Below are 68,915 nucleotides of genomic sequence, written 5' to 3'. Positions count from 1 at the left end.
CCCGCCCTAACTCCACCCACTTCCTTGTAATTGATAAGCGTTAGCTCACCAGGGGAGAAGGAAAAAAAAACCATGATAAGTAATAATATATGTTAGATAATTAGATGCTGCCAATAAGGATCCTTGTCAATGTGACAACTGGTTTTCACAAGGTGTCCTGCCAATAAATTACAATGCAGAACTACGTGGGTGTGTTTTTCAGACTGCCTAAAATCTTCTCTTCTAAACCTTATTAATACACATGAAGCATTCCTCCAGCTGACGTTTGTACAAATCTGTAACTTATTCAGTCAGGTTTTCTATTTCATGGTGAGATAACTGCCTTGTTTTGGTATTCAAACAAATGAGTGAAACAGAACCTTGAGGTTCAAATCAGGCTTTTTCTGTTTTATTTTATTTTTTAATAACAAGTATGAAATGAGGATGCAAGTTTCAGCAGGCAAGGACTGAGAAGACAATAAACCTGCTCTCTCCACTCTATCAGAAATTAGCCAAAAAGCCTGTATTACAAGGTTACAAAATACACTGTGGTGAAGTAACGAGCCATCTATCTTTGCACCTATTCAACTACAGAATTGAAATGCAAGAGATAATCCTGTTTCTCCTTCTAGCCTATCAAATTCCAATAATTTAATTCAGTATTTTTTAGAAAATACCCTGCTCAACCCCTTACAGCCACCCCTCTCCTGCCTTTTTGTGTGCATCAGAGATGATACAAAGGTGAATAACTAGAACCTCAGGGGAGCCCACCAGCTGCTCATTTACTTCTTTACTATCTTCCCACAGAACAACTTAACCAGTCTTGGTAGAATGTGCATTTAAAACACAGCTTCCAAGATAGTGACATACCACCCCACAAAAGATCTTTCCTTTGCCAATACTTACATTGGTGTGTTTGTCTGAAGCTGGGCCTGTCCTTTTAAAATAGTCCCATCCCCAAGTACCATTGCTTGATTTGTGTTGTGGAGTAGATGGATTCCTTAGAAATGGAAGCAGCCCCAAAGATCCTGTGTAGAATGCGCACCAATACTGTCCAGGCAGTAAGAGAAGCACAGCTGTTAGAGTGGGCTGCACCACCTCTAACTTACACCATGCACTCAGGTACCACCATGTAGTTTCCTGATGCTTGCAAGCCCATGTGAATCCATGAAATGCTTCTTGTGCTGCATAGTGAGTCAAGTATCTTCTGTACCTTCAGATTTGCCGCTGCATGATATCCGTCAGGTCTTTCAAATTACATTGCAAGCTTATCCAGCAATATAACTTCTCTTTTGCATATTTTCATTACTTAGCTTCTTTACTTTCTCTCCCCTTGCTGGCTGTCTTCTGAGCCTTCTGTATCCTCTGCAAAAGCTCACTGGTTTGTTTTTTAAGTGTTTCTGTCTTCCTTCCCAATGATCTTTCTCTCAGTGGCAACCTTGAGGCCTTCACTCTCCACACTGCTGCTTCCAGGTACACCATTAACTACTATTTGTCACCTGCCTCCCAAAAGGCTTCTTTGGGAACAATGCTCCATTGTAAAACAGCTTTCCTCACCCATTTCTCTTTAGCTACCATTCCTTATTCCCCTTTCTGGTCTCTCCCTCGAGTGGCTTGCCCAGCTAACACACATTCCCTAGCATGGCCTTTGGTGGAAAGCTGGAGGAGAGAACATTGATCCACCTGGCAGCACCTGTGAATAGTTACCACCATCAGCCTTGGCACAGGGGATCAGTATGCCCCTTGTCTGGGTGCTAAAAACCCTGTGGGCAGGTGGGTGGAGGTAATTTCTGGGACCTGATTTGAAGCAGGAAAGGTGGGAAAAATGAAGTATTGCAAGGAACAGAAATATGTGGCCATTCATTTGGTGGGATGCCTCAGCAATAAGTTTAGGCACAAGACAGATAATTTCTTAAAAGCATAGAGGGAAAGACAGACTTCCCTAGCCTGGGTGGGAGGAAGAAGCTTCCTCTCCTGGACAAGGGAGAGTTGTTTTTCATCCTGTGAAACCATATAAAGAACTGAAGAGTTTCTAGTAGCCTCTCTATGGAGGTGGTCAAACCAGCTAGCCCAAAGGTACTACAAGATCCATATGGCCAAGGCTCTTACATTTATTCTTTGCCTTATCCACTTCCTACCTCCCGAAATAATGAAAACCATTTTGATGTTCTTACTATTCTGTTACCATTGATGTCATGTGGATTGGAGAGAAAAAGAAACAATCAAACACACAAAAAAACCCCTGCACCTTAACTGCCCAAATTTGGAATGACACAAATATCAAGGAGATTCTGCACACCCACCTATTAACAGTATGGAATAAAAATTCTAATTCAATGAAAAATTGACCTAAAACCCACTTAGGAATGAATCTGAGTACTGGAACTTGTCCAATCATGACCAAATAGTTCAATCTTGTTAAATTTCTGCCAAAAATGGCTGTCAAAGCTTCTAAAGCATCTTTATGTTCTTGAGACCACGAGCATTAAAACAACTGAGACATGGTGGACTAAGCACTGTATGTCTTAACTCCAAAGCCCTTGAGACTGCTATAGAAGTGAATATGGATTTGAATTTTATCTCTTCCCTGAATGAAGGTAATGAACTTGCTCATGATTTGAAGAAAGAAGGAAATTCTTTATTTCTCCAGGAAATTCATAACATAGCTTCCTGTTTTTTGGTCAGAAATTTGGCATAGCTTTTTGAACCCCATCACAATAATTTGTTATTGTTATTGTTGTTGTTGTTGTTGTTATCAATAATAATAATATTTCAGATGAGCCACGAAATATCATTTTTGTCAAATTCCAATGTGAACAGATATGCATCCAACACTAAGCTGAATAAATACTGTCACGTCGTGCAGCCCACACCACAAGGACAGGCCACAATTGCAACAGGTCAGCGTGGAAGAAAAGAGCGGGTGATGGGTCTTAGGTGGAAAATCCAAGGGTCCTTTAATATTAGCAGTGGAGCATTCCCGAATACAGCCACACTCTTAAGACCCCAAACAAAGGATGATCCCAATTTATATACACTAGCTTTGAACTTTCTAGAAACATTCTAACCAATTATGAATGACCATGTAACTCATATTAAAATAGTAACTCCCATGATCCAAGCAAATGAACTCACCCTAATTTAAACAATATCCCCAAACTCAGGGTGTTGCCTTCCATGGGCCCAGGTTGATCGCAGTCAGGGCTGGCCCACTGGCCGAATCAGGCCACCAGGCCACCACAAACTACAGTTTGTAATGTGGCTACATAAATTTCCACAGCAAAATTATTGCATCCACTGACTAAACAGAGCTTCTGCATGTCATTCTTTTGCCCTTTTTGTCCCTCTTACCAACAGCCAGCCTACTGCAATCATATCTGTTTTGAAGCTGTGAAAAAGGCTTTATCCAGAAGTGAGAAGGTATTGCAAATAATTCAAACAAACATGCAGCAACAGAATGTAGCACTCATCTGTAAAGTCCAGTAAATAATGATGAATTTATACCAAATGACCACAAGCACTTTTTTTATGGTGAAGTACCCCATATGTCAGGAAAACCCACCAGAAAATGTGCAAAATTCTCTGTTCATTTGGAAGAATGGAATCAAACTTAGAAGAAAGTGGTATGGATGACACAGGGGGAACCCAAGAGCAAAGCTCCCTTTAATTTAATGAATCTCAAATTGATACCCACAAGCATAAGAAATTCACTTGAAACAATTGCTGGTCTCCTAGGGAAATGAGAAGGAGATGGAATGGGCATCAGCTGCCTACTCTAGGTTCTAGACCCCTTGAAGTCATTCTACTGATTTCATATTGCAAAACATTGCCTATTACCTAACTGCCAATTGTCAGAGGGAACTGGAATTATGACCCATTTATTTTTTCAATGTAAGAAGAAGCAAACACAGCACTTAGCTGTGTCTACCTGTAGTGCCTCACATGGAAGGGTTAAATCAGGCATAAAGAGCCCTTTCCTGCACAGCAGTGGTTATACAGCAGTCATCTTTTAAGCAGGTTCTACACTGTAAACAGATAAAAAACTGCAGTGGGAGGTGACAGCTTTCAAGAAGTGCCACTATGGTTTTGCCTTCCCTCTGATACACAGAGGGAACACAGACTGGAAATAACACTTGTCATGGTATTCAAAATGAAGAATCACACAGTCATAGAAATTTTGGCAACCACTCTTTCCAGGTATGCTTCCTTCCTATCCAACACTAACCGTACCAGTGACTCCAAGGGTATGTCAGGGGAGAGTTTGCAGCCTGCCTTTCTTGTAACACCTTTCTTATCAGATCACACAAACATCACATGTCACTAGCAGATACTGCTCCAAAGCAGCACTGACACATCAGCTTCAGCCAGGTGGTACTTCAGATGCTGAAGTGTAGTGGTTTAGGTTTGTTAATTTGAGTTTTTTGGTTAATGCACTAAATAGTGTGGAGGGTTTACTGTTGGCTAAAATTACTAGTGTACTTATTTATTTCTTGTTGTGAGATATGGATCAGGAGAAGGGTAAAACAGGTTTAAAACTTAAAAGGTATAAAGAGTTTTTATTAATAGGATTACAAGAATAAGAAGTATTAGAATAAAGCTTCTAGAACACTTTTTCTTCTTTCTGCTTAATTTTGTTTTTCTTAGCTGATAACGTAGAGACAAAACTTGGGATGTTAAATTAGTACTAACTATACAATAGTCTTTTATTATTTTTTGTAGAGAGAGAAGGGTTTTTTTGTAATGCTATGGAAACAGAGCTCAGCTACATCTCCAGGCTGGAAACAAAGAGAGAGATTCCTTGGGGTTTTAAAATGTGGATCTCACAGAGGCAGATCTAATTTTTAAATGGTATAAAATGTTGTTAGTTTTCAGAACTAGTCAGCTATTGGTCTTTCCCAGGCACAGAAGAAGGTCTCAACAGCTTTTATTAAAGAAATTACTTCTGTGAGTAGTTTCTTACTTCTTCCTTAAATGTTAATTAATGTGAAACTACTACTTGAAGTAACACACTCCCTAAGGGTTAACAAAGAAGTATTTCTACCCGGGTCAAATGGCAATAATCATGACTGTCAATCAAAGTCAACCTTCAATCACTTGATCCTCTTTATAGGAAATATACAGGGTATAATTTTTACCTGTTTGGAGTAAGCGAACAGCAACATTTTCAAAAGCTGCTTGCATCCAGTGTACAGAAGTACATCCTGACATTGCCATTAGGCAGGGGAAGGTGTTACTATTGCTAAAATTATTCTTATTGTGAGATGTTACATAATGATTTATGTCATTATGGAAACACACCATGGAATCAGTATAAACAGAAATACTGATATTAAAGTAAACATGGACATGAAACAAAGGAAAATATAGTGAGTTCATTATTTAAATCCCTTTGCTGTGAATTGCTGGCTTTTTCTGTTATGTATTTTTGCCGCTATGTAATTGCTTAGGAAATAATTACAAATTGTATCCACTCTTTATGTATAAAGAAAACAGTGGGCTTGTGCAAAGGTGTAAAACCTTGTTACTGCTGTTACCTGCTTGCTAGGAGTGTAAACTGGCCACATGTTGGAGCTTTGTCCAGACCTGGTGGGGGCTCCCAGCCACTCCTGCTGAGGAGATAGCCAACATGTTTGGCCTTGCCTGGACTTGTACCCCAGCACAGAAGGCATGACACAACCCAACAAGAAACTGCCTATAAAAGAGCCAGTGACCAGGGGTGGATGTGTTGGTGGAGCAGAGACTCCCCCCGTCCCCAGTGCTGCTTGCTTGTCCCTTACCAATGAATTAATAAATTGCCTTATTGATTGACCAACCCAATTGTGGTGAGAAATTTATAACATTCTGACTCCAGTTGTAGGGCTCTGTGGTATTTCTCTGTGAGTTTTGCCATGTTACAAAGCAGACTGATCTCTTTAGAAAAGCCTTGTAAGTCAATGACACAGAGTCAGACAGCAAACCTGGGCTGATTTACCAGCATCACTTAACATCCAGAGGTCCAGGATTATGTTTTGCAGGATAAGAGAGTCTTCAAATAGGACTGATCAGTACACTCTACACTCCAATAATTCTGATGAGTGTACTCAGAATGAAAACTACTAAGAACAAACCTTTTCCAAATAAACTTTAACCAGCTATAACAGCAACAAAAAGCCTTTTTTTTAGTTTTGCTTATGTCTTCTCAATGTTTCAACTACACATTTATCAAACTCCTTACCTGATTGCTACTCAAGGGTGAAATAATCTCTGGTAGTTTTACTTGTAGAAAATCCTCCAAAAGGCCAGAATAGCCTTAGAGGTCATCTATGCATGGTAAGCGGTGTCAGGTGCAATATTTATTTATGGAAAACACATTGTCTTCATGCACTGAAGTGCAAATATGTGCTCCTCTGCATTCTCACTCTAACTGAGCTATGGCTGCTGCTCTTTAGGTCTCTACAGACTCCATCTACACCACCAAACAGGAGTCTGTTTATATCTGACCACAGTAAGATTGGGCTAGTTACACTTTATCTTTGGCCATCAACAGATGAACTATGAAAACACTGAATAAGTATCTTTAACTACTATATCACTCATCAGGATGACTGTAACACATTTAGCTCTGGCCACAGAAACATTATTGTTTCCACACAAGATAAATTCAACAATTACAGAAAGTTATTTATTGTATCCCGTGGCTTACAACAGGCTTGAGTTTTTGTATCTCAAAACAGAGAAACCACTACATCTTCTGATTACATTTGCTTGCTTCAGCAATGTATAAATACCCACAGATGTGTAGGCATTGCATGGTTGTCAATACATATCTCATATATTGTTTGTATAAATCTTGTATATGGTTTGTGTATCACTGACACTGAATGCAATAGATTAATGCATCAATGCCTAACATTTATTGCATTGATTAAATGCATACAATTTTCTCCCAGCTCTCACTTAGGAATGACTGCAAGCACAGCATCCTTTGGGAGAATTCCTGTATTGGGTCAGCATTTTGTTTCCACTTTCAACGTTTTCTCCCAAACACCTATAGAAGCTTGCCATATCGTCGGTTTTTGTTGCCTCTACCACAGCAACATGGTCCATAATGGAATCATTTGCTGTCATATATCCCTTTAGATGGGTTGTACTTGTTATCCATTTGTTTAATACCACATGGTCTGCATTGCAAGAAATGCATACCAGCTCTTTCCTATCAACCTTGTCCATCATTCTGTACCACCCAGAGTCTTGTCATCCCCTTAGTCAGAGATAGAACATTTATGAGTGTGTTGAGAAATGAAAGTCTTACTTGGTCCCTCTCTCCACTGTAACAACAGTTAAGAACCACAACAGTTTTCCCTTCTAAATACTAGAATTATTCACATTTGTTTTAAATAATACTTAAAGAATTTTATTTAAATGTAAATATGCCAGAACTAACCATTAAATCTTATTATAAATCTCGGGGAAAAAAAATTAAGGGGAAAGAAACTGCACTGAAAACATTAACTTTATATGCAAAAATGTATGTGAGACCTAAAAGCATGGAAATACCTCTTGAAAGACCACAGGTCCATACATCCTGTTTCAAGAGTCAGGAAATTAACGTCTAAGGCTAAGAATTTGCTTACCTGACTCAAACCTCCCGAGAGTGGCCCGGCTAGCTCAGTGATGAGGTTTCTCTTCACTCAGGTTTCGAGCCAGCATATGTTTGTGGGGTTCACTGATTTTCTTCAAGAATTCGAGTCTATAGAGCGAGTAAAGAAACCAGGGGGGGACTCTCTCTCTGGTTTGCATTCCACAGTTTATTTCTGTGAAGGGGAATCCAAGGGACGAGAGACAAAGGATTTGGGGTCTGGGGGGTCTCTTTTAACAAGGTTTCTCGGAGGGAGGGAACATCAGAGAAAAAACAAATAATTTTCTCAGTTAGTACTTCTTACAAACTTTCTACAAATCAAGGTTACACACACCAAGATAAGAAATAACAGACACCAACTTCTTCAAATGCCCACAGAGGTGTAGGAGTATTCTCCACAGAGGGGCAGAGGGGGAGAGGGGGGAGCTTGGTTTCCTGGCAACACAGGGGGGAAAGAAAGGGAAGGCAAGGTAAGCATGCTCTCTCAGCTTCCATAGCTCAGAGACATTCTGGGACAGGAAAAACAGAGTTACAAACTTCCGTGTTGGAAACAAGAGTCTCCTGGGCTAAAGAAACTTCAAGCAGCTGGAAATGCCAGCAGGGTCTCCCCTCCACTCCATCCGACTTCTCGCAGTGGAGCTGAGGAGAAAAACTTCAGTAACCATGGTAACTTGCCGCCAGGTAAACAATTAGGAGAAAGAGAAGCTGAGGGGGAAATCACAACTAAAAGAGGGGAAAAGATATATTTCAAGCTATCAACTACTAACATAAACTAACGTAACAACATTCTAACAACTCTACCACAACACTTATCCATAGTCCTGATGAGGGATGAAATCAAACATTTGCTCTCCTGAAGTAAGGGAGTAAAACTCCTGAGACCTTTAGACCAGATCTCTGATCACATTTCAAAGAATGTAATCACTTGTAACTCTCTCTTCCTGAAATTGTTTTATAAGGCTTTCTTCTGGCTGATATGCCATGAACATCTGCTAGAATGGGGGAAAAAAATGTTACTACAAGTATTAAAAAGAAGTAAGATGTGACAACTCAAAAAATACAAAACATGCATTCTGCAAAGTCTGTGTCTGAGGAAGAAGTAGTACAGTTTACTGCTGTCAGACCATTATCTAACATTATCATTTTATTACATCTTTATCACATTTTATTAGGTTATTTACTCAGAAGATTCTCCCCACATTCTCAAAGAGCGCAGTGCACCTCCAGACATACTCACAGCTGCATGTCCCATTTCGAAATGCACAGCCTTGGTATGGACAGGAGCTCAGCCGGTGCCATGCCTCTTCATGCTGCATGACACAATCCTCCTACTCCAGAGATGGGAGCACGGCTCACTCCACCTGCACCTCCAATGGGATGATGTGGGCTGGGAGCTCAGTTTAAATGCTGATGTTTTGGTGAAAGTATCAAATTAAAGCTTGTAGTGCAGCTCAATGTGGTGGTTCCATCAGCACAGATCCTACCCTTCAGCCCAGAGCCTGCAGACGGGGGACTGGGGGCAATGCATGAGGGGGACAGGACGGCTTGATTCATCCTCGGGACAAACCCTTGAACTGTCCCTAAATTCTGCATCCTTTGTATCCAGTATCAATGGGCATCCTTCTCCCTAAGCTTTCTTAGGTCTCCCCCAGGTGAGACCATCAAAGCACATCCAGCCCTAAACCTTAAAGACAATTCTACCAACAAGTAATTTGTCTTTCTAACATGTGGACATCAGTCAGAGTTTGCTTGTTAGCTGCTATTTTACAGTCTTAACCTGCACCACAGGAGGTTTATGCTGAACATTAGGAAGAATTTCTTCACAGAAACGGTGATTAGACAATCGGAATGGGATGCCCAGGGCAGGCGGTGGAGTCACTGTCCCTGAAGATGTTTATGGAAAGACTGGGCATGGTACTCAATGCCATGGTCTGGTTGACACCGTAGTGTTCAGTCACAGCTTGGGCTTGATGGTCTCAGAGGTCTTTTCCAACCTAATTGATTCCGTGACTGTTTCACGGATTAAATCTCCCTTCTTGTTGACCAGGCTTGAAAGCAGACAAAGATCAAACATCAGAGAACATCCTCTCTTGAGAACATTTTCCCAAATCCCTCATTTTGCAGCTGAGGAGAGATGCTGAGCCCGGCCGCAGATCCGCGCTCCCCTCAGGCCGGGCCGCGGTGGGCCGGGCCGCGGGGAGCGCCGCTGCCGCCGGCGGCGGCTGGGGGCCCCCCCCCCCCCGCGCCCCGGCCCGCCATTGCGGGCATGGAGGGCGAGAGCACGTCGGCCCTGCTCTCGGGCTTCGTGTTCGGCGCCCTCGCCTTCCAGCACCTCAGCACCGACTCGGACACGGTGGGTGCCGCGGGAGGGCCGGGCCGGGTCGGGGGGAGAGGAGGGAGGGGCGGGCCGTCCCCGCCGCGGCCGCGCTGCCGGCGGGCCTCCCCTGCTCGACCCTGCCGGGAGAGCGTCCGGGTTCGGGGCTGTCCCGCCCCGCCGCCCCCGGGAGTCGCTTTGTGTGCGAGCAGCGGAAAAACGTGAGCGCTCCGTGTCCGAACGAGGCGAGCGGCGGCTGCAGCGCCGTGTCCGCCTCGGGCCGAGCGCGGCGCTGGCCAGGCCGCCCGACCCCAGCCCCGGTGAGCAGCACCACACGGCCCGGCCGCTCAGGGCTGCTCGGGCTCAGTGATCACCGGAGCCTCCGCAAACCCACCAACACACCGCACTGCCTCGCTGGGGATATTTTCCTAACTGAGGGCTGGAAAAATAAGTGACAACTCACTCTGTTTAAAAATACATACATACATACATAAGTTCGTTTTGACAGCATTTTTCATCTGCTGAAGACAGCACTTAGTATTTGAGAGAAAATCATGATAGAATATGCTGAGTTGGAACGGACCCACAAGGATCAGGTAGTTCAACTTTTGGCCACTCACAGGACACCCAAGAATCCCACCCGCCACATACCTGTGAGAGTGCTGTCCATGCACTTCTTGAACTCTGCCAGGCTTTGATGCTGTGACCACTTCCCTGGGGAGCCTGTTCCACTGCTCAAACACCCTCTGGGCAAAAAGCCTGTTTATGATATGCGACCTAAACCTCTCCCAATTCAGCTTCATGCCGTTCCCTCGGGTCCTGTCACGGTCGGTGGAAGGAAGAGATCAGTGTCTGTCGCTCCACTTCTCTTGAGGCAGCTGTAGACTGCAATGGGGTCTCCTCTCACTTTCCTCCAGGTTTCACAGACCAAGTGACCTCAGCCACTCCTGCTGTGGCTTCCTCTCTAGACCCTCCACCATCTTTGCAGCCCTCCTTTGGATACTTTCTAATAGCTTTGTATTTTTCTTACATTGTGGCACCAAAACTGTACACAGGACAGAGATAAGGCCACACCAGTGGTGAGGAGAGCAGCAGTGTCTGTTCAATGGTACTGTTAATGTGATTTTTTTTTTTTCCTCTTCCCCTCTGAAGGAAGGTTTTCTCCTTGGAGATGTGAAAGGTGAAGCCAAGAACAGCATTACAGACTCACAAATGGATGATGTTGAAGTTGTTTATACAATCGGTTAGTGTGTCTACATTTTGCATAGCCTGCTTGGGCAATAAATTACTTAATAATAATAATAAAAAATAATAAATTATTGCTTTTGGGCAATAAATGACAAATTTCTGTTTTGAGGGACAGCAGTCAAAACTCTATGGCAAGATCCTACATGCTTTGCTGATGTAAAAAAAAAAAAAACAAAAAAACAAAAAAACAAACAAAAAAACCCCTAAAAACCAAACAACCGAACTCACACTGAAGTGTTATTTTGTAGCATTTTAACTGCTAAAAAAATTATAGTTTTAATGCAGAAAACAAAGTAATTTAAAAGAAATAATAGTTCTTAGTTCCTTAAATGGCTACTCTTTGACAAATAGCTTGTTACATTAAATATAACTTGGGGTTTAGACCCTTGTCTTGGCTACATCACAAACTCTTCTAGACTACAGTTGCCCTGGAAAAGCTTGGTCAATCAGTGATGTGAACTGTAATGTATTAGCATCTATTACTTCATTTGGAGCTTATAAAATTCTGTGTGTGAAGGCTGCAAGCTCTTTAATAATTTCACTAAGTAGATGCCAGATCTATTTTTTGTTACCACTTGATGTGATTGGAGTGGATGTGCACTGAGTAACTCAAGTGAAATCCTTCATACTACATACTACTCCTGCACCCAGCAGAAAGGAGAAAAATATAAAGTACCCAGTTTGATTTTTCAATTGACAAAGTAGAAAAATACCCAAAAAATACAGTTTATATTAGTGGTTCCCTTTACATTCAACAAAATTAATTAGACTCTATTTTGAAATTTTTTCTTTCCTTCATCTTATTTAATTAGATATTAATGCATTCAATTTTAAGAAATTACATAGAATTATTTCTTGGTCCTTCTATCAGTTTCATGCTGATTATAGCAGACATGATATATTGAGCTGATGAACCCAGAGTAATATTGCTTTCTCTTTCCAGACATACAGAAGCATATTCCATGCTACCAGTTGTTCAGGTAAGAATCTTAAGTAAACAGATACTGAAAAGTTAAAATTAACCCTAACTTGAACTTTTCAAGAGTTAAACTTATATTGGCTGAGAAAATCACCCAGGTGTAACTACAGTAGCTGTATCAACCTCTTGGAATTACAGATGCAAAGTGCCTTATCTTATTCCTATTTTGGTTCTTTATGTCTTTTTTTGTTTGTGTGTTTGTTTGTTTGTCTGTGCATGTAGAAATAGAGACAAGGCATACTGCACCTTCTGGTGAGCTATGATACCATGTTAACTACAGAAGAGTATCAACACACTGGAAAAAAAAAGCATTCCATACATTCTAACATCTCACCCTTAACAGTATTAATTAAAAATTTTGAGGGGAAAAAAAAAAAAAAGGAGATATTTCTTCCCCTTTAATTGTCCTAATTTTCTTCTAGCTTTTATAATTCTGCAGGAGACCTGAATGAACTTGCCCTGAAGAAAATACTATCAGGCTATAAGAAGGTATTTTACTTTCAAATCTAAACCATACTGAGGAGATTACTCAAATTTTGGAGGCTGTGCTGGATACCTCTTGCATCAAGGCTTTTTCTCATTTTAAACCTTTTATAGTCCTTCATGCTGCTGGTCAAAGCAGTTACATCCTTTTCCTCCTTAAAAAACAGTTTAGCTTATCTTTCACTAGAGTTTGCCTATGTATCTGTCACAACTTTGTTTTTAATTATTAATTTCTCAAGTGAATACTTGGATCTCAAAGGAATTGCACCAATTTCCACCTTAAGGTCAGCTCACAAGTGGTTAAGGACTACTTCATCAAAAAAACTTAAGTCTTTTCCACATAACAAAGTTTTACAAGGGGAAAGTAGAAGCTGAAAAGAAACAACAAAACAGAAGAAAGCTTGCAGTTTCAGCTTGAACACAGGCTCAGAAACAGATCAATTCAACATCTGGTTTTGAAGGAAAGAAGATGGGAATTAGGGTTAGAAGCTTTAAGGGTTTCAAGTTACGAAACTATGACTATGCACCTACTAGCAAACAATTCAGACATGACTGGTGCTGAATGAAACTTGATTCAGTGTGACACACAGGGACATCATGATTCAACAGTAACTGTGAATTTTCTTCTGCTCGCAGAGTGTAATAGGATGGTACAAATTCAGACGTAACACAGACCAGATCATGACATTCCGGGAAAGAGTGCTCCATAAAAACCTGCAGTCACACCTATCAAACCAGGGGCTTGTATTCCTCCTTTTAACCTCTAGCGTGATGACAGAAAGTTGTTCTACTTACAGATTGGAACATGCTCTACATCGGCCTCAGGAAGGGTAATGTCTACAGCATGTGCTAAAACTTGAAAGTGTCTCTACTTTATTGCAACTGAATCAGTAACACTGTTTATTTTACCTTTGAAACTTCTAGTAAGATTATTCCTTATATTGCCAGAGCCCAGTTGAAGGTTTACACTGGAATTCTGTTCTGGAATTGCCCCTTTTTATCTGTAGTGCCAGCATCACCAAGCAGACACTGTCAGTTTATTTACACACGTAAGCTGCTCCTGATCAAATTGTTTTGTGTACAAGACGTCAACCATACGTGGTGTTCATCAAAATATTTAAATTGGTGTTAACTTTAGAGACATCCTGCTCACAGGCTAGGCTTAGCAAGCATTGCATTAGTGTGTGTTGTAGTCAGAAAGAGGAGGAATTGTGGATATTGCTCAGCTTCTGGTTGCTCCCAAAGTTTGCCTTTAGCCTCATCTGTACATGATGTAATACATTTAGCAAGGATTAACAATACTGTAACCGTCCCTTCAGGTCCTGGTTCACCGCAGCCCAGGCTAGCTCACTGGACGCTCTGGAGCTGCGCCAGGTGTGGGGAACTGCCTTGGTGTGGGGTACACCACAGGCAGAACCTTTAGAGCCACTTGCTCTATGGTGCAGGATCGCTAACCAACATCAGGGATTGGGCAAAGGAATAAGGAGGAGGCTCTCTCTGTATGAGGTTCCAGCAGGGAAAGGTTTATTGAGGCCGAATGGGAGAGGGACAGAAGAGCCCCGAACACCCCGTACACTGGATTAAATACATGAAGGTTTCAGGGGGTGGGTACAAACAGTTAACCAATAGGGAAACCAGGAGGGAGGAGTGAGAGGAGGGGATTACAATTCAGGATCCAATAGGGATAAGGGGGAGGAGAAGGCAGGTCACAAGGCCCAATGGGGCTTCAAGAAATAGGAGAATTCCAAAGAGGAGGTACTGCAAGGGGCTAAACTAACAGGGGATTGACAGGGAAGGGTCCAAAACAAGCGACAGGGTTTACAATGACAGATAGGGAAGGTACTGGAATAAGGGGTTTGATTTCAATGATGGGCAGCATAGGGGAGGGTTCAATTTAGGGGCAACCAACTCTGGGAGAAACATGGGGGAACATAGGAATAAACCATAAAACTGTGAACAAACTATTAAAATAACCACAAGCCAGAATAGTCAAGAACATTTAACTTTCAAAGAGAGACCTTTGCATATTAATAGATCATGTTTTCATACTTCTGCATTTGAAGTCTTTTCCAGAAAGTCCCCTTGGTGGTTACCAACTTGGGCATGGCAGAACAGCAAGGTTACAGAACAGTGTCTGGTTCCTGTGTATCCTCTGGTTTTGTGAGAGCTGTGAGACAACACAGGTACAACACATATTTACTGATAGCTGTATCCTCCCACTACCATAACCACACTTACCTTTCTGTAAAAGCATTTAAGTGCTTTTGCAAATGTTATAGCCATACCTTGCTCACTTGTTGACCTGTTTTCTACAGTTACCATTCCAGCATACTTAGAAATTAATTCAGTCCTATATTTTGCCAGGAGCCGTCTGTCTCAAAGCAGGCACATGGCATTGAAGCTCAAAACACTTCTTTACTAATTAAAGCTCCTACTAAGTAAGCACTGGGATCACTAACTGCAATTATACAGCTCTACTCTTGGTCCACAGGTCAGAATTCTTCCATGAAGATGGGTCCCTACAAGAGGTCCATAAGATAAATGAGATGTATGCCACCTTGCAGGAGGAACTGAAGGTAAGCTGGGCATGCCTGCCTCACCTTCAGCAGTTCTACAAAACCAAGGCAGCCAAAAGCTACAGCATCATGCACTGCATGAGAAAACACAGCCATGTCCAAAACATGGACAAACTGAAAGATCAGCATGTTCTATTTACTGTACTGCACACTATATTCTCAAAGCTGAGGATCTAAATTCCCATTTGATGAAAGTACAATGTTTAATCTTCAAGTCCATTAATAAATTCTGACAAGAGGATTATTTTGAAGGAGTAGTATCTGTAGTTTATTAGATCTCCTTTGCCTAGATGGGATCAAATAAAACATCTTGCACCTTCTTCAAACCAAGGTCTAAGTTATCTGACAAATCCACCTCCAAATCATTACTTAAGCCTTTTACTACTTTGTGTCCAACTTTACCATGAGTACCTTTAAGGATTTTGGAACAATTTTTAAGTCAGCTGCTGTGAATACTGATATGCTGATCAACGTGCTCTTCTTCTTACAGAAAATATGCATTACAGTAGAAGTCAGTGAACGATCTGTAGAGAAACTTTTAACAGAAGTGAGACAATTAAAAGAAGAAATAAAGAGGAAAAAGCAACAAAATTGTTCGGGTAAGTTAACCAAATGTGATTCAAGCCTTGACCTTCCAAAGTTGGCTCAAGTGACAGAAGCACAAAACACTTCTGAACCCGAGGCAGCCAAAACAGCAGTGGTGCAAGTGGTTCTGCAACTCTGTTTTTTTCCCTTAGGAGAAGACGAAAACCACCCAGCAGAGCCAAAGGAGAATGTTTTCCTTTGTCAGGCACTGCAAACATTTTTCCCCAATTCTGGACTTCAGACATGCATTGTTTCCTTCAAAGGCCGACAATTATCCAAGAACTGCTGTAACATAGACCACCATATTAATGTCATGGACAAACTGACTCTCATGGTAGAGGAAACAGACTTCACTGAAGCTGAAACAAGGCATCTAAACAAGCGTAAAGTCAGGGGATCCACAACAGTTTCAAAGTCATTCAAAAAATCCAGATCATTGCAGCTTCACCAAGAATCATTTCAAGATCAAGAGGACAGTGACCAGGAAAGGAAGCTTACGCTGAGTAGCACTGAAACAGATGAGGATGTGTTTGAAAAAAGCAGAGATGCAAATGAATACCCACACTCTCCTACTTTCTGATCTGTCAGATGACTTTGCAGAAGCTACTGCCAGTATATACCAGTGATGTATCAATCTATTGCACTGCACAGATGTATGTAACAGGGCATTTTTGCAGGTTGGTTTTTTTCCCCCAGTGCATGAATTCTGTTCAGCATAAAGATAAGTCCAAGATGACATTCCCTCACTTTGCCTTCCAGAGTTCCATCTGTCTTCTCTCTCTCAGGGTTCAAAGACTATGCTACAGGATACCACGAGTCAGATAAGCATGTCACATACTGCTTCAAAGTGATACAGCTTCAAGCTGCTGGTGAAGAAGCAGTGCTACTTTCCTGATGCAGGGAGCATCAAATGAACACTTAACAAAATCAGCTATCTACATGAACTGCCATAGTTTAAGTACATTACTTTATCCTCAGGAAACCAGTACTTGTTTACTTCTCCCCATCTTACAACCCAGCAAGGGAAAAAACAGCCACATGAGCTTTAGCAACACTGGTGAGCAGAGGAAGGGGTCCATACAGCTGCCAGTTTCTAATACTGCTTTAATCTTCCTTCAGACAATAACTTTCAGAAACTTCCTGAAGAAAAATTAGAGAATGACTGACATCCACCCCTCAGTCAACCACACATTATGTTAGCAAACCACATTTCCAGCAAACAAGTATATAAAGATGAAACACAGTTTTATTCTTTATTTCTGTACAGTATATCACTCTGGATGTTTGATATTACATAACTTGGGGTCTGTGAGAAATTGTGGGTTCTTAAACATAATCGGCATAAATCCTGTTTGAAAAAAAAAAAAAAAGGTGTTCTTAGTAGAAAAGTAGCCTTGAGCTGGAAAACCCAAAAGCAAAATCATGCTTACCAAATACATGAGCTCTTTTAATGGCCTTTGTAATTTCCTTCTGCTTCTTGTTACACAAGCCTAAAGAGATTAATTAGTTTCAACACTAAGCAAGCCATTGGAAGGTGAAAGGCATGGTACTGACAATTCCCTCTAGCTTTGATTAAGTCCTTCTAGAAAAATGCACGTGTGCTTTTACTGTTAAATACAAAATGCATATAATTAATGGATATTTTAATTCCTTGACATAGGCTACTAAGTCAGGGGAATACTATTACAAAATAGTTGAGACTGGTTACTTCCAGAAAGACTACTGATACACAGTTACTTGGACTCACAAAAACATTATTATTAACCCATATATGATTTAATTTCATACTTCACATACCTGTGATATGCCTGCCATAAATGGAGCCAGTATATGGAGAAACAAACTGGGAAAGAAGCTACTTAAAATTAAGAAAAATCAAAGTCAGTTTAAGAACTTTTTTTTTGAGCTTTATGTTATATTACTACTTGTATGCTATTTTTCATTTTTTTCATCTGTTTTTTCTGCCTGAAGAAAAAGGTACAGCTTGGAGCTAGGCAGTATTTACTATGGAAAAACTTCCATGCTTTGTGTCAGCTGAATTGTAACCAAGGACTCTATTTGTTAAAAAGCAAAGTTGTAACACATAATTAGTAGATTAAGCATCTTAGCATGACTGCATCATTTGACCCTTAACCTGCATATATTCTTACTCTTAAGTTTTAAGCCCCTACACATACAAATGGAGTTTCTTAATCATTACTTTTTTAATCACTTTGGACTTCCTACAGATACATTTAAAAACAGTAAAGCAGTTACCTTATCTAAGGATAACTTTAAGGATAACTTTCAAACTTACCTGCACATTCTTATAGTCCACGTTTATTCCACATAAGACACATCTCTTTGGAGGGTCTTTATAGGGGTTCTCCATGTGTATGGGCTGAAAGCAGAGAATTATTATCAGATGTAAGCTTCACAAGAAAATAGAGAACATTTGTTACTTTTAGTCCTTTGATCAGTATTTGTCTTAAAACCAGAAGAGCTATTTAGTGCACCACTGAAGTTTTTCAATAACTTTATTAACTCACTTCTTCGTACCTTGCAACCTAAAAGACTTCTCACAGGTAAACAGCCTTTTACATTTTAGTAATAATGACACTAGCAACTCTGTTAAATCACTCACTAAGATATTGCTTACACCTTCTACTTGGAAATCAAAATCTAAAGAAGCTGTTAGAAAAGTAATTTTGTCTGATAAATCACAATAATTATTTTTATTTTTTTAAAAATAATAATTTCAAAGCAAATGGCCTGGGGAAGCACCTGCATGCTCACACTTTCTAAAGAGAGATTCAGAAATACCTCCTAAGGACTGAAAGCCTCCTCAAGCTTCAGAATACACCCAGCACCAAGTTCTTACAAGATGCGAAAGGTGATTTTTCACTTTTCACAGAGTCACAGAACAGTCAGGGTTGGAAGGGACCTTTGTACATCAGCCAGTCCAACCCCCTGGAGCAGGTGACAAAGGAACGTGTCCAGGTGGGGTTAGAATGTCTCCAGCAAGGAAACTTCACGACCTCCACGGGCAGCCTGTTGCAGTGCTCTGCCACCCTCAGTGTAAAGAAGTTTTTCCCCATGCTGAGGTGAAAGCTCTTGTGTTTTTAGTTTATGGCCACTGGTCCTTGTCCTGTCGCTGACTCCACATCCCAGTTACTAAGACAGCAGGTTTAACAGGCTCTAGTTAAGATACTGGAATACAGATCCGTGGGGCCTTAACTTCCAGTGCCCGATGACCTCTCTGCGCTGCGCTCCCCAAACAGATTCGGGGTCTGTGGAGCCCGAGCTACACAGCGCCCAGAGCAAAGCGACTCCAGCCATCGCTAGTGCCTTGCGGAGAGGGAGCAGCGGGACAGCGGGGCGGGGCAGGTCGGAGAAGCCTCACCTGGTCGGAGCGCTCAGGCTGTCCCTCATGCTGCAGGCGGCGCGGCCGCGCCCACAGCGCGGCTGCAAGGGAGAGAGTGACAAGGTTAGCGGCGGCACGGCTCGACACCCCAGACACGCGAACGCTCCCGCAGCCGCTTGCGACAGAGGGGGAACGGACTAGCGGGAAGGACATACCGGGAACCAGGCGCTGCCACGGCCTCCGCGCCGCCACGGCCCGCGCTGCCATGACACCCCGCACCGCCCACAGCCACTTCCGCTCTTGCGTCACTGCCGCCGGCCGCCTGCTGGCCAATAGCAGAGCGGCATTTCCCACTGAGGGCGGGCGATTGGCCAAGATCCGGTCACGTGCTTCCCCACTGGGTTGCTGCCGGAAGTTTCCGCTCCCGCGGTGGCGGCATCTCCCTGTGTCCCTCCGCGGCCGTGAGGGCCCCGCGCCGCCTCCGCGCAGCCCGGCCATGGCGGAGCCCAAGCTCGCCGTGCGGAGGAGGAACCGCTCCATCTCGGAGCGCAAGCGGAGCCGGGCCCCGGCGCAGCCCATCGCCGCCAGTTCGCCGGTGGCTTGCAAGAGACCGAGCGCTGGTGGCGAGGGACCCCCGGCGGAGGCCCCGGTAGGGGATGGCGGGATTCTGGGGCTGGTGGTGAGGCGGGGAAGCTCCGTCTGGGAGGGTGGAGTGTGTCGGGAAGGGCTGTACTTTGCATGAGGGGGTATGATACCGTTTGGTTTTAGCTTTAAAAAAAATCATCTCTGTCTTCTCTCTGCGCGCGTATTCTCCTGCTTGTTGGATATCTGTTTCACTCAGTCAAGGCATCCCTTCAGAACCCAAGCTGGGTTTTCCTTACAGGCGACAGCAGACAAAATGCTTTTGTGTCAAGCTGGGACAGACTTAGGTGAATCGGCTCTGATATTTGTGCTCTGCAAGTTATTCTGCATTCTGTGGTGCTGCCTCAGGGGGTTGATAACTTCTGTTTCGTTTTTGCAGTGCAGTCATGATAGCGAGGAGGATATGTTTGGTGATTACGACAGCTTTTATGGAAACGATTCATTGATGGCTCAGGTGGATGATATTGAAGACAAATACCTGCACGATAAAAATATGGATGTGAAAGCAGATGGAGAGATCATACTTGGGAACCTGCAGTCAGGAGTTCACCAGAAAGAGCAAGATAATTTTTCTGCTTCAGAAAACGTGGTTGTCCTTAAAAGTGACAAAGAGGGTGCTTGCCAAACGTGTGACAGTAACCCAGCTGATGGCAATCAAGAATTAACTGAGTCTGTTTTAGATGACTTGCCATCATCACAACTTGTGTATTTTGAAAAAATGAATGAACTTTCTTCTGCTTCTAGAACATCTCCTGTCTCAAAAGGGAGGGATGAACATGTGAATTCTTTCTCAGACAAAATTAGGGACACATTGTCTTTTTATGCTGGTGCTGAACACAGGAACAGACCTACTGACTCTTCCTCACGCTCCAAGTGTGTTTTATTTAAAACTGAGAGTCTCAAAGATCACCTGAAAAGTGCTATGACTGGAAATGCTAGAGCCCAGACTCTGCAGGTCTCCAAGTCCAAGCAGCTCAAAGAAGCTGTTTTATCTGAAGAGATTTTTGTGGCTAGGAAAGCTATTGAATCTTCTTCTGTTGATATAGGCCCTTTTTATGGATTATCTAGCAAGATTAAAGATTTATTCAGACAACTTCGAGGGATTGAAACACTTTATGGTAGTGTAACTAATGGTCTGTTGGGAAAACAAAAAATAACTGCTAGTGGAGTGTTGTCTGTTTCACTCATTATACTGTAAAAATATATAAGGTAATGCTTAATGTAAGCTATGTTAGAAAGTAGTTGTCCTGTTTTAGGATGTGGCTATCTTGGTGTTTTAGATGGATAGAAAGGGTGAATGGTATCCATCTGGATTACAGAGGACTTTGGAAGTCACCATCACTGAAAGCTTTAAGTGCTTTTTTGAGGAAAAGCTCTCAAACACTGAGATCGAAGTGTTCTGAATGAAACACAGGCATTTTGGTATCAACTGACATGTCCCTGGGGTTGCTGATAGCTCCCTTTTTGTTTTACAGAGTGGCAGCATGACTGCTTAATGTTAGAATCCCTACAGCAAAGGAAGAACTTGATATACTCATTGCCAACCAGTGGTGGAAAAACTCTTGTAGCTGAAATAATAATTCTCCAAGAATTACTCTGCAGGCAGAAGGATGTTCTGATGATCCTGCCATATGTTGCCATTGTCCAAGAAAAGGTCTGGTTGCAGTATTTCTGGTACTGCTTTAATTTTATATAAATCTTTCCTGATACACTTTGTTTACTTGCTCACTTGCCTGGTTTTCAGCAAGGTTTTTGTGAATATATGGTGGGAAGTGAGTGACCTCTCTGAAATGCTGCTATGAGGATCAGTGTTTTGCAGTGGAGCAGATGCAAATCATGAGGTGAAGATGTTGAGTTATGAAGTAAAGGGTGCTGAATTTTGAAACAATGCCTTTTTGGGATGTTCTGCAGCCTAAGAGCTGTGACACTCAGCTTGCTGAAGAGGTGATCTTGAACTAAAAACCAACATTTTTTGTTATAAAGGGAAAGCTAGTTTTAGAGAACAGATGAAATAAAGCTTCATAATATGTGTAGACACTTCAGTTCTGTAGCTGGAATAGATATTCCTAGCTAATATGTTTTCACTAACTCAAGCAGCCAATTGTGATATGGGTCGGTTTTCTGTATGTTGAATTCTTGAGGCAGCTCCAAAAAATGGAAAATGAAATCCAAAATGAGCATGAATTTGTTCTCTAATTGATTTTCTTTTATAGGTTAGGGGTTTATCAAGTTTTGGGATAGAATTGGGTTTCCTGGTTGAAGAATATGCAGGAAGTAAAGGACGATTTCCACCAGTCAAAAGGAGAGTTAAAAAATCTCTTTATATTGCTACTATAGAAAAAGGACACGCTCTGGTGAACTCCTTAATCGAAACAGAAAGAATCAATGACCTTGGCCTGGTTGTGGTAGATGAGGTAGGCCACAAGATGTACTCAGATTTATCAGATGCAAGTTCTTTTAGGACTCTAATAAGCAATTAATTAAGAAGGAGCAGTTCTTTGCCTGCTTGGTTTTGCTCAGAGTGTTCATCCTAAAAATTGCTTTTATTTTCTATGTTCTGAATTGTACATAATTATACATAATTCTGTAATTCTGAAAGTTTGTTTTGTTTTTTTTTTTTAATTAAGCATTGCTATTTTAAAGTAATAGATTTATATTGAGAGATTTGTGGTGGTAGTGGTTGATGATGAATTCCTGCATAACTACTTGACATTTAGAAGTATCTAATGGATTGCAAAAAAGCATAAAGAATTTTAATTGTATGGAATGTACTTTATGAAGCCTAGAATTTAAGGCTTAGATGTGAAACCATGCAACTTTGTGTCTGGTATTAATGATCCAGTGAAACATTGACAAAAAAGAAAAATATCAAGTAACATTTGGCTGTGAAAATTGCCTCTTATAGTGGTAGAGCTGAGTTGAATACAACCAAGGGTTGATTGTGAAGTTGAATAACGTGTATAACATCTAAGAGGGATTTTAATTCATGGAATTCTTCAGGCTGACTGACCACACTTTAGCACTGTAGCTTCTCAACAGAGGGCAGCTGAAGCACTAACTTCTGTTTTTTCTGGAAGCTGGCTGCTAGGAATGTTGTTACTCTAAGTGTTGCTTAAACCACATTTTGTTTAAGATTGCCTCAGACTGGTGAATACAAAGATCCCCACAGTGATTGTTTACTGTCAGGAGTTAACTGTTTGTGTCAGTTGTGGTCTAGTTAAATGGAAGGTAAATCTTGTTGTCTGCATTTACCCATGAGTTTGTTTTTCTATGATTCATACATTTTAAATGAGGTTATACATCTGAACTTAACAATCCAAATTTACACTAGAGATATCATGAGGAAATCCAACAAAGTCAGTTCTGTAGTATTTCTTTAGGTCTATATATTTTGGAGGGGTTTTTGTAGAAAAACTCTCAACTCATTAGCATTCTTGCCTTTCCTGTTTCCCTTCTGTGCACAGCTGCATATGCTTGGGGAGGGAAGTCGTGGAGCAATACTGGAAATTACTCTTGCAAAAGTTCTTCACACCAGCAGTAAGTCATGGCTACAGTTAATGTCATTAACGTTTTGTAGTTGTGGCCTCTCTGAGAGAGGTCCCACCATCACTTTCTGGATTTGTGCTATTTTGGCTGCTTTTGAAAAACATGGCATGAATCTATGTATTAACAGCATTTTCTCATTTAAGTGTTAATTGACCCTTTAATGATGTTAGGGTGTTTTTGAAGCTCTTTTGATACTTCTTTGTGAAATCCTGGGTATTGTCAAATGTCTTCCATTTCTTTGTAGGAGTCCTTTAGGCGTCCATTTAAATGCTTATTTTATCACATTTAAGTCTCAGTATTTTGTAACTTAGTATTATTTCATAGTTAGTGTTTCTTTAGTAGCAGCCTTTCCTTTCAAATCTTCTACTTTGGCATTTTGAAAAGACTAACGATGAAGGAGAAGTCTCATGACTTTAATACTTAACAGATGTTTTAAAAGTTGGTCATGTGATAATAAATTCATCTCAACTTCTGTTTTACAGAAAAGACACAAATCATTGGCATGAGTGCAACATTAAATAATGTTGGAGACCTGCAGAAGTTCCTGCAAGCAGAGTACTACACTAATAATTTTAGACCGGTCTGTATACAAGATACAGGAGCTAGTAAAGAGGATATTTGCCTTTAAAATCATAATGTATCACAGCTTTTGTGCTTAACTGCACAGTATAATATAAGGCCTGCTATTGCTCTCTAACTACTAACAGTACAATGAATAGCACTATGCACTTCTAAATATACAAATTCAATAACCTTTATACTGTTGTGCTAATGCATTTGTTTCATTTTAACTTAAGCAATTCCTAAATTACAGCTACTGTGATGAATCATTGCAGTCCATTTGGTGTAACTAGAATCTGTACTGCTGGCTCTTGTATGCTGTCAGGACAGCATGATTTATAAATAGCTCATGGGATACAATTTTGGCATTCTTCATTATGATTCCATGCTTTATCAAGGCAAATAATTAAAACAATTAAGTTCTCTTAAAAATTCTAAAGCATCTGCTTATGTGCAAGTATGTATATGACATGTGATGCTTAGAGAAAAGCTGTACATCATCAACAGCTTAGAGAAAACAGAGTAATTTAACAAAGTTTCTCTTTGTGGCTTCCATCTTGCTAGGTAGAATTAAAGGAATACATAAAGATAGGAGACACCATTTATGCAGTTGACAGCAAAGCAGAAGATGGCTTTGCTTTTTCACGGCTCCTTAATTTCAAGGTAAAAACATGCTTGTAGTTTCTTTGAACTGTTGTGAAATGCATTATTTTACAGTGATTTTCTTATAGACTTTTTACTAGAGAAATTACTTAAACATGATAATTCATTTGTAGTACCCATGACAAAGAAGTGGTAGGATTTGGGAAGGAAAAAAGCCTTAAAATACTGAATGCTTAACTTGATTTTCACTTCTTTTTTACTTCTCATGGTAGAAGTTTCTTCAGTATTTTGACATGTGAAGAGTAATGTGTTTGAGTATTCCAGACACTCAGCATCTTATGTTTGGAGATAGATTTTCTCAACAGTTGATCACTCTTAGGCAAAACTGAAAGAAGATACCCTTTGGGGGTTTTGCCAGCTTACTACTGCCCTGTAGGGATTAATTTCAACCTTTACAAAGGAAAATGAGTGTAATGGTAGACTGCCAGTATCACAAGTGTTGCTAAAAGAAAATGAACTATTAAGGGAAAAAGCAAAGAATTTGATTTGTATATCCATATATCCCTCAAGTTAGATGTCTTTCAAGTGAGGGCTGGGGGAAAAGCTTACCCTACAACTTCTCAGAATTATGTCACATTAAATCAAATGGGAGTATTCAAGCAACAGCTGAGAATGAATATTGAATATTTAAGTTATGACTTAATTCCCGAGTTTAAAAATTACTTAATCTGTGTTTATTACAGTATTCTAGTAATCTGGAGAAAGCAGATCCTGACCACATCATTGCACTGGTTACTGAAGTTATTCCTAAATATTCCTGCCTAATCTTTTGTTCCACTAAAAAGAGTTGTGAAAATGTAGCTTCAATGGTGTGCAAGTACCTCAAGAAGTAAGTTTCTGTCTTTTTTTTTAATTATACGTGAAATAATTGCTTACAACTTAGTATTTATTGTCATCTAGTTTGCAAGCGTCTTTCCTTGGTGATTAGAAGTAAATGCTTTGAACATGGAATCATATGAAGTTGCTAACTGCATAAGTGATAGCAAACTGCAAAAGGCTTATAAAATAAAAACTTTTTTTAAAGTTCTTACTTTTATACCAAAACAGTTGAAGAAGATGATTGTCAGAGGAAAATACTAAAGAAAAGAAAGAAAAGCATACTAAATTAATCTTTGTGTCCCTTTGGCACTGGTTTCTGGAAGTTTTGAAAACAAATGTTTTTCTCTATGTCTTGGTATTTGGTCATGTACTTTGGTAGTCATTGGAATATCTCTGTTCCATACCCACCTTGGAAATCTGAGTTGTAAAATGTAAAGCAGCCAGTATTTGATCCCTTCTGTTCCTGTGTTTGCAAATAAGGAAGGTTCTATTGCAATTAAATCGGCCTCCTGTGTATTGCTGTTTCAAAGTTTCTAGAAATAACTATTTCTTCAACTTAGATGTTAGAGGAATGGATGATGAACAGAAGTAGACATTAAGCCTGTCTCTTGGTTTTGATTTTCTTTTTAATTAATGATTGGTCGATGTCTAAAGAAATGCTTTTCCTCCTCCAAGAGAATTTAGAGCTCACAGGGAGAAAGAAAAAGAAGATCTCATCAAGAGCCTGAAGAGTGTTGGAAATGGAACTGTCTGTCCTGTTTTGAAGCAAACAATCCCTTTTGGTATTGCCTATCACCATAGTGGCCTTACAAATGATGAAAGAAAAAGCATAGAGGAAGCTTATTCTTCAGGTGTCCTGTGTCTGCTTGCTTGCACAGCCACTCTAGCTGCTGGAGTCAACCTGCCAGCTAGAAGGTTAGTAGCCAAAACTTATTTTTTTTTGCACTGATTTCTTGCTTTGTAAAAAAAAAAAAAATCTTAAATAAGTTGGAAATCTCAGTGCTATTTAAAGTGCTTGTGCTTTTACCATCAGATTGGAAGGATCAGGGATTTTGTGTTCAGCTTGGGATACAAGACTGTGCAGTATTTATGTAGGAAGTGTGAATCAGTAGGAAATAACTCAGAGTATATCACTGAAGAACACTTACCTAAATGGATTAAATAAGTTTTAATAAATTGAAAAATGCTTTAGTGTTTTTAGTAGTGTTATTCAAGAGGACAGTGGTTGGGAGATACTCTCCTAAGAACAATGTTTAAATGGTAAAATAAGCTTTTTCTAAGGAGTTACAGTTGGTATATGTTTTAACACAAAAATTTATTATATTTTCATATACAAGTTCTGATGACAGGGCTGCTGTACTCTGTGTGACCAAAGATTGTTTGCTAAAAATCCACTTCTGTGTGCAGATCTAATACACCATAAATAGTTTGATGCTTTACAATTGATTTGCACATCTGTCCAAAGAGGTGCATTTGATTTTTATTAGTTATGAGGTAAGGGGCACATATAAAGAATTAACTTGAATTTGTAACATTTTATTGCTGCTTTAGTAATTTGAATATAAAGTAAAACTTATTCAAGACTTCTCTGCAGGGTGATTCTCAGAGCTCCTTATGTTGGCAATGACTTCTTGAAGAAGCACCAGTATAAACAAATGATTGGCAGAGCTGGTCGAGCTGGTATTGACAGTGCTGGAGAAAGTATTCTCATAGTGCAAGAAAAAGACAAACACTTGGTAATTTTTACAAAGCTATCAGTAATTTAAATTGCTGGGTTAAAATGGTGGAATAAACAAGAGGAGCCAAGCTGCCTAGGTTAATTTTTGTTTACCTCTTAAAGTTGTAAGTATTTTACTTATGTAATAATAGCTTTAAACTACCTTTATGTGGCTTGTTGTCAGATGGGAACTGTAAACTTTCAATGCTTATCCTCATTTTCTTTATAATCTGAATCATGGATATCAGGTTTGATTTTTTAAAGTGTAAAATTAATGCATGAATATTCCTCTGTACTGATTTATTCCTTGCCCCTTTTAGGTTCAGGATTTAGTTCACAGTCCTTTGGAGAACTGTTACAGCAACCTTCTGCTGGAGTTGACCAAGGGAATGCAGAGCCTGTTATTATCTTTGGTTGGACTGAAGGTATCAGTTACCTCTTCTATGTGAGTAACTTAAGTGCTTGGAAATGCCGAGAAAATGTCTCCTGTTGATTCTGTAGAAAAAGACAGACTGCTTAAACAGTCTTTTTGACTGCTTTGCTCAGTCTTGCAAAGTTCAGAACAGCTTTAATCAATTTTTTTGTCCTTATCTGATTAGATCTTTTCATTTAACTCACTTAGTAAGTAATCATGTAACACAACAATTACCTTATGTGGAAAAACAAAAATGATATCTACCCTATGATACAATAGAATAGAACAAAATATATTTCTGATACTTGATTCAAAATACAAATAGAAACAGTGGAAACAAGTTAATACACAGTAGCTAGAATAATAGAACAGATGGAGAGCAGTCCATCAGATCCACCACCAAGCAGCTATCGTTCTATTTGTTGGGATGTATTTCTATAGAAACACAAACACTTTATTCAGTAATTTCTATCTATGTCTTATTAACCATGTGAAATTATAACTTTAAATATGCTAATTAATTTCCAATCTGGTGCAGATAGCAGTTACCCATGAGGAAATAGACAATTTTATGCTCTGTACATTGCTGGGTGTTCAGCAGCAGCTACTGTCTAAAGAGAAGAGCCTCTCAGAGATAATTAAAGATGGGCTGGAAAATCTAATAGAAAAAGGACTCCTAAAAGGAAGAATATCTGAGAAGGACTACAATTCCAAATCTACACTGACAATCACACCCTTGGGTAAAGCTACATATAAGGGTAAGGCTTTTTCTAGTCTTATAATTAAGCTGCAATGAAAAATAAGTTGCAGAGAAAGAGTTTTACTACATGATGTAGTGGACTGAAATGGGAGTGAAGTAGCTTATCATTTAGTAGCTTATCACATTCATGACTGAATGTGATGGGAATGAAGTGTGATAATATTGATCCTACTGGGAGCAAAACCAGAACTGTACCCCTAAAAAAAACACTTCAAGGTTTGATTTAGTGGTTGTAATCAAAGTGGCTCAGGACCTTGTTTTACAGTTAATTGTTATGAACAGGTTATTGTAAACAGAAGGATTTCTTGGAAAGCTTAAGAGGGAAAGAGGATATGACATGTAGACCAATTGTAATTTAAAAAAAAATATCAGGAAGTTCTGTTTTCCTGTCATATCATAAAGATTTTGGGGTATGGAATGTAATTGAAGTAGGATGAGTCTGAAGGGTTCCTTCAATCTATATTATTGCAGGATTTCAGTAAAGCCAAGGCATTTCATAAGCACTCCAAAACCACACACAACGAACATACATGGAAATAGGTGACTGCCTCTCCTCAGCTTTGCTTCACTCGTGTTATGTTAGAACAGTTACTCAGGTTACAGATATTTCTCTCCTGTTCAGATGATGTAACAAGCTTTTGTGGAAGGTAAAGACAATACTGTTTCCGTGTTAAAATGTATTTCATATCACTCTGCATGCCTGTTTATAATTGTGCTTATTCTTACCCTGTGTGCTGATTCTCTAGGCTCAATAGACTTGGCATACTGCAATCTTCTGTACAGAGACTTGAAGAAGGGTTTGGAAGGGCTGGTTCTCGAGAGCAATCTTCATCTTCTGTATCTGTCAACTCCCTATGATATGACTTCTACCTGTAGCCCAGATTGGATGATATACTTGAGACAGGTGAGAAATTGCTATCAAACATGCATTGGGGCATTCAGTAATCCTGTGTATTAAATTTGGAGGGGGTTTGTACACATTGGACACAAAGTGGGGTAACAGTCTGATGGCAAATACGCTAATTTATTTTTACTGGGGGAACACTAAAATCTGTTTAATTCTGTTAAAATGAGGCATTCAGAAATGGGCATTTACAGATAATTCAGACAGGGAGGGGAAGAACCTTCAGAGCTGGCTGTGACTGGTGACTGTAGTATTACTCTACTGATTCTGTAGAGATACTGAAAAACATTGTTGCACTGTAAATGATACACTTGTGTTTTCTATAATATTAACAGAACTAAATATCTGAAAATTCTTTATATTTATTTTAGTTCAACCAGCTAAGCGCAGCAGAGCAAAAAGTAGCAGATATTGTGGGAGTACCTGAAAGCTTTATTACAAAAAAGGCTTCTGGTCAAGCCATCAGAAAGGTAGGTTGGAGATTCCTCATACTTAAGATGACAGTTGAGTCATTTCATTTGACTGTTTACAAATTCCAGATTATTTTTCTGCTAATGTTGTTTATTGCTGTTCTGATTATTAAATCATTTTAATCACTTTTAATCTCATTGGTTTTTATGTTTTAATGTCTTTGTGTGTAATATAGAAATGTTTTAAAGCTCTGAAGGGAGTAGATACGAAAAGATTTGCCTTGTAGTACCAGCAGAACATCTGCAATGTGATACTGGCTCTGAATTCTAGCTTGTCTTATTTCTAGCATGTGGACAATGCTGTGGTGAACAGGTTCTACCTGACGTTTGTCCTTTATACCCTACTGAAAGACACCAATATATGGAGTGTTTCAGAGAAATTTAATATGTCCCGGGGATATGTGCAAAATCTCCTCAATTCTGCTGCCTCCTTTGCATCCTGCCTTCTACGTTTCTGTGAGGTACTGTGTTAAAAGAATGTAAATAAATTCTTTGTGGCTTAGTTTTGCAAAATCTGGAGGTTTTTTTGTCTTACTTTAGAGCTGAATTACAGGTGTGGTATTTCATATTTCCTGTGCAAAAATGTTTCTTCACATTTCCTGTTCTATATTATTTTTTCTATTGAGCAAAGAATGTTCATACAATGACATTTCTGATAGTAAAAGCAAGCTTTATACACTGAGAATGTGAAAATATACAAATTTTACAGGGCATTGATCACTGCCAATGCTGTTGGTGAAATAATTGAAATAATGCATTGCTTATCCTTCAGAATTGTCCCAGCTTTGGGATGTTCAGCTGAAGAGCACTGAATACACTTCTGCAACTCTCTGGAAGGATGACTAGAAATATTAGTGCTTCCCCCATCTAAATCCCAAATGTATGCTTGTTGCCACAGCAGAGTTTTGTCAGTCATGTTTCCCAAATATAGAACTCTGGAGCTGAGTTTTAGCCATCTTTGTCTCTGCAGGAACTGGAAGAATTCTGGGTTTATAAAGCCTTGCTGACAGAACTTACCAAGCGTTTGACATACTGTGTTAAGACAGAACTCATCCCTCTGATGGAGGTAGCAGGGGTTCTAGAGGTCAGTAAACCTGGCTCCTTGAAACTTTTCAATGTTAACTTGTGTGCTAAATGTTACTCTGCCTTTCAAGTGTATCTGGAAGACCAAGCTAATTTGTAGCTGGGAATTCGGCATAATTCAGTAGATATTCCACAAAAGTCTGGAGGTTGGGGGAAAAGTGATCTGTTGAGGAAATGGGAGCTGGAGCCAATACTTTTCTTCTGGCTGCTGCCACAACAACTATGAAAATACTGTATTTGGACAATAATTTAGCTGTACACTTGATTGGAAAACAGAGTCCAGGTTTCTTTCATTTGAGGACTCTTCAGTTCATGGGAGTAAAGAGGAATAAGAATTTACATATTTAAGTTAGAAGATCCTTGCAGAAATATGCAAAGTCCTGTTGGGAGCTCTGGCTTTGGCAATCACTTGTAGTTCTGCCTGTATTTTAAATAAGAAATTAAACTAGTCTCTGAATCAAAGACTCCTATTAAAATAAAAGCTCTTTTGGGGCTCCAGACCAAGGTTCTACTCTTTGCAAAATGATTTAACTAGCCTGTCCAGCATATTGTAGAATGAGTTTGTCAGAAAACTATTGAATTTAGTGGCAGTGAGGTTTTAATCTGAGAAGCTAAACAAGACAGACACCTCCAAAGAATGTGGAACTGTCGTTCCTGTCAGTGACAGTGAATGCAGTAAACATGGTAACAAGAGAAGATAGCAGCATTGGTATTATCTAGCTCAGAGAAAATAAAGGCAAATGGGTTCCTAAGAGGTGGGTAAGATTGCAGGTGGTAAATCTTAGTGGTGAAGCTGTGCTTTTGGGCTATAAAGATTCTCAGGGAGTATTCATGTTAGAAAAAGAGAATTGGATTGATTTTCAGAATGAAATGTTTGAGGTTGGTGCAGAGATTGGCACTTACCAGTAATTCTTATTTCCTGTTCTGATAATCTAACACAATTTTGTACTATCAGGCACGAGCAAAACAGCTTTACAACGCAGGCTACAAAACTTTAGCACACTTGGCTAATGCAAATCCAGAAACCCTGGTGCGGATGATTGAGCACTTGTCACGACGTCAAGCCAAACAAATAGTTTCATCTGCAAAGGTGAGTTAGAAACAAAGCTGTAAAAACCTGCTTCAGGACTCCAGTATGTCAAAAGTGGATGTTTGATCATGGAATGATATTTAAAAGAGAAGGATTTGGTTTACTAGTAAAGACATTAGTGGATGTTTGTGATCCAAATGCTGATCTCTGTCAGGTCCCAGATAGTGCCAAGTGGTGCTGCTTTTCAGAGGGGAAGCAAAGGGCAAAAATACTTGACAGCTTGTCTGATACTTGAAATGCTCAGTTCTGTCAATATCTCAGGACTTATTTTACAGAAGGTCTAGTGGTAGTTGTGACAAAAGAATAGGTTTTGTAGGCTTGTAGAAATGGAAACCAACAAGGTGCTGGGTTAGCCTCACCTATTTAGGTTGCTTTTGTCATGCCCTTGTTATTCTTTCCTGTCTTTTCCATTTCGAATATGCAGATTCTGTAACAAACACTGACTTGTGTCTAAACAAAAAATACAGGAAGTACTTTATCAAGGGATGGTATTTGGTATTCTCTATGTCCATTCATCATCTGCTGCTGCAATAGTATTGGTTTTATGTTTGATTCTACTAAAAGAGCAAGCTCTCTTAGTATAAGAGAATGGAATGTCCACAATAAAAGGATGGGTGGTTGGTGTAAAAATAAGGCAGTCAGTTAGAAAGTTTTGGTTTGCACATTCTCACAAAGTAAAAATACCAACTTTGGGGGTTGTGCACTTAAAAGGTCACGTTCAGATAATGTCGTTGTAGGCTTCTTGCTGCTTTTTTAGTTTGTTGCTGTGGGATCCAAAAGAAAGGGATATATGCAGATGCCTTATCTATGTCAGTGACAAATCTAGCAATCTACCATACTGTCATGCTCAGATACTAAATTCATGGAGTTTTCTCTAACTGGGAAGTTAGAAGAGTGCTTGCATGGGGTCCTGTTTTTCTCCATGCCAGCAACAAAGCTCAGGGCAGTGGATTAAACAACTGCTGATATCAGCAGTCCTATATGTCTGGTGTAAAATGCTGTAGTAAGAAATTTCAAATAAAAGAAGTTGTCAGCTCAGCAGGCACAACTTGAAAATATTTATTCCAACATGGAAAATAAATGTCTAAGGTTAAAAATGTTCCTTAACAGTTCCAGATGAAACTGTTCATGTTCTGTAAATTTGGTGTATTATGTGATGTCAGAGTCAAGAAAATCATCTGTGTGCTGTATGAATTTTTGTGTGACTGCTTTCTATATGGGTGTACACTAAAGTGCAAAAAAATGCTGGTCCTCGGGGGGAAAGTTGCTGTGGTCCTGGGAGCAGGAGCAGAAGTCCTTCACAGACCCAAGTGCAAGTTTGGAAAGAAACTTGGGTGTTTTAATCTATCTAAGAGTAGTAGGTAATGCTTGTATTTGTTTTCTAATTTTTGTTTCTTTTTCTTGTTGTAGATGCTGCTGAGTGAAAAAGCTGAGGCTTTACAGGAAGAAGTCGAAGAACTCTTAAAAGTGCCAACAAATATCCCAGGGACCCACTGATTGTCATGAAGAAACTCATGAATCCAAAATTTGGATATTTTAAAGTTTTTAACTCTCCTGTTTAAAACTGCTGTAATTTAATAAATATTTAATGTCTTTTGTATACCACAATTTAAAGTGAGTTGTGAATTCAGAATGTTTCCTGGAAAATTGACGTCATTTGAAGGTTTGGATTATGAACTTCTTCAGCAATAGGACAAAAATAATCTTCATTCATCCCTGGTTTTAGACATAGCCCTAGGAGCTCTTTGGGAATTGGACTGACTGCCTCATGTGTGCTTCTGCTGGGAGCTTATGCTTGCAGCATTCTCTGTACTCTAAGTGTAATGGAAGGAGCTGCAATTCATAACAAAGGAGTTGTCCCAGAGTTGTGAAAGAGGTCATAAATGATGCCTAGTTTAAGCCTTTTTAAAAAATGCAGATATCAAATTCATATTCAGCCTGAGATAATTCTTTCAGGATGCCTCTGAAGCAGTCTTCCCAACAGAAGGTTTGCTTTTTTGAAAAGGTTTTTTAATTTCTTGCTTAAATGTGGGGATATAAAAAGATCAAGTTTTAAAGAACTGACATTTGAGAAGCCCTGTCAAGTTCTGAGAGTCTGTGGGCATGTGTCAATCATCCTAGTCAGGATTTTTAAAGGCATCTGAACTCAATTTGCTCCAGCAAAAAGTTAGGCTTCATGAAAGTAGTTTTGAGGATGCCTGAACCTTCCGAGTTGTGACACAGTAAACTTCAAAGCTGGTGCGTAATACTTGACAGTGGCCTGCACATTAAGACAGATTTGAAAGCTAGGGCAGCCTGATGTGTTAAATTACAGAATCACAGACTGGTTTGGATTGGAAGAAACCTTAAAAATCACCTCATTCCTAAGCCTCTGCTATGGACAGGGGACACTTCCACTATACCAGGTTGTTCAAAGCCTTGCCCAACCTGGCTTTGACCACCAGGCATATGGGGCATCCACAGCTTCCTTGTGCACCCAGTGTCAGTGCTTCATCACCCTCACAGTAAAGAATTTCTTCCTACTATCCAATCTAAATATCTCTTTTAATTTAAAGCCATTCCCTCTTGCCCTATCACTGTCTGCCCCTCTAAAAAGTCACAGTCCCTCATTTGTTATAACCCCTGGAGCCTTCTCCATGCTGAACAGCAGCAGCTCTCTCTGCCTGTGCTCATAGGAGAGGTGCTCCAGCCCTCTGAGCATCCATAGCCTCCTCTGAACCTGCTCCAACAGGGTCCATGGCTTTCTTATGCTGAGAACCCCAGATCTGGATGCAGTGTTCCAGCTGGGGTCTCATGAGGGCATGCCAGTAGTTTTGAATTAGGGTAGCCAGTGTAGTGGCACACTTCAACATGGAATTTTTGTGTAGAATTTGGTCTCTTCTCAGTAAAGGAAAAATAAGATTAACCTTAGTTAAACTTGGGAGCTTGATAGTCAGGTTAATTATTTTGGGGTTCTAGAAATAACCAGAAATGTTTCTAAATCCAGTGGAGATGTTAGATGTTGAATGCTTGATAGAAAGTAGTTATGGTGAAAAACTGATGAAAATGCTAATATTCTACTGCTTATTTTGTTATTGCATTAGAGAAATCAGAGGTAGCAATTGAAAAAATTCTTTATGAGCCTTTATTTGGCATAAACATGCCCCTAAACCCATACTTGTGATACTTTGTAGAGGCTTACACAGTTTGGATAAATGCAATATTTGACTGCATTCAGCTCGAAACCAGGTCAGGAATTTAAAACCAGCACTTTTTAGAGGCAGTGTGATTCATTTCCACTGGTACACTGAGTGCCCACAGGGGAATCCTGTTACTGATATTTAAGTGCCTAAGGCACAACTGGATTTGGAAATATGAAAAAATGTGAAGTTGGTTCTCAAGGGTACAAGCAGTATTTGCCATGACTTGAGGCTATATGTAAGTCTGTTGCCTAATATTTTTGACCAAATGATAGATAATATTAAATTCTATGTTGGTTTATTTGTTTTACATTGAAAAGGCAGATGATGCTCACTCCAGCATAACTGGGAATACATATCTAAGCAGGTGATGTAGTACCCACATAAGAAAACACAGCTACCTTAAAGGTTTATTGGTACTTGATGGTGCTTTTCCAAAGCTTGGTACAGTTTTGTGTGGATTTGGCGGGGGGGGGGGAAAGAACCCCAGGAAGTTAATGTTAAATTATTCACTCTGAGTGCTGGGCAATAACATGCTATGGAAATAATCCACTAATTGCTACATGTATTACAGTATAGTTAATGAGTCAGTAACCTCTGTCACAATTCTTTGCATGCTGTTTGTACTTGCATGCTAATTAAAGTGTACATTTTATGTATTTATATAGCAGAGGGGAACAGCAGGAAAATATCATTCCTGCCGCTTCTAAATGTACCTTCACACTATACATAACACTATACGTAACACTCATTACTGCTGCAAAATCAGGTTTTGATGAGATACACATTCAGGAATAAAGTTGAGTATTTCCTACAAATCCCAGAGCTCCTTTAGGAGCTCATAGGAAAAGCTGGTTTCAAACAAGAGTGGTTTTAAATCTGCATAAAGCTGATCTGGAAAGAAAAAGAGGTTGGCATTTATTGTCTCTGCTGTTCTCTTTACACAGACTGTGCTTTCCCTGGATGGATGAGTGCAATTCCCCTAAGGCTTTCTCTGTGACCTTAGCATCAGAAGTGAAATGAAGCTGCACTAATTTGCACTGAAACTTTGCTACATGTAGCTTGTCTTATTTTCCTGAACTCAAGCTTATCAGGCAAGGCAGTACATGTATTTCATACCGCTTTTTATTTCTGAAGTATATATTAGTGTGTGATTAAATGTTTCTCATATAAAGCTGTCTTACCTGGGCTTTTCCCCTGGGTGGAGATGGGAGAGGAGAAAAAAGGAAGCACAACAGATGCTGCTCACAGTATTTTTGTGCTGCCAGATGATGCTCAGTGCTTCAGTGTCAAGTACAGTACCGGGCAGATTTATATACATACATATATATATATATATACACACATATATATTTATAACATGCAGGTGTTGGAATGGGTATGTGTTAGTTTGGTAAACTATGGGAAAACTTATGCTGAGGATGGATGCAAGATATTTTGGAAAGCAAACATTTCTCGCTTCAATGCTTGTATCCTAAGGCCTGTGTTAAAGAGAAAGAAGCAACATTGATGAATTTATCTTATTTCCATGTGATATAATGGTAGATGCTTCAAAGCTAAGTAGGTCATTTAAACACGCTCTGTCAGATGTTCCTAATGTCTTCATAACCCACAGTAAATTGGATCAGAGCTATTGTGTGTGCAAGTCTGTTCAGGTGTAGAGAAATCTTCTGACCTAAAACCTTAGAGCATGTTTCTTAGTCTTTCTTAGTCTTTATTTCTATTCACTCCGCTTTTCAACTTGCCCACATGGATCAATTCTTGTGTTTGTGTGATTCCCTTCCTTCCCCTGAGTCATGATTCTGTGCTTTGAGGAACCCCTGTACATAACCTACTGAAAGTTGTCTGGAAGAGCTGGTAAGAGAGTCAGGCTTAGAGTAATGTAGTTGTTTAAAATGTAGCTGTACCATGCCAGTCGTGGGTGGGGAGATGAAAACCCATGATTCATGGTCCAGGTGCTCATGAGACAAAACAGCCTCGTTTATTATTTAGAACTCACTTAAATACCCAGTTCAAATCTCCCGGACGAGACAGCCACTGGCTGAGATCTTCCTCCCTGCCCAGCTTCCCGGCCAGTGGTGTGGTTTCTTCTCAGCTTGGATGAGGCTGGCCAAGGGTCCCCTGTAACTTATCCAGGGACATGTTCAGGGCATGAACTAGCTGAATTGGATTAGTGTTATGGTCAGATTCACTTCGTCCGGTCCAGACCAGCTGTACTGTGGCAATACCGTGACATTTAGCTGTTAATTTTCATTGTGTGAATGAGACCTATTGTGTTCCTCTGTTCTGGAAAGCTGTTTCCATGTGAATTAGTCCTGCCTAGCTCTCACTTCATCCTTCCTTTTAAAGTTTTGTTTCATCTCTGTGTGCATATCAAAGAGAACTTCTAAAATCTAGACCCAAGGTGTCATTTCCATCTCTGAAGAGACATTGTGTGCTGTCTCAGACTCCCATGACCAGCTGGGTTCAGAAATAAGACCAACAGAGAGTACAGAGAGCTGTGTGCTGTGTCAGGATAAGGTCTGGCTGCAGGTTTAGGGTAGGGAGGAAGGATAGCTCACAAAACCACTCTGATAGGCATCTCTGTTTTTACAGTTTCCATGCTTTCTTGGCATTAGCTTAGCCTTAATGTCATCTTCCTGAGGCTTCTTATATAGAAACAGAGCAGTATTCTGACACAGGTCAGCTCTTTTCATCTGCCCAAACACCTGTGTCATGAGAATTGTTTGCCTTTTGCAGAGGCAGTTCTTCCCTTCTGAATTCCTTTAATATACACAAGGTAAAGCACTGACATATATTTAGATATAGGTATAAATATATCAGTTCTTGGTACTTGCCCAGGAGTAGCAGAGGTGCCCCTGTTAGCAATAGCATGGTGCTGCTGCTGTTAGACAGTTGAAATTCCTGGAAGGTTTTATTTTTAATTCTTTCTAATTATAAAAACCTAGTCATCATCACAGGATGTTTAATGGCATTACTGGGAGAAGAACTGTCTGATAGAAGCTGCAAGACAAAAGCATTTGAATGTCACAAGGCAGGGGCTAGGCTTTATTGAATGAGAAAGAGGGATGGGATGTTTGTTTGGAGCTGGCTTCAAATTACACTCAAGTGGGCTTAAGCCTAGTCCTAATTCTTAACTGCTCTCCTTGAAGCTCACAGGGCATCACTTGAATTCTGCCCTAATTTCCTTAAGTGCAAATGCATCTGTACCAAGCTTCCCTACTCTGCAGTATTTAAAAATGTGTATAAAACCCTGTGAAAAATGCCCAGGCAAAAGCTACCACTTCTCATTTAGTACCTCAAGCTCTTAAACTAATGCTGCAAGGCATTGTTTTCCAGCTACAAGGTTTCATAAGCTGCTAAAAACACATGTGCCAGGCTTTACATACACACATCTGTACACAGCAACTGATCCCAAAACAGCCTTGACCACTTGAAATACACACCTTGTGCCTTTGCTGTGAGAAATACAGCACAGTGGCAAGTGACCCAAAGTGCCTCTTCTCAAAGAAGAACATGGAGGAAATGAAGGCAGCAGGAGGGAATTCCAACAGAAAAAACACTGTGCACAGGCTGCATCTGGCCTGACAGCTCCTGACCCTTTCTGCACTTGTAGTAACAACCTTAGCTAGGTTTGCAGCAATGATTTTTCACACAGTGAACTACATTCTTACATCCTTAGTTTACCCATGAGGCTGGGTAGTTTGTTTGGTGCACCAGTCCTCTGCTGATAGATGAGTTATTCCTTTGGCAGACAGTCACTCCAGCCCTTCCTGGGGCGTAGGCATATAATTGGTGCTGCACCCCCAAAATGGGAAGCATTACTCTGACTAAGATACTGAGACAGTCAGAAGTGTCACTGATGTTTCCTTTTCAGCAGGGCTGTGGATGTGCTGATCAAAAACAGAGTTAATTTCGTCAAGTTCTTCTAGTTCCGGTGGAGAGTTACTTAATAGTACAAAAATGTAGAGCAAGCAAGAACAGAAAGGGCCAGGCAGGCGAGCACTTGAGCCACAGATTAATGCCCCAACTTTGGTGCCTGTGAAAAGCACTGCACCTGAATAAAGTGACAGATTCTCAGCCTGTTTCAGCTGACAGCTGTTTTCAAAACAAACTTCCTAAGAAACGCAGATACTTCAGGTTGAACTGGTGCAGGTGGGAAATAAAGGGTGGTGTTAAATGTAGTTGTTTAAAAACTCTGCAAACGTTTCAGTAGTGTGCACAGAAACTTAGAAACATTCTTGCAGTCCAGGAAGCAAAGTGTATTCTGGGCTGCGCCACAGGGAGAGTGGGCAGTAGGTTGAGGGAGGTGACTGTCGCCCTCTATTCCAGACTCCATCTATGGTACTACATCCAGCCTTGGGCCCCCTAAAACAAGAAGAATGTGGACCTGTTAGGAGGCCACAAAGGTGATCAGAAGGCTGGATCAACTCTCCTTTGAAGAGAGGCTGAGAGAGCTGGGGTTGTTCAGCCTGGAGAGGAGAAGGCTCCAGGGTGACCTTAGAGCACCTTCCAGCACCTGAAGGGATGACAAGACAGCTGGAGAAGGACTTTTTACAGGGGCATGGAGTGGTAGGACAAGAGAGGAATGGCTCTAAGCTGAAGGAGGGTTGGTTTAGACTGGGTGTTAGGAAGAAATTCTTTACTGTGAGGGTGGTGAGGCACTGGCACAGGTTGCCCAGGGAAGCTATGGACTCCTCATTCCTGGAAGTGTTCAAGGCCAGGCTGGATGGGGCTTTGAGCAACCTGGTCAAGTGGGAGGCGTCCCTGCCCATGGTGTAGGGTTTGGAACAACCAACAGCCCAACAACCCCATTCCATGGACTAAGCCATACCTGCTCCATGGCAGCAGCTGGCTCTTCCCAGACAGGCCTCCCCATCAAGACCAGCTGCTGCCAAAGGAGTTTCGGTAGAAACTGGACTCTGCAGGGAGCACCTGGGGGGTGGACCCAGAGCCTGCCTGAATTTTTTTTGTAACAGTAATTCCAAGTTTCATGCCTCTGCAATTAGGACATACACTTGTTCCAACAGTATGGACTGTTGCAACAGTCAGGTTTCAGCCTGACAAGGCTGTGTGCCTGCTGGGACTCAGTTTCCCGCAGTGGAGGCCACAGACGGGGTGCCAGGCTGACATCCCAGCCCTGGAGGGGCAGCGTTCAGTCTGTAGCTATTTTTCCAGCCCACTGAACTGGGTTGTTCACGGAAATGCCCAGGGCCGCTCGGGCAGGGCGGGATTCTGCAGGAGGCGGCTGTAAGGCTGCGAAGGTGTGAGCAAGAAAGGAACCAGCTGGAAACACAGGTTCATTTTGCAATGGTTGAGGCGTTTGGGTAATGCCGGGTTTCGGGTGCCTTGCCGCTGGTTTGAGGCACGAAGATGCTGTTGAAGCCCTTCCAGAGGGTGGGGAAGGTTCTGCTCATGTCCGCGCGGCTCTTCCCGGCGGGAGCGGAGCGCTGCAGCCCCGGGCCCGCCCTCGGCGGGGGTGGTGCCGGCGGCGGCGGAGCGGCGGCCCGGGAGCGGAGGATGCTGCTGCCGCTGCTGCTGCTGCCGCCGCTGCTGCCGCCTCTCCTGCTGCTGCTGCCGGCTCTGGCCGACGGGCAGCGGGCGGCGGTGCTGCGGCTGGGGCTCCGGGGCAGCCCCCGCAGGGAGGTGAGCCCGGCTTTCCTCTCCCTCACCCTGGATGCCAGCCTCGCCCGGAACCCGCGCTATGTCGCCTTGCTCAGGTGAGCCGCCTCTCGCACTGGGCAAAGGATAAAGGGTCTTGTGGGAGGCGCTGAGCTGCGGAGCGAGCTGGGGGGAACGGGGAGTCCCCCAGCCCTGGAATTGGGGTCGGAGAGAGGCTGCTGGATCCCCTCTGCTTCGGGGTTCACTAATTCCGTCTTCCCAGGGCAGAAGGCGGTACCTTCCACAGGTGCGAGCCGCCCCGGCCCGTTCGTGCTCGGGGAAGGAGCGGCTGGCCTGGGTGGATGCAGGGAAAAGTCAACTCGGGGATAGGGAGCCTGGGAGAGGAGCTGCTTTGACAGCAGAAAAAAAAAAAAGGAGAAGGAAATGGAGGGAATTGCGGTTGTCTGCCCTCGAGAAATGGAGGCTTCAGGGTGTCCTTACCTCCGCAAATACCAGAAAAGAGGTTTGTAGAGAGGTGTGGGACAGTCTCTTCCAGCTAACCAGTGGCTGGACGACAGGAAACTGCCTCAAGTTGCACCAGACGGGCTTTAGGCTGGCTATTAAGAAAAATTCCTTTACTGACAGGGTAGTTATGCAATGGGGCAGGCTGCGCAGGGAAGCAGATGGTGAGATCACCACCCATGAAAGTGTTCAAAAAAATGTGTGGATCCTCTAATCCTGCTTTCCCACCACTTGCACGTTTTTCCCCTCATTGGGCTGGTGAGAAAGGTGCCACCAGCTTTACTGGGAAGTGCTCAGGTCTCCAACATACAGCCCCAGCTGCACACCTTGGGGTTCAGCCTGAGGCCAGCCCTGCCACCACTAGGAGTAGGAAATACTTGGTGGCCTCTAATCTGCTGTTTGTCACCACGGAGCAGATAGTGCCTAATATGCCCAGTGCCCTCCAATGACTTGTGGTTTCCCCTAGAGAAGGCTGGCTCTTGGTGCTGCTCATCCTGTGTGGGATGTGAGCAAGTCACAGAATTATGTTCTTTTGTACACTTGCTTTGATAAAGTTAACACCTATCTCAGCAGGGACTCCTAATCCTCCTTGGGTACAAAGGCAATTGCTTTGGCTGTTGTCAATGGAAGTTGGGGCTGATGATGTAAAGTCAGTTTTGCATCCAGCTTCTCAAAGGACATTTATGTTGGCGTTGCATAAACAAAACCAAAAAATCTAGGGGCAGAAGATGTTTAGGATGAAAAAAACAAAGACTATTTTATTGACATTTTGCCTTACTTTGCCCCCAGATTTTGCTTCCTGCCCATGATCATGTTCCCTCAGCCATGTTCTCCCTTCTCTCCACTACATCATCTCCTGGCTCACTTGGCCATCAGTGACCTTCTTGCACTGTGCAGAGGGCTGGGATGCAGATCTCAGCAAGCCATCAGGAATTCCCTGAGGCTACTGGGTAGTTCCAGGTCACCTACTGCAGCATATTCCTCAAAGTGCTTGCCATGCTTACCCTCTACACAGACTATAAACACAGTAGTTTTCTGTTTCTTGGTATTCCCTCCTCAGCAATTCCAAACTGCGTGCCCTGGCAACGGCCCTGTCCCCAGGTTTCCTGAGGTTTGGTGGCACTGAGACAGATTTTCTTATCTTTGATCCCTACAAGGATTCCACTTCAGAAGAAAAGACCCTCTGGGAACTTCAGACAAAGCAAGGTAAAGTGGGAATCAATGTGTTAGTCTTTAAACTGTCCTAGCTTTTGGAGGGTCTTTGATGTAGGATGAGGATGCTGCAAGGGCAGAGCAGCAGCACTGGAGGCCCTCCACAGGGTCAATATTGTTATCATCCATGGAGAGGAGATCTGTGGACTTTCAGCATGGTTTGTGGGAAGAGCTGTGCCAGCTGTGGGAAAGTGAGAAAAGATGTAGGGGAACGTATATTCTCCCTTCCATCTGCTGAGACTCCCCCTTTGCTGCCCTCTGCTCCATGCAGCAATCTTGGGAGCCCCCCCCACTACCTGGGAGGTGGTCAAGTTCAGCTCAGAAGCCATGGCTTCATCATGAAAATTAAGGAACAGATGGAAGAAATAACCTAAGGAAAATAGTGTTCAATCTCTCTCCCAAAGCCAGAGAGCTGGGCTGGGGGTACAGCCTTGCCCTCCTGCTGCTTTGACAGGACAAGTGCAAACCTGCTGGACCCCTGTAAAGTGCTTGACAGGGTGTTTTCTCTTTGAACTTAGCAAAAGTGCATAGCCTCTTCAAGAGGTGCTTGAGATGAAAAGAATCCTGTATATTCCTGTGGCACATAGCACAATTGTGAAATCCTACATTACCGTACGACTTGCAGTGCTCAGTTTTGAAGTCAGATACTTTTCCTCTCATAGCACTTTGCTAAATAGCCACTTCCTGAGACTCTGGCTAATTCCTTCCTCTCTGATTATGGTTTGTTCCTGGTTTGCATGCCAAGAAAAAACATGATCTTTGAAGTCTTATGGTTCCTGTCAGTGAGCCATGCAGGGAAATCAGCACTTTCCCCTGCACAAGATGCATTGCCTTGTTCCTGCCCCCAGCAAGGTGGGTTGTAATCCCTGCCACACCACTGCATGGCAGGTTGGCTTATCTGCTCCTCAGGCATGGCAGCCTATGCTTTGTCAGCTCACTGGAACAAGGGTTTGATGGCTGTGGAAGTGAGGAGTTAATTCCTATTGACCTTCTTCTGCCCTACAGAGGCTTGTGGCTTGAGGCCTGCATTTGCTGCTGTTGAGAAGGTAATGCTGGCCCAATGGCCCAGCCAGGAGAAGCTGATTCTTGCTGAAGAGAACCGGAAAAAGCACAAAAACACCACCATTACAAGTAAGACTTAAACAGGGGAATGCAGTTCTCTGCCCCATGATAAAAGTACCATAGGTTGTTAGGAGCTGGAACCACTGAAAAAGAAACATTTCACCCACTTAGAAAAATATTCAGAGAACTCTTTTTCAACAGACTGCCACCTCACGTTTAATGGTATTCAGCTGCAGAGGCTGGGAGGTTCTCAAAGCTTGTAAGATGTTGTGTATTGAGGCCTGACCTCTTCTGCCTAGCTGGGAAAGTTTGGCACATCTGCAACACCAGGCTAAATACACACAGGCAGTAAAGATAGCTGCTTGGCCAGAGCTCAACTAGCACGCTCTAACCTTGAGACAAACACTCCTCCTTTCTCCTCTGTGCAGAAAATACATTGGATATTCTCTACAACTTTGCAAACTGCTCAGGGTTTCACCTGATCTTTGGACTCAATGCCTTGCTGCGGAAAGGTGGCTTGCAGTGGGACAGCACGAATGCCCAGTCACTGCTGGACTACTGTGCTTCCCAGAGGTACAACATCTCCTGGGAGCTTGGGAATGGTAAGTGCTTGTTGGCCAGACCAGCCATCACCTAGAAAAGTACCACCAGAGGGTATGGGCTGGTAACTTTGGATGTTTTGGATGATGGCACATAAAGGCAAGGTGATGTTTTATTAAGAGATAGTAATGTCTTATGCTGCAGAGGGATTTTACAAGGAGACACAATGAATGAGCAAATTGAGATGATTCTGCTGCTGCTCCTACCAGGGCTTTGAGATGAGTTGAATGATGCCCCACAAGGTGCAGGTTGTCACCTGTGGCTGGGACAGAGTGCTGGAGAGCACCACAATATCCCCTGAGCTTTTTGCTTTCTTGCTCACCTTCAAACCCACACCATGGCAGATCAGGTGAAGCCTTAGGGGACTGGTGCTCCCCACGTGGATGGAGCTGACCCATTTTGTGCCCCAGAAATAGAGCGGGGTGTTGATGTGCATGTGTCTTCCCCAGAGCCCAACAGCTTCCGGAAGAAATCTGGCATCCACATTGATGGGTTCCAGCTGGGGCAAGATTTCATTCACTTACGCCAACTGCTGAATAACTATGCCCTCTACCAGCACGCCAAGCTCTACGGCCCTGATGTTGGGCAGCCCCAAAAGCACACGCAGAGACTGCTGAGAAGGTAGGTGTGTGAGGTTCCAGAAGCACTCCCTGGGGTGGGGCAGGTGTGGAGAATTATGGCTTGTCTGTCCCTAGATGCAGGAGTCATGAAGAGGCTCCAAGGCAGGGGCTGAACAATTTATTTTCCCTTGACTGACGACAACTAAAATCCTACCTGCATGCTTGAGTTCAAGGCCTGAATTCTCAGCCAGGTGAAACTCAGCTGCTGGCAGTACATAAGTGGTCCACATGTTTTTTCATTAAGCACTGGCTCTGGGGTTGTGCTAACAAGGGCTTTTAGCCTGAAAAACACCCATGTGTTACACAAAGATCAATTCATCCAGCAACCTGCTGAGGCAGCCGGGCTGCCCAAAGCCTGCTTAAAAGCCATGGCAAGCCTGGTCCCCATGCATCCACCATCAATACTGCCAGCTGTGGGGAAAGGGGAGGGCTGTGCATGGCACTGCACTGGTGGGAGGGCCATGACCCATCACTGGTACTGCTAATGCCCTGCTCTCTACCATTGCCTCTGGTTGCAGCTTCCTGAAATCAGGCGGGAAGGTGATCGACTCTGTCACATGGCACCAGTAAGTACCACTTGGGTACCACTGTCACTCCAATTACTGCCTCATTTTCTTTAAAAAGTGTCAATTTGAACAAATTATCAATCTCAACAGGAAAGAGGGAGATGAAATGCCCCTTTTGACAGTTTCTCGGGGGCCTCTCCACAAATTTCTCTGTTCAGAATAAGAGATGAATTGAGGGAGCACATTACAGAAATGCTGAAGCCTCCAAAGAGTCTACTTGGTGCAGAGACCCAAAAGCAGTGCTGGGGGGTTGTCACGTAAGCACAGCAGCAGGGTATGCAACATGTGCAAGATGGTAATATTTTTTGCTCTATTTATGTCTAGTTGATAAAAAGGAAAATCCCAGCAGGTCTGTCTGACCCTTGTCCATGGAGAAATGCCAGCAGCCCCTCCTGCTCCCTTGAATTTGTTCTCTGAGTCATTTAAGGTTCTGTGTGGGGAACTCACCCTCAGATATCACACACAGTGCAAACAGCACTGGTACCTGGCCCTTTGCTCCTGTGACTTTGATTTGTAGGTTGAAAATGCTCAAGGGGCAGTGGGATAAACTGGTCCCAGAGCCATGAACTCCACATGTTTGAAAGTAATTTCCATATGAAGGCAGTTTTCTTTCCTGAGTCAAAAGCAGGACATTGACATGCAGCAGTCAGACAACAGCGAGAAAAGATGCACATGCCTATTTCATATATATGTGTATACATAAATCACTTATTGATGTATTTTGAGCTGCTAGAAAGAAATGAAACGTGTCCTTTCCCTTTCCTGGGCTGTTCTTTACTAATTTAGAATTATCAGGTTTTAGCTGCTTGTGGCTGGAAGGCTTCTGCTATTTTTGGTAGGACTGAGTGATGGCAGGATGAAATGCAAAAAACCACAGGGCTCCCAATTTATTTGGACAAATCAGACTTAAAGGCTCTTCTGCTCATGGTGGAAAGCAACCTTCATGCCATAGGGATGCCCACATCCCAGCTCCCTCCAAGTGGCCAAAATATTCCAGCAGATGGACAGATCTGTGATCTGATATTTTTAATATATAAATGATAGAGTAAAGCAAGTAATCATATGAAATTGTTGCACTTCTCAACAAGAGAAGCTGGTTCTTGGTGATGTTTTCCTTATTCTAAATGAGTAGATGCAAACAAACCTATTATTTCTGCTGGTGGAAATTTCTGTGATATCCCACTTCCATCAAAGTAATATATCTGAAAGTCCCTTAAATACAAGTGACAGACATTTGGGAAAAAATTAAAAAGCAGTGGACAGAAAAATCTTGTTGTGGATAAATGTACCAATCAACTGAATACTTTCAGTGGTGTTTTGTACCACTGGTGGTATTCTTACCTAATTTTGGCTATGTTTTTTTCCCCCATTTTTAGTTACTATGTGAATGGACGGAGTGCAACAAGGGGGGATTTCTTGAGCCCTGAAGTGCTGGATACCTTTGCCACAGCTATATATGAAGTCCTGGAGGTGCCTTTTCCTATTCAATCATTCCCATGTTCAGCTTCCAGGGGGTTAGCAGAGAATCCAAAATAAAGCACCATTTCTTACTAGCTATAAAGAGGGGTACTCAAGGCTTGAGTTCTGCTGACATTGTATATGTAAAAAAAACAAAATTAAAATTAATGGTACTAACAATAAATGAGCTCCAACAGTTTGCCATGCAGCAAACATGGTGCCAGGTGCATCACACACCAACAACATTCTCATTTATTGATATAGTAATTACGCAGGAATGTAATTTATGGTTATCCCATTCCCCCAGTGCATTTATTTTGTATTTTGAGATACTGAGAACACTATAACTCAGAATACTCAGTACTACTCAAGACAAGAATAATTATGGGACCTGGATATTAGTGATATTTGCCCTGTTTTACATAGGTAGCAAATTTTTTTCATGGGGGGATGCAAATCTGTTTTTAGTGCTTTTGATCCAAATTTCTGTGACATCCTATCTCAGGGTGTTATCTCTTAAATGAAAACATCCTTTAGCTTTTGGCTAAAGCACAGAATTTTGATTATTTCAGTAGCCAAAAAATTAACTGTTACTTCTTCTTTTTTCTTCCCTAATGCCACACTGGCCAGATTGTGGGTCGGACTGTGCCAGACAAGAAGGTGTGGCTGGGAGAGACAAGCTCTGCCTATGGAGGAGGAGCTCCCAGATTGTCTAACACTTACGTTGCTGGCTTTATGTAAGTACTGTGTCCCAGGTGTAGGGAAATTACTTATTTTTCCAGCTGAATGGGGCTACCCCACAGGATGAACATGGCTTCCTGGGGAGTGTGGGCAGTTTTTTTCCATCCTATAAGACATGATGACTTTATATCAAGGCCTGGTGGCCCAGCAAGTCAAAGTCTGATAATGACAGGCAACTTTGTTGCTGGTGTGATGATTTCTCACAGCCTTCAGACCACTGGCCAGTTCAGGAGAATCTGCTGCCACTCCTTGTTTCCACCACCAACAGACAGGGGAATGGAGCAACTGCTCCCACCAACCTGGACTTTAAGAGGCAGTCTGAAATGATTTTTTAATGTAATTAATGCAAGACTTGAAGTTAGTTGTGCGCTTTTAAGGAAATCAGCATCACACGGTAATATTTGCTTCCCTGCTTCCTGAGCTGGTTGGAGAGGGGAAACAGGGTACAATTGGGTCAGCACTTTCATCAGTGTGACATTTGCCTCATCTTTTGGCAGGTGGTTGGACAAACTTGGGATTTCAGCCAGGCAGGGGATTGATGTGGTGATGAGACAGGTTTTCTATGGGGCAGGGACCTACCACCTGGTGGATGCCAACTTCGAGCCTTTGCCGGTATGTAAATAATATCCCCTGAATGCACCTCTGCACAGACAACACTGGGCATGGAGGGACAAGTCAGCTATTTTAACAACACCTTTTTTTGCTTGGATGGTCACAGGTATCCTTGCACCTAAAGTTATCTCGTGTTCCACTATGGGTTAATGCATTATTACATATATGTGTATGCACATCAGATATTTACTCCAACTGCAGGGGTGCAGCCAGTCTTCAGCACAGCAGAAACTGATCTGTGGGATATGATGCTCTGGTTTGTATGCAGCAATTTCTGGAGCTCACAAGGCTTTTCTGGATGGACTATTTTGGTTTGATTACTCCTCAGCTGAGTGATGAGTAGTTTATAAACAGAAGTGAAAAGAGATATTAAAATCACTTATATTCCATGTGAAAACCAGGCCAACATGAAGTCAAGACTCAAGCATTATAGGTCTTAAGCATATTCATCCTGCAGTGATGGCTGAAGGATAATTAAATTTAAATATACATATACATATAGTTTGATTTATTAGGAAATAACGTTTTGCTGTGATGAAACTTCATTATATGAACTCTACATTGTTCTTGCACATACAGCACATTTCTTTGTACTACTAGCACTTAGATTGGGGTGAGAGGACAGAATTTTCCCATTTAGCTTTCCTCTCATTTTTCTGCTTCCAAATGGTGATTTTCACAGGTGGTTATAGAGCCAGGCTGAAAGAAAACCCAGCACACCGGGATTTTCCATCCTACTTGCTCAGCTGCTTCCTATGCTAGAGGCTGCATCATGAGGCTTGTGGCTTTAGGCTTTTCATTCCCTCATTTAAAATAGATTTAATTTGTGTTGAAACCGTGTGCCTTGTTCCTCACCTACTGGCAGTACAGACTACTAACTAAGCCAATGATGCTTCAGAGGCAGGGAAATCCAAACCCAGGTGCATCAGCTGTAGTTAGCACAGAAATGGGGAAGCACAAATGTGTCAGAAGGCTGCACTTCCTTGCAGAGGGATTGAGCATGAAGGCTGATATGAAAAGTAATTTTCTGAGCTTGTGGTGAGTCAGAAGAAAAACACAACAGTTTTCCTCCTAAGAAAACCTCAAAAACAGATGAACTGGGAGAAGCTCTTTGAAAGTCTGGAAAGACCTGAAAAAATGAGTCTCTACTGGGAATCATCCTGCTCTGAGGCATCATCTTGGGGTATTAGAGGATGCATTTGTGACTCAGGTTCAGAAATCAATCCTGAGACCTGTTGAAAAGAAAAATGTTAAGGAAGGGGATTGAAGTTTAGGAGCTTCTTCCTGGTTTTGCATCTGTGCCTTAGGTATAAGCTTTCCTGCAGGAAGAACAGCTCACACCCCTGCATTCAGCCCCAAGGTTCTGTGCACCTGGCAGAAGAGCAATTCCAAAATGCAAACAATCTCTCCCTGAGAGAGCTCTGAGAGCTCCATGTGAAGGGGAAAATTACTCTTAGGTACCTTGTAAACACAGCTGCTCACAGTCAGGGTTTCCCTTTTTGCTATGGTGTTTTTGTGAATTTAAGTACATGTGGTGAAAAGCTTGGTAAAGCAAAAAGTTATGGGGGAAAACCCCTTGAAATGAGCTTCAAAATGAAGGTTAGATTAAGCACTGTGTGGAGCACCTGGCCTGTACACAAATGTTTCCATGTGTTTTTGTGCCTCCTAGGACTACTGGCTCTCACTGCTCTACAAGAAGCTGGTGGGTACCAAGGTGCTGCAGGTCAGCCTGGCAGGAACCAACAAGAGGAAGCTCCGTGTCTACCTCCACTGCACGAGCAGTCTCAAGTAAGCCTCCAGAAAGGGCAAAATATCCCAGAAACTGAGCCTGTGGCCGGCCCTGGGCCAACAAATGCCATTTGGGATAGTGCAAGGTCAAACATTCTTCTGATCCCCACCATCACCTTTTCTTGCCTTGCAGCCCGAAGTACAGAGAAGGGGATGTGACGCTGTTTGCTTTAAACCTCTACAATGTTACCCAACATTTGGAGCTACCGGATTACCTCTCTAGCAAGCACGTGGATCAGTACCTCTTACTGCCTCATGGCAAAGAGAATATTCTTTCCAGGTAAGATGCAATTCCTCCAGTCCCTGAGGAAAAGACTGTGAGTAGGCTTAGATGGTCTTTAAAACCTCACCTTATCCAATTTGCAAGCAGAAAGAAGAGGTTACCATTCAGTCATCTGGGGTTTTTTCAGCAAGATCTGACTTAAATCAGGTCTCCTAAACTCAGGCTGCTGAAAGCTGTCTAAGTTATGCAGACATTTACTTGATGTTAATTTGGAAATTTTTCCTAGCAGGCTTCAGTGTTCTTGACCAGCTGCTGAAGTCCTGGTTTGTTGGGTTGTGGGTTTTTTTTGCATAAACACAGGTATATTGCTTTCCCAAGTGCTGTCTCCTGATTTACAGCAATGTGCTCAGGCTTCATATGTTGGTGGGGTCTTTTTGTTGTCATTGTTAATGCATCCACAGGGAAAGGATCTGCTCTGTGCACATAAAAGAATATTAATATTTTTAGGAGAAAAAGCAATAAAAAATTGTACTTTTCAAAGCCTGTTTAGCTGTTGACCTCACTGGAAGAGAAAGAAATGTGCTTTTTAATGTGCTTGTGCTATCACTCTGAAGGGTCCTTGCAGTGGGAGTGCTGCAGATGTCTGTACATGTGTTTACACACACATTCAAGGGAAGTTTAGTTTGGCTTTGGGCTGAGTTAATGTTTATACTCAGGCTCAGAGCAGTCTGGAAAACAGAGCACAGCTGCCCAGACAGTCTCTGTCCCTTTCCAGGTCCATTGAGCTGAATGGCCATGTACTACGGATGCTGGATGATGAAACACTGCCCGAGCTTATGGAAAAGCCCCTTCGTCCCGGCAGTCTACTTGGCCTTCCAGCCTTCTCCTACGGCTTTTATGTTATCAAAAATGCCAAAGCTATTGCTTGCATTTAAGTGGTCAACACACACACTCAGGATAAATGTAAAGCATTTGGCTAGCAGGAAATTCTAATCCTAGAAATTCACATTTCTGCCACAGGATTTAATTCTTCTAAGGGCTGCAAATGTTGCAGCAGTAGTACCACTGTGAGCTGGGGAAGACATAAGGTTTCCACTGGGTAACTGGTACATGAAAGATCCCAGGAGAATTATCCAGGTAGAAAAAGACCAGGCAGGGGCTGGTTTTACTCTTGATCCAGCCTGTCACTGTGCTTGAGCATGGAACTCCTCTCCACAGCATGCAGGGAGCTTCTCACACTGCCTGGAGCCCTGCCAGCCCATGCACTGCAGCCTCCTCTCTCCTTCTTGTTTCTGCAAGCGCAGCTCCTAAAGCAGTTTCTTCAAAAGCTTGCCTTCAGAAAGGATGAGCAGAGTTTTTATTTGAGCTGTACAGCTGTGACTTCCCACCACGTGGGGAAGCCTGAGAAGTGGTTGTGGTTGCTGAGGGTATTTTGGGGTGGGAAATGTAGACACGCAAAGCAAACCAAGGTCAGGGTGCTTGCAGGGGCAAAGGCCTTGCAGAGAAACCAGATCGTCCATCAGATTTAGGGAAATGACACACATTTTTCTCAAGCTATGGGTCTTCAGTCACAAGATGGAGCTGTGGCTCTGTGCTTTCCAAAGGCGAGTTGGCACAGGAAATACAGGCTGTTTCTGTAGGGTGGTCTACCTCTGCCATCACACACTTCACCCCTGCAAGGAAAGGAGAGGAGCCCACCAGGCCCTGGTAATAGCCCTCTGTGCTCAGGGGGCTGCACAGTGAGCGCTTGTGACTCCTGAACCTGTACCACCCTGCAGGCAGCTCAGCTGGAAAAGACTTCCTTGAATCTATGCACAGGTAAAGCTCTCTGTGTCATACTCCCTAAGGCACTCAGGTCTCTTCCATCCTTGGGGAAATGGGATAGGAAAGAGGCTGAGGAAACCACTCATCCCTCAACCAACAGAAGGACATCAGTGGCCTTGGATCATCCTGGGGACAAAACTGCCCAGCTGACATCCTTCTTACTGGGAAAACAGTTATGTAGGACAGAAATCTGTGTTGGTGGTAGCTTTTCTCCCCAGCTGTGCCTTCCCCCTGTTGCAGTTGGCTGTACCAACAATAGCTCCCTGTGGCACACAGGCTGCTGGTCCCCAGGGTAACAAAAACCCTCGGACAGTAGCTGTGGCCTCCTGCATACATTTATTTGCATCTGCTTTTCTTGAAGGTATGTAACCCACACCACTCTCAATGCCTTATGATATATTTATGAGCACAGCAGGGAAGAACAACCCCACACTACTGTACTTCCCTTTTTAAGCTTTAAAAAGATGCTACCAGCTACATGGGTTTTAATGCAGGGCAGGGAAACTTTTTTTAATGAGAGGACTTTCAAAACTGATGTGCTTTTGTAGCTGTGATGAAAACCAGCACACTAAAAAGGTTATACTTGATTTCAGTGTATCAAAGGTGTGTGCATCCCCAGAGCAGGTGCATTCTGTGAAGGGTTATGTATCAGGGGACAACATAGATCAGAATGAGAGAGGCTGAGTTTGTTTACATTGTCCAAGTTCCATAGAGAGTGTAAGATGGAAAATCTTACATACAGTCAACATAAAGCAAATAATATATTATTATTATTATAAAAATGTAAGTTAAAACTAAAATATCAATGTGATTATTTGCCTGGTAGCTTCTTTTTAGAACTTTTCTAAAAATTTTGTTTATTCCAATGCTTGTGAGTTTTGTATTTGAAGATTTTAATTAAAGTGATTTATATCAACTTTTGGCAATCTTCATTTTTTTTAAGACTCCTTTTTGACATGCTGATACCAGGACACTCCCTACTTTTCTTTTGGTCATAACAGTTTTTTGGTTATCAACAAGAATACCCAAGTACACAGAAATGGAAGAAATCCTTTGCAGGTTGGTGTGTTTCAGTTGTGTTTGCCCAACCAATTCAGAGGCCCTCCACCCACTGTGACTCAGACCTGATAAATGTGATGGTGGCTGGCACACAGGAACGATCAGGAGGGGCCCAGGGATGTTTGCACATGCAAATGACAGCTGCTGCCAACCATGTCTCATTCTCTGAGCTCTATTCTTTGTGGTGGGGTGGGGAGGTTTGACTTACGGCTCAGTAACCACCTTTCTCTTTACAAAGTGTTGCACAGTTAGCTCTATACAAACAGAGCCAGAGGGACATTAGTGCAGGGAACAGGAAAGATGCTGGATCCCAGCACTCCAAGGAAGCTATGGTCTGAAACACAGATGAGCATCACCCTCATAGGACCAATGCTTGCCCCAGCCTTATCTCTGGGGCTTTTATTCCTCTGAGAATGCTGTAAATCTTGAGGAATTTAATATATGTGTGTACACTTATTTGAGAACAGGGAGAATCATATGTCACACTCATTCTAATTCACTTTTGCCCTTTTGACTCTGGAGGTCAGATTACTCACACTGGATTTGCTGTAAATCAGTTCCTGGAAGGTGGAGTAAATTGCATCACACTTTGGTACAGGGGATCATTTGGTGTGTGTGAAAATAAGGAAACTGAAAACCTCCTTAGAGTCAGGGACATTTTGAGCATCCACTCAGATTTGAGTCAAACAAGACAGCTGGGCTTTATTAGACTGAAATGAGCTATTCCCTAGATTATCTTTCAGTGAAGGGCTGAGTCACTTTATTATGAATATAAATACAGTGGTAGTGACTGCAAAAATTTACAGTTTTACTTTGTAAAAGTTTCCTTTTCTGCTCTACTTTCATGAGCTCCTTAAAAATTTTCTGCAGACGGTCCAGGGTTTCCTTGCCACATCACACATAAAAAAACCCCGAAGCAGTGTCTGTAGAGGAACATCCACCTGGTGACAATCAGAGCATCCATGTTCCTATGGACATGGCAGGCAGAGAGGCTGTGGGGATTCATTGCCAAGACCCACTATTCAAACACGCCTCAGGTACTTGTCTGTATCTGAATAAAGCCCATGATGACCTTATCAATGTGAAATGGAGTCTAGATAATTAGTTACTCCTCATCAGAGTTGAGCAACTCTTTCCTTTATGGTCCTGTGCAAATGGTTTTACTGCTGTACTCCAGCAGTACTGAAGTACTGCTCATTAAAACAACAAATGGCAAAACATTAGTCACTTCTCCACTACATTAACATTTCACTTCCTTCTGCTAGTCAGCATCTCGGGAAATTGAAGTTCAAAATGGTTTCCATTGTTTTCTACCAGTGTGCGTCGTTCAAGCTGAAGGAAGTGCGTAATGCAAAAAAAAATAAAATTTATACTCTACAGGGACAGCGAATTCCCCAAAGTATCTTTCAGCAGCCGATCTGGGGACATTTTGACACAGGAACTATGCCATGCGAAGCAAAGGTTTTATGGCTCTGTCCTCTGCTCTCTGGTTTGTGCAATAACTCCTAAGTTGGTGTTATGACCCTGAAGGTTCTGAAGGTGAGGTAACTGAGGTGGTTCTTAATAGGTACCTTGGGGTGGATAAGGGCGAAATGACACTTGAATGACCAGTGTCAGCAGATTTAATTTAGAATGATGGAAAGGAAATATGCAGCCGTTTTGGTTATTATCTATAGAAATATCACAGTAGAAAAGCATAAAGATATAATTTAAGAAAAAATATGATGAAAAGAAAGAGGACAGGATAGTTCAGAGAAAAGATAAGAAAGGAATGAGAATGTGTCTTTACAAAGAAACCGTGAGTCTCCCTTTAGGAAAAGCTAGATACTGATAGGTGAAAGCAGCAATGGGAGTAACCATAAACTTCAGAAGAATGTTACTAATTGACACAGACTTGCTTATCAGTGTTAAATCCCTGGACCTAGAGATACAAAGGTGGGGGGAGGGGAGGTGTTGTGCATATTAGACTGAGTTACGTTCTAGGTGATTAGGGCAGCCTGTACCTCTCAAGTAGCTCAGTCAATGAGGAAAGGAAGAGGGTCATGAGGCGGGGAAAATAGGATTAAAAGGAAGCTCTGCTCTCCAACAACTTGACAGACTCCAGGGGAATGCCCCATGGCCTCTCCCTTTATTCGAATAAAGTTAGAGGACGTCTCTGCCTCCTTTGGACATAAACCTCTGCTGCTGTGAATTTTTCTGCACAGATAACACCTGTGGACCCAGCAACAAGACTTGATTGATACACTGAATTTTCATGTGTGATGATCACGATCTTGATCCTTCAGGGGTGGGGAAAGCCCCTGAAACATGGGTTAATACACTATCGGGTTCAGGTGGGAATGCCCAGGTGCCTCCCCTCTAGCTAAGCGAAGGTGGGTTTGTTGTGGCCATCTGCGCTGCTCTTATGCAGGCCTGAGGTTCCCAACACACACCACAAGCCCTCTCCTCCTTCCCTGCGGCTCGGGGAGTGCAAACCCGCCCCAGCCAAGCGCCCGCTACTTTTGCATCTCGCTGATTGTTGGAGTCATTAAGCCTCGGCATTTCAGTCCCTCACACAGTGGGAGAACTGCGTGAGCGAGAAGAGATACAAAGGCCACATGGGAAATCTCATATATATATAGATATAGAAATATATGTATATATGTGTATATGTGTATATATATATATATATATATACACACACACACACACACACACATATACATATATAAATATATATAACCTGCAGTGAGGAAAGGTCTGGGAGATGACACGTATGTGTCAGGAACACCCCGGCGCGGGGCGCCTGAGGGCGCGGCGCATGCGCAGCGCTGCATGACCCCCCCCCCCCCCCCCCCCCCCCCCCCCCCCCAATCCTGCCGGTAGCGGGGCGGCGCCAAGATGGCGGCGGTGCTGCTGGCGCGGCTGTGCCGGGACATCCCCAGGTTCCGGGGCATGCCCGGGCTCCGCGCCACCCGCCTGCCCCTCGCTGCTGCCGCTGCCCCGCCGCTGCTGCTCCGCCGCCCCGCCGCGCCTCTGGGGCCGCGCAGCTTCTCGGCGGCCGAGCTGGTGCGCGCCGCGCCGGCCCCGCTGCAGCCCTACCTGCGGCTCATGCGGCTGCACCAGCCCGCCGGTGAGCGCGGCGGGGAGGATCGAGGCCCCGGCCCACCCTGGCCTCCCGTTCCCCGCTGATCCCGCCCGCGGGTTTTGTGTCCCCGCAGGGACGTGGCTGCTGTACCTGCCGTGTACCTGGAGCATCGGGCTGGCGGCAGAGCCCGGCTGCCTCCCGGACTGGCGCCTGCTGTCCCTGTTCGGCGTGGGAGCCGTGCTCATGCGAGGGGCCGGCTGCACCATCAATGACATGTGGGACCGCGACTATGACAGACAGGTAGAGAACCATGGGGCAAGGCTGCTTATACGAGCGGGCAGTGGCAGGACAAGGGGACATGCTACAAACCGAAAGAGTAGGTTTAGATTAGATATTAGGAAGAAATACTTCACTCTGAGGATGGCGAAGCGTTGGAACAAGTTGCCCCGAGAAGTTTTAGGTGGCCCATCCCTGGAAGTGTTCAAGGCCAAGTTGGATGGGGTTGTGAGTAACCTGGTCTAGTGAAAAGTGCCCTGCCCACAGTATGAGGGTTGGAGCAGGGTGATCTTTTAAGGTCCCATTCCAACCCAAGCCCTTCTGTGATTCAGTGAACCAAGCAGATGCCCACTTATCTCCATCATCACAAAATCAACAGAATTTTTAGAGTTGGAAGGGACCTCGAGAGATGATCTTGTTCAACTCTCTTGCCAAGGCCAACTCATCTAGAGCAGGTTACACAAGAACACATCAAGGTGAGTTTGGAATGTCTCCAGGGAGGAAGACTCCTCTTAACCGATGCTGTTTTTTCTCAGCCGAGCACCAAGGATCCTGAAGGCACTGAAGTACATGAACATCACCAGTGATTCCTTGCTGAGTGCAGACTCTGGATTCAGGAATTCCTTCATGTTTCTGTCTGAGATACATGCAATTAATTTGTCTACATTTCCTCCAAAAACACTGTATTTCATACAACATTTCTCTGTCCAGGACTGTAATAAGTCTTCTAGAATACTCATTGCCGTGTAAGATAGAATACATGCTTTTGTCAGCTGTTGACAGTACTTGAACAAGTTTATTTCCCAACCTTGTTTTGCATAACAGAACAAGCCAAATAACACTTTTTTGCTCCACTTGCTAGTTACAATCTATCCAAGAACAACTTTTTTTTTTTTCCCCCCTTAATTTTAGGAGCACTGTTTCCTTGTATTGTTGTATTGTTTATTTTGGGTGTTCAGAGTATCATGCCCAACCCTCAGCTAATCCCTCTCCACTATGTGATATTTTTCCTTCATCATCTCCCATTTGTTCAGAAGAGGCAAATAAGCAAAAGGCAGTGCCCAGTGTCAGTTCTGAAACATGCACAGGTGCAGGCTTGGAGGGGAACATCCTTGTGATATGTCACTGTTTGCTCCTCCTGTCTTTTGTTCCTATATTACTCCTGTAGTTTTGGGGGTTGGGTTTTAGCCCTGGAAGACACAGAATAATGGGGCAATCCAGTATGTGAAGTTCTTAGTATGGCACTTGTATTTGTGCTGTGGGAAGGCAGGAGTCAGGATTCGGTTTATGGCAGCTTTGGATGGTTTAGGGTTTGGAAGGTATTAACTATATATGCTAAACAGATTTTATGTGGGGGTGTGATAAGTGAGAGGGAATTTCAGTATAATGATTTAATTTATGCATTATGTGATGTGGTCAGATGGAAAGTTTTGAAAATTGCCTGCACAGCTTTTTCTGGGGTACCTTAAAATGTTGCCTTCAACACTTGAGCTAGAGGCCAGGCCAACAGGAGGATGTTGGCTGGTGTAGGTGATGGTGGTTTGGGGTTTAGATTTTGTATAACTGATTAATTGGGTCATGTTTTTGTAAGTTGAAACATCCCATGTCTGGTTGCACTATGCAGTGGAATTGGTCACAGGTATGTTAAGTGCATGATTAAACTCCAAAAGCAGTATTTGGTGTTAACATAACATAATGTCAGGGGGAGAACAAGCTAAAAGAGTTTATTTGGATTCACATTATTCAAGCATAGGCAAAATACTTTTTATGTACATAATATTCTATAAAAAGTTGGCTTTTGAACCTCTTTGAATAGACTTGACACCATTTTCACAAAGATACACAATTTCATGGAATTCTTAGGGTTGAAATGCATCTCTGGAGATCATCCAGTCCAACCCCTGCCAAGGCAGGGCCACCTGGAGCAGGTGACACAGGGACACATCCAGCTGGGGTTTAGAATGTCTCCAGGGAGGGAGACTTTACAGCTTCCCTGGGAAGCCTGTTCCAGTGCTCTGCCACTCTCAGTGTAGAGAAGTTATTCCTCATGTTGAGGTGAAATTCAGTCACTTGGAGTTTTTTTTTGCATTGGTTACCTTTGGCAAGTAACTCACCATTCATTTATTTTAACTTTTTTTTCTGATAGTTGTTTCTTTCTTCAGTTTACCTTGTATGATTTCTTGTTCCAGACACAGTTTCTAAACTCCATTGTATCCCAGCTGGGATTAAATTAATTGTCTTTTCACAGGTATTAACTCCACATCAGTGGGACTGGATTCTGAATATGCCATTAGAGAGAAACAAAAATAAACAGAATTAGGGCCCTTCCATTTCTCTTCAGAAAATAGGAAACAAACATTGTAAATTGCCCATCAATTAGAGATGTACCTGGTGGTAATATTATCTCCATTTTTTTAGGTTGCAAGGACAGCAAGCCGACCCCTGGCAGCTGGAGATATCTCCACTTTTCAGTCCTTGGTTTTTCTTGGAGGACAGCTCAGCCTGGCGCTCTGTGTGCTTTTGTGTCTGAATTACTACAGGTAACGTATGAATTCTCTTTTGGTTTTTAAAGTCTGGCTCTGGGTCCTAAGTTAAGCACCGAGATTTTTAGAAGAAAAGGTGTTGGAGTCAGAGGGAGGAGGTTATTAGTCGTGGAATTGTAATTGAGAGGAAAAGAATTAGTTCAGTACTGTGCACCACTCCTGCAGTGCTGACTTTATCTACTTATCTACTTTATCTTTTATCTACTGATCTTTAGCCTAGCAAACAATAATCCCCTTGGTACTTTTTACAGTATCGTTCTGGGAGCAGCCTCTTTATCCCTTGTGATCACCTACCCTCTGATGAAGAGAATAACATACTGGCCACAGCTAGTTTTGGGTGAGACGGAATATTTTTTCTTTTTTTTTAATTTCAGCTGTTGTTTTTAGGGTGTTTTATAAATTAGTACTTGAGCTTTAGCAATCTGAATTTTTATAAGTTTACATCAAAATAGAAATACCTTACAGACAAAGCTCTGTTGTGCCACAAGCTTCCTAATTTATGACGGGCATCATTGTTTATGTGAGGCTTTATTTTTTTTTTATTTTGGTTAGAAATCAGTTCCTTGTTTTGATGGAGTGATAGAAGGAAGAAGAGTAGGGGAGAAATAAATGTTTGTCATTTGAGAATGAGCTATAGTTTTGGGGTTGTTTCAAAACCCTTCTTAAATACAGATTTGTCTGTACAGCATTTCAGTCTTCAGCTTCTAAAACAACTCCTGAACAGATACTGATGTTGCTTGTATTTTAGGTTGAGCTACTAAAACATATCTGTGCATATTGGTTCTCACATTCCAGCTATCCTCAGGGTTTTTTTTTACCAAAATTGTCATTTTCAGCCTAGAAGTACTGTAGTTGGCTGCTGTATATTGTTTTATGGCCAGTTATGCTGACATCTTTTGTTACACTGACATCTGAGCATTTTACCTTCAGACCTGTTGTTTGAGTATTCTGAAACAGTTGTGTGCAAATGTTTCCCTACACTAATGAAGTCAAATTCCAATTAGGGAAGAGCAGCATATGTATTTTTCCTTGTGTGTCCAGAGTATTTAATGTCAAATTATTTATATTTATTACCTGCCTGAAAATAAGTGGTAGAAAAATAGAGATGTTGGTATTATACAAAAAGCTGCTGATATGATACACTCTCAAATAAATCGTATTTAATTGCTCATGGCATTCTTGTAACTTCTTCTTTTTTTTTTTTTTTAAATTCTCTTAATGTTTTTAGGACTTACGTTTAATTGGGGAGCCCTTCTTGGCTGGTCTGCCATCAAAGGGTCGTGTGAGTGGTCTGTGTGTTTGCCCTTGTACTTTGCTGGAGTCATGTGGACAATGGTGTACGACACCATTTATGCACATCAGGTAGGGTAACAGTGAGACAGTTAAACAGTGAGACATTCCAGATTAAACACACAACTTTGTGAGTTTCATTTACAAATTAGTTGTTGAACAGCACAGCTAACCCCTTGCAGTTCTTCACCCTCAGCTGAGCTGAAGCAACACCAAAGAAGTTCCAGCCCTTCGATGTTTTATTGCTGTTTGTCAAGATTTTACAAATCAGGTGGAAAGATGGAAGTACAATGCCCATTGTCCTCTTATGCGTCTTCATTGTGTAAATAACTTTGACGTTGGTATTAACTCTTGGCTGTTAAAGCAGATCTAAGACCAACCTTCTAGTTTAAATTTTAATGTGGGGACCTACAGCTGCCCTTTAATTGGGTTCCTAGTAAGAAGCATTGGAAATTTAAGCAAGTCCCTCATTTTTTTCTTATGAACTAGCATTTAATAATGGATTTGGTGGTAATTCATCCTTTTGTTCCAGGATAAGAAGGACGACATCATGATTGGTGTGAAGTCAACTGCATTGCAGTTCAAGGAGGACACGAAGCAGTGGCTCAGTGGCTTCAGCCTGGTCATGCTCCTGAGTTTGTGTGTGGCAGGGATGAATTGCAACCAAACCTTCCCGTATTACTCAGCTGTGGCTGCTGTAGGGGCTCACCTGGCACACCAGGTTTGATGGATTTATTTATACTTTTTTCATGTGGGAGTTCTTACTAAGAAGTCAAAGGGCTTTTCAACCCCCATCAATTAATGAGCTAGCCATGAAAATCAGATCGTGTAAAGAGAACTAAAGTCTTCTGACAATAAGCTTGGTCTTCTTAAGTGCCTTTTGCTTACCTTTTGGTTGAGGAGACCTTCAGTCCTGACCACAAACAGTGGAGCACTGAGTTTCAGTCTGTTTGTAACCAGCAGAAGTGCCACACGTTAAACTGTGATCTCAAGGAAAGGGTTTTCTCCTCACTGCCAGCAGCAGCTGCACCTCAATGTGCTGCAAAATACTGTGGTTTTGACTGCTCTTATTCAGCTCCTTCAGTGTCTGGCACACATAATAGATGCTAATGTAATAATTTTATGTTAATTGACAGTTCTAAATGGTTCTCTGTAGCAGAGAACAATCCAATTCAGTCTTGTAGTTGCAGATGTTTAGAAATTTTTATGACTAACAGAAAGAAATTAGCTCTTTCAGTAAAGGATGCAGATAGGATCTTCTTACCTTGTTCTTTCTGAACCTAACAACTGTGTTACACAGTTTTGTAGTAAGTGACAAGTCAGTCTATTAAAAAATTTATTAGCAGTCTTGATAGGTAAGTGATTGCAGAGGTTTGTATATTGCAAGGAGTAAAACCATTGGTAGTCTGAGCACTTAAATCTGTGGTAATATGGAACTTTTTATAAAGTATATTGGTCATATGTTGCATTTTAATGGGTGGAGCTTGTGCAGGTAATGGATATTAAATGTATCTCTGGGTAAGAGAATTCTTGTGGTGATGTAGTCTGGCACTCAGCCATTGTTTTCATAGTGACTGTGTTTGGAAATGTATGAGGGAAAGAATGCTACATCCACTGCATGATCATTTACAGTTTGAATTGTTAGAGAGCCTTTATGTTGTAGTTTTGGCATGAATGGAAACCACTTTTAAGGATCTTTATGAGTAAGGATGCAGACTCATGAGTGTAAGTGATGGAGAATTCACAATTGTGTGGACTGCCACAGTCACAAAAGCAGAACTGTTCTGTGTACCACAAAGTAGCTTCTTTTGGGGGGATTACTTTAGTATTAGTCCTGCTTAAACATTTTCATGCTTATCTTCTTATTCAAGATTTATGATTGTATTCTTAATTGAGTTTAGAAAGCTGAGTAAGATGCTTGAGGACCAGGATTTCCAAGATTTCCTTGATTCACTGAATTTTTGCCTGAGGCAGAGGAATTTGGGTCATGATGATGTCAAATTATATCCCTCTCAAGAAGCGTGCCAATAGAAAAATAACATCTTTTACTTTCTTTGTGTTTCTGAAAGAATAGCTTGGCTGCTGTTGAGTTTAATTTGTCAGTTCAGTGTTTCAAGTTCCCAGTGTCTGAGAAGAGGACAGGTTCTTAAGGGTGTGGATCACATCATATTTTAGAAGCTTGTGAAGAGTATTTTGATTATTTGACCAGGACCCAGCCCTGATTTCTCTCTACAACCACAAATGAAGCCGATTTCCTGGGGAAGGTTTCACTTCTTTCAGTCAAATACTTTGTTTAACTTTTTCAAAGACTGAAGTTTGGTTTGAAGTTTTAGGGGCTCCTTATCTGCTATTCCTTTCACTCACTTTGCTCAACATTCCCTCATGTTATCGTTCTCAAGACTTGCACCAAATGGGTTTTGGGAATATTTGTTCCTGCTAATAACAGCCTTGTGGGTCGTTTTGTTCAGTTTGGTTTTGTTTGGGATTTTTTTAACTTTTAGTTGTGACTCACAGCAGAGAGCTGCCATGCTGGGTAAGCCAAGCCTTGCTTCTGGCCACTGTTGCAGGTGTCCTGATTCAGAGAATTGCATGAACTTGGCTAAGAGCAACTGAACTGAAACCAGCCCTGTGTGGCAAGGCAGGGCTGGCACTTCCCTGTGCTTTCCAGTTACCCTGGTTCACTGCTGATTCACCAGTGCCTTGTTTCTATTGAAACATGGAATACCTTGCAGCAAAAATGGAAAAGTGCATGTTCTGCAGGGGCTCATTTTAATTTAAAGTTACATTGAAGAATTAGGTGGCAACCTACTGAGGAAAATCTTAGAGACTTATTTACATGCCCAGATATTTTTGCACTTTCAAATATCAAACCAGACACACCAGTAACTGGGTTGTTTATACAGTCTTCCATTGAGATGGTCTGGGAATCATGCTCATATAAGTTCCTTGATTTTTCTGCTGTATGTTGAAAAAATCTGTCAAACACAGATGCCAGTTATGCAAAAAAAAATTAAGCGCAGAGTATTCCTGTTTCTTGTGGAGGTAAGGGTAGACTTTAGAGCTTAAGGATAATTTTTTTAAACTTGCAGATCATATTGTGATGTGTCAGATATTTATGAGTCTGTAGAATAATAATCCTCTAATGTTATACTGTGCTTTTGCAGATTTACACTTTGGATATAGACAAGCCTGAAAACTGTTGGAAAACATTTGCTTCAAATCGTACTGTAGGAATTCTGCTCTTCATAGGGATTGTGCTTGGAAATCTGTGGAAACAAAAAGACTTAAAAAGTGTTGAAGACCCTTCAGAGAACAGATAGTTGAAATCACCATACTGATATTTTAGTCTAACTGAAGTGTAAGTATTGTAAGAAAGAAAACACTTTAAATATAAATATAGCTGCTTTATACTGTTCATTTATAAAAGCTGGTGAAAACATTCTTGTCTCTGAAATCATGCAATTGAGATAAATTACAACAGAAGTTTTGGTTATCTGGGAATAACTTCAGTCTGCATAGAAGCTCCAAAAAGTGAAGCTGCTCTGCTGGTCTTGTGTAAAAGCAGCAAACTTCTGTTAAGCTCTGGAGGCTGTGAAACCAAGATTTTATATGAAGCAGGTGTCTCTTAGTGACAGCACAGATAAAAATGCAAAATGATTTCTGGATGTAAATAAAATCTGGTTGTACATGTTTGATGGTCTGGTTTATTACAAAGGTAATCTTCAGTTTGAGTTGGAGGTTGGTGCATGGCAGAGTTGCAATAACTGTTTTTCTCCTGGGATGTCTAGGAGCAGTCAGGACTCCAAATGTGTGAGGTCTGCAATAAGGAGCCAATAAAGAAGTATTTAAGAAGATTTTCTGCTCTTGCTGTGATTGCTGCAGCAGGTGCTTTCCATGTGAAAAGTCTTCTGCAAAGTTGCCTGCACAGAGCTTGTTTGCAAGAGAGCTTGTTTGCTCTGTGCTTGTTTGCACTGAGCTTGTTTGTCAAGAGTGATTTGCACACAGACTAAGAACTGAAAACAAAAACAGAGCAGTCCAGAGCTGTTGACAAGTGTGTATGAGCAGTGGTTGACCCTGGGCTACAAATTCGTCATGCAAACTGTTGACATTCTTTTATTTTTATTTTTTAATTCTGCTTGTTTTGACTTATGCCTGCCGATTTTATTTGCAGTCTTACAGGAAAAACTTGTTTCTAGGGGATGCCTAGAAACAGTAAAAATAGCAAGGGCAGGTTAACTAAATGGCCTTTACACAGAAGTTGTTCTTAAATAGGGTTTATATTTTTGGGGTGGAGAAAGTATTAAGTTGAAGAAAAGCTGTTTTATAATGGAAAACAATAAGCTTCTGATCAGTTACGTGACATAGCTGCATTTTGTAGAGGGAGAATTTGATGCATCCTACTTGAACTTTGTTTATTAGCCATTTACTAGTAATTAAAAAGTCTTGTAAAGTAATTAGTGTGGATCAGTTTCTCAGTACTAGTAGTGTTATTTTAGTGAGGTGGTGACAAAAGTTATTAATTTGTTTTTAACATACTGAAGTGTCTTTAAGTAGCTCAGATTTGGGATGAGCTGACATTCTGTAGTGCCTCTGAACCTTCTGGTGTCCTTTGTCTGATACTGCTTGTCACAAGTATTTGTCTTAAAATGAGAGGAGGAAAAAGGTGTTGCTAAATAGAGTATAAATTAAAGTTTCGGAACAGTCCTCAGGTCTGGAACTTGAAAATAATGTTGTCTGTGGGAGTTTTCCAAATTCATATTAATTTCATTTTCCACAGATAAGACATAGCTGTATTTTAGGTTCATTGCCTGAAAAACATAAAAATTTAGGTTCCAGGCCGTAATACTTAGGATATTAAATTCATGAAAATTTTAGAATTAGTACAAGGAAATAACTTCTAAAGTGCAAGAGAGGTAAAGGCCAAGCCACTTCCTGGCTAAAACCTTCCTGTTTGGATCTGCTGGCAGATATATGTCCATCTCCTTCTTTGTTCCCAAGGTATTCTATTCCAAATCTTCACCAAGACACTTTTCTGCTGTAATTGGATAGAGTTTCTTTAAAAGTTTTCAAATATTCCTGTCTCTAAGCATCAGCTTTTTATTAGTGTGCTTTTGTAGAATTAAACAACATCCTCTGGAATTTTTTTCTCCACTATCAAACCTTGCCTTTCTCCCCCACCACCATTTCCCAGTATTCCTCCACAGGATTTTGAGATAACAAATGCTTTTATCAGGCAGCAGGAAGGTTAAATGTACCCAACAGTGGCAAACTGGAACACTGCCCGTTGCTCAGTGAAACAGAAAGCTCTGTAGCAACACCAGCCCTTGCTGTGTTGCACTTTGTAGAAAGGTGTATCAAAGCAACACCCGCTTTTTGTCCAGGATTAGCCCTATAGAAGTAAGGGTGCTACTCCTGCAGGCATAAAGGGAGAGATTGCCAAGGCATAGGAAGCCTGCAGGGTGGGGCTGGATCTTTGCCTTAGAAGCCTGCTTTGCACAGTAGTATATGAGAGCTCTCACACTTCCTTTCCCAGGGAGAAGACTTGTCAAAGGAGGGTCAGCCAAGGCAAACTCTGCCTGGGTCCTGCTATTAGTATTTCTTGGTAAATATGATGCTGTTAATGGGAGGGGTTCAGAGTTTTCTTTCTCTTCTCAAGTACATGATGCAGGAGCTGTGCTGTGCAAACAACTGCAGTGCCTGTGGCAGCCAGCTTGGCTGCCAGGGAATCTGGCAACACTAGGGCAGTAGGTCAAGCATCTTGCCAGCCATTGGTGACATGACCTGGAACAAAAAGGCACTCCTTTTCTATTTCCACTTTGACAAAAACTAGGAGAGGGCCATTAATTGATTTCTAAACACTTCACAGTGCAAATACCAGGAGAGAGGCTCTGTTTGAGCTTCAAAAGAAAGCTGTCAAGAGAGTAGTGCATCTTAGCTGGCCATGGATAGCGAGAAGTTTAAGTACTAACTGAAGCCTTCTGGTATCCTGAAGAGGTGATTTTGATTTTCCTGCAGTGCCTCCCTGCATTTTGTGATGGAGGCAAAAGGCCAGAGCAAATTTTAACACAGTGTGCTAGATGCAGTACCAGAATTACAAAGAAAATAGCAAAAAACTAAATTAGTTTTATGCATTTTTCTTTTCCTGCATGGTGGTGTTTAAAAGAAGACAAAAAACACTGCTTCCAGGCAACTGTATAGAAGTGATTTTGTCTGAACAAAGCAGGAAGAGGTCTAATACATTTAAAAGAAACAAAAACAAAACCAACAGCAAAAGAAGAGTGTTCGAGCCAAGTTCAGTGCTTGTAACAATACATTTGTAATTTCTGGTATGGAAATTCCCATCCTAATGCAAAACAAAATCCAAAGCCACGTCTGAATTCTTATACCTGCAAAATAGAATTCCACCGAATTTCAGAGCTTCTTGCCTGTGATAGGTGCAGTAACAAGGAAATATACCTAATGCAAAATAAAATAAGTTGTATCAACTGTGTAAAGAACAGAACCAAGCCTGTAGCAGGTTGTAAGTGCAGTGGGGGAAAGCAGGCCATTCCACAGGACTCTATTTTTTTTCCTGCTCTGATGTCAAAGCATTCAGAGAGTTCAGCTCTGAATGTAAAGTATCTCACTTTCTACAACTCCCTGGGAGGACCCTGTGGCCAGGTGGGAGAGAGTTGGTCTTGTCTCACAGGTAACAAGGGACAGTAGGAGAGGAAATGGCCTTATGTTTGGGTGCCTGTGGCACAGGGGGTTCAGGCCTCTTGCCCAGATGGCACTGCATGCTCCCAGCCACAGCATCATTTTCTGTCTGATCAGCCACCCAAGCAGACCCTCTCCACTGTGTGCAGTGTCCCTGGCATGGGAGAGATGGGGGATGTGCAGACATGGGAGCAGCTCTCTGCTTGTACCAACTCAGTTTTGGTGAGATGTCCACCTGACCCTTGGCTGTATTTCTAAGGGCTGTGAAAATTTTTCCTTGCACTTACTCAGCTTCATTCTCCTTCAGTTTTTACAGTTGCAGGAATTTCCCTTTTGCTTGAGCATTTTCAAACTGTGGGAAGGAAGCAAGGTTTGTGGGTAACAAGGTCTTCCATTGAAGCTGTGGAGACATCTAGAAAAAGGTGAAGTTTCTGTTTCAGAAGCCCTTCTCCATGTCTGAAACAGAACCTTCAGACTGTTACTTTGTCTCTGGAAAGGAGTGTTAGGACCAGAGCTTTGGAGAGAGGCCCCCAGGCACCCTTTTGTGCCAGGCAGCCCCCCTGACCTGCACAGCAATGGGATTCTTGGACCCTCTTTGAATGAACACACCTCTCACCAACTGAGACATCTTAGTTTATGTAAATAGCATGAGGCAGTGTGCTGGGGAAGGTGGCTTCGCTTGTTTGTGGTCATGTTTGAAGTTGCAGGTTGGACTTATTTTTAGTACAGAGGACAGAAACAAACATTTACATGTGAGTGGCCCTAACTGGAATAAATGAGTTTCTGGTTGTAACTGCTCCATAAAATACAGTGGTAGACTGTGTAATCCATACTTTGTAGAGAAAGATTTTTTTTTTTTTTTTTTAATCTGTGCTCCTAAATCTTCTTCAGTGTTATGTTCACTGTAGTGCATATTAAATTGGTGAGTATTGATTTCAGCAGAATTTTTCAATTGTCTTCTTGGAAATAATCATGGAATGGCTTTGTTTGGAAGAAACTTCAAAGATCATCTAGTTTCAAACCCCATGCTGTGGGCAGTGATGCTTTCCACTCGACCATGTTACTCAGACCCATCCAGCCTGGCCTTGAACACTTCCAGGGTTGGGTCATCCACAGCTTCTCTGTCTTATAAATGAAAAGCTAAACTTGCCAATACATCAAGCAATATAGCCAATTTATTAATTCGTTTGATAAAAGGGTGAGCAACTTTTACAGCGCTGGGTGCGCGGGGGTCTCCACCCCAAGCAATGCACAAATTCAGTTTTCAAGCAGTAATCTCATACCATTCTAGGCACTTCCCTTCCTCAAATTTTCAGTTATTTTCTACTTGCTTTTCTTCAGTTGTGGTTTTTGACGATCTGCTGGGGAGGTGGTCCAAGATGGTCTTCTGATGTCTTTCTAGCCTCCCATTCTTCTTTTGAAATATTTTTTTTTTCCACTATGTGAAAAACGGGGTTCACATTTTTTTAATATAAACTTTAAAAACTTTAATAGAAAGACAATTCGGAGATAGAAATAAAACAAAATGAACAAATACGGCCGGGTGCCTCAGCATTTAGCCAAGAGCGTCCCTTAAAAATACAAAGCTATTGCATATTCATAAATGCTCATGTATTATTTAAACATTCCTCTTAAGTTTTAGATGTTCCTTGGTTTAGCTTCAACTGCCCTCCCTTTCCAATAGATCAATCTTCTTGGCTTTGTTGAGTCTCACAATCCCAGATAAGAGGTTCAGTAAATTCCTCCTTTGGAGCTCTGGTTGCTGCTGTCCTCATCTGGATAAAATAATCTAAGAATGCAGGGGGTGTTTCTGACTATCTCTTCAGTCTCTGGGTTATATGAACAAAAGCATTCTTTATTTTAATACCACACTACAGCCTAACATATTTATATGTATTGCACTGCTATTTCTAAGTTTTATCAATAACAGAAATAAAAGAAACTATTAATACAGCAAAGTTTTCCAACATTATACATGTAACATTCATTTTAATATTTGCAAAAAGCAAATATATAATACGTGTCTATAACAACTAGCATTATTTTTGGTTATACAGTTTGTCTAAGCAAGCATATATATTCTGTTAGCATACATTTTGCAAGCCTTCTTTTAGTCATTTTACAACCTAAAGCTAGCATGTCTAAAAAATGTCTTCATAGGGCTTCTTCCTCAGTTACGTA

The 68,915-nt window shown here is 41.9% G+C and overlaps 6 protein-coding genes across 21 annotated transcripts in view; 4 read left to right on the top strand and 2 right to left on the bottom strand.

Annotated features, from left to right (window-relative positions):
- The window catches only part of LOC107203474 (glycerol-3-phosphate acyltransferase 3-like), a 23,488-nt gene extending 15,627 nt beyond the window's left edge, over positions 1 to 7,861 (bottom strand). For 2 of the 9 annotated variants that reach the window (XR_004496990.1, XM_033513739.1), the window contains exon 1: position 1. This exon is cut by the window's left edge and continues 359 nt beyond it. The gene's annotated coding sequence lies outside the window, so the exon portion shown is untranslated. Of the gene's footprint in view, positions 7 to 885; positions 1,954 to 7,592 lie in introns of those variants that run through there. The other 7 variants (XM_015625654.2, XM_015625658.2, XM_015625648.3 and 4 more) reach the window with 6 other exon arrangements.
- A 1,964-nt stretch (positions 7,862 to 9,825) lies between these two features.
- Positions 9,826 to 16,528, top strand: ABRAXAS1 (abraxas 1, BRCA1 A complex subunit). Of its 2 annotated transcripts, XM_015625185.2 has the most exons (9): positions 9,826 to 9,950; positions 11,064 to 11,154; positions 12,103 to 12,139; positions 12,561 to 12,627; positions 13,258 to 13,451; positions 14,685 to 14,804; positions 15,113 to 15,197; positions 15,688 to 15,796; positions 15,935 to 16,528. In XM_015625185.2, the coding sequence occupies exons 1-9, from the start codon at positions 9,864 to 9,866 to the stop codon at positions 16,360 to 16,362; spliced, it is 1,218 nt and encodes a 405-aa protein (XP_015480671.1). In that variant the 5' UTR covers positions 9,826 to 9,863; the 3' UTR covers positions 16,363 to 16,528. The 2 variants fall into 2 exon arrangements, with proteins under 2 accessions (XP_015480671.1, XP_033369264.1); XM_033513373.1 differs by lacking the exons at positions 9,826 to 9,950; positions 12,561 to 12,627.
- A 482-nt stretch (positions 16,529 to 17,010) lies between these two features.
- Positions 17,011 to 19,422, bottom strand: MRPS18C (mitochondrial ribosomal protein S18C). Its single transcript, XM_015625186.2, has 6 exons — positions 19,341 to 19,422; positions 19,165 to 19,226; positions 18,079 to 18,162; positions 17,580 to 17,637; positions 17,213 to 17,272; positions 17,011 to 17,130 (listed from the first exon to the last, which is right to left on the bottom strand). The coding sequence occupies exons 1-6, from the start codon at positions 19,390 to 19,392 to the stop codon at positions 17,054 to 17,056; spliced, it is 393 nt and encodes a 130-aa protein (XP_015480672.2). The 5' UTR covers positions 19,393 to 19,422; the 3' UTR covers positions 17,011 to 17,053.
- On the top strand, positions 19,376 to 33,409 carry HELQ (helicase, POLQ like). 7 transcript variants are annotated; one of them, XM_015625180.2, is made up of 18 exons: positions 19,376 to 19,774; positions 20,147 to 20,885; positions 21,243 to 21,421; positions 21,981 to 22,181; positions 23,232 to 23,304; positions 23,796 to 23,893; positions 24,439 to 24,537; positions 25,221 to 25,366; positions 26,032 to 26,271; positions 26,951 to 27,092; positions 27,394 to 27,498; positions 28,027 to 28,246; positions 28,995 to 29,152; positions 29,524 to 29,622; positions 29,910 to 30,083; positions 30,593 to 30,706; positions 31,661 to 31,795; positions 33,206 to 33,409. In XM_015625180.2, the coding sequence occupies exons 1-18, from the start codon at positions 19,391 to 19,393 to the stop codon at positions 33,290 to 33,292; spliced, it is 3,393 nt and encodes a 1,130-aa protein (XP_015480666.1). In that variant the 5' UTR covers positions 19,376 to 19,390; the 3' UTR covers positions 33,293 to 33,409. The 7 variants fall into 7 exon arrangements, with proteins under 7 accessions (XP_015480666.1, XP_015480667.1, XP_033369261.1 ...); XM_015625183.3 differs by lacking the exon at positions 19,376 to 19,774 and adding an exon at positions 19,855 to 19,871; XM_015625181.2 differs by lacking the exon at positions 21,981 to 22,181.
- A 6,847-nt stretch (positions 33,410 to 40,256) lies between these two features.
- HPSE (heparanase) lies at positions 40,257 to 51,355 on the top strand. The gene is made up of 12 exons (XM_015625830.3): positions 40,257 to 40,694; positions 42,158 to 42,303; positions 43,315 to 43,440; positions 43,800 to 43,973; positions 44,421 to 44,592; positions 45,110 to 45,157; positions 46,534 to 46,627; positions 47,246 to 47,352; positions 47,854 to 47,968; positions 49,638 to 49,756; positions 49,890 to 50,036; positions 50,755 to 51,355. Exons 1-12 carry the CDS (start codon positions 40,348 to 40,350, stop codon positions 50,912 to 50,914), a joined length of 1,755 nt encoding a protein of 584 aa, XP_015481316.1. The 5' UTR covers positions 40,257 to 40,347; the 3' UTR covers positions 50,915 to 51,355.
- A 4,378-nt stretch (positions 51,356 to 55,733) lies between these two features.
- On the top strand, positions 55,734 to 63,731 carry COQ2 (coenzyme Q2, polyprenyltransferase). Its single transcript, XM_015625770.1, has 7 exons — positions 55,734 to 55,974; positions 56,063 to 56,229; positions 58,624 to 58,745; positions 59,000 to 59,085; positions 59,977 to 60,110; positions 60,571 to 60,759; positions 63,203 to 63,731. The coding sequence occupies exons 1-7, from the start codon at positions 55,743 to 55,745 to the stop codon at positions 63,356 to 63,358; spliced, it is 1,086 nt and encodes a 361-aa protein (XP_015481256.1). The 5' UTR covers positions 55,734 to 55,742; the 3' UTR covers positions 63,359 to 63,731.
- The last annotated feature ends 5,184 nt before the right edge of the window (positions 63,732 to 68,915 follow it).

Source organism: Parus major, chromosome 4, assembly GCF_001522545.3.
Source record: "Parus major isolate Abel chromosome 4, Parus_major1.1, whole genome shotgun sequence".
Taxonomy (NCBI): Eukaryota; Metazoa; Chordata; class Aves; order Passeriformes; family Paridae; genus Parus; species Parus major.
The sequence above is the reverse complement of the archived record's forward strand: the minus strand, read 5'-3'. Positions and strand labels throughout refer to the sequence as shown.

Excerpts from the sequence above, each read along its gene's own strand:
- ABRAXAS1 (XM_015625185.2), top strand. The coding sequence starts at position 9,864 with ATGGAGGGCGAGAGCACGTCGGCCCTGCTCTCGGGCTTCGTGTTCGGC. Across the intron at positions 12,140-12,560 it reads CCATGCTACCAGTTGTTCAG|CTTTTATAATTCTGCAGGAG; the intron begins GTAAGAATCTTA and ends ATTTTCTTCTAG. Across the intron at positions 14,805-15,112 it reads AGAGCTGTGAGACAACACAG|GTCAGAATTCTTCCATGAAG; the intron begins GTACAACACATA and ends CTTGGTCCACAG.
- HELQ (XM_015625180.2), top strand. The coding sequence starts at position 19,391 with ATGACACCCCGCACCGCCCACAGCCACTTCCGCTCTTGCGTCACTGCC. Across the intron at positions 20,886-21,242 it reads AGGGATTGAAACACTTTATG|AGTGGCAGCATGACTGCTTA; the intron begins GTAGTGTAACTA and ends TTTGTTTTACAG. Across the intron at positions 30,084-30,592 it reads GCCTTCTACGTTTCTGTGAG|GAACTGGAAGAATTCTGGGT; the intron begins GTACTGTGTTAA and ends TTGTCTCTGCAG.
- MRPS18C (XM_015625186.2), bottom strand. The coding sequence starts at position 19,392 with ATGGCAGCGCGGGCCGTGGCGGCGCGGAGGCCGTGGCAGCGCCTGGTT. Across the intron at positions 17,638-18,078 it reads TGGACTATAAGAATGTGCAG|CTTCTTTCCCAGTTTGTTTC; the intron begins GTAAGTTTGAAA and ends AATTTTAAGTAG. Across the intron at positions 17,273-17,579 it reads TTATGGCAGGCATATCACAG|GCTTGTGTAACAAGAAGCAG; the intron begins GTATGTGAAGTA and ends TAATCTCTTTAG.
- HPSE (XM_015625830.3), top strand. The coding sequence starts at position 40,348 with ATGCTGTTGAAGCCCTTCCAGAGGGTGGGGAAGGTTCTGCTCATGTCC. Across the intron at positions 43,441-43,799 it reads CAAAAACACCACCATTACAA|AAAATACATTGGATATTCTC; the intron begins GTAAGACTTAAA and ends TCCTCTGTGCAG. Across the intron at positions 47,353-47,853 it reads ACTTACGTTGCTGGCTTTAT|GTGGTTGGACAAACTTGGGA; the intron begins GTAAGTACTGTG and ends ATCTTTTGGCAG.
- COQ2 (XM_015625770.1), top strand. The coding sequence starts at position 55,743 with ATGGCGGCGGTGCTGCTGGCGCGGCTGTGCCGGGACATCCCCAGGTTC. Across the intron at positions 56,230-58,623 it reads ACCGCGACTATGACAGACAG|GTTGCAAGGACAGCAAGCCG; the intron begins GTAGAGAACCAT and ends CCATTTTTTTAG. Across the intron at positions 60,760-63,202 it reads GGGCTCACCTGGCACACCAG|ATTTACACTTTGGATATAGA; the intron begins GTTTGATGGATT and ends GTGCTTTTGCAG.